Source organism: Bos indicus, chromosome 2, assembly GCF_029378745.1.
Source record: "Bos indicus isolate NIAB-ARS_2022 breed Sahiwal x Tharparkar chromosome 2, NIAB-ARS_B.indTharparkar_mat_pri_1.0, whole genome shotgun sequence".
In the NCBI taxonomy this organism is placed as follows: Eukaryota; Metazoa; Chordata; class Mammalia; order Artiodactyla; family Bovidae; genus Bos; species Bos indicus.
In genome coordinates, this window is record NC_091761.1 from 15,860,212 (window position 1) to 15,932,300 (window position 72,089).

A 72,089-nucleotide genomic window follows, 5' to 3' on the forward strand; every position below is an offset into this window, starting at 1 on the left:
GAGTACACCACAATTTGTGTATCTATTCAGCTGTTGACAGATATTTGGATTGCTTCTAGTTTTGCAATTATGAATAAAATTGCTGTAAATATCAGTCTGTAAGTATTGTTTGAGGACACATGTTTCTTTTTTCTCTTAGAAAAATACCTAGGAGTCAAATTGGTGGTTTTGGCTCAGACAGTAAAGAATCTTCCTGCAAAGCGGGAGACCCAGGTTTGATTCCAGGTTAGGGGGATCTCCTGGAGAAGGAAATGGCCACCCACTCCAATATTCTTGCCAGAAAATTCCATAGAAAGAGGAGCCTGGCGGGCTACAGTCCACCGGGTCACAAAGACTTGGATACGACTGAGTGGTTAACACTTGCTATGGTAAGTGTATGTTTGACTTTGTGTGAAACTGACAACCTGCTTTCCAACGTGGTTAAACCACTTACGCTTACATCAGCCGTGTGAGTTCCAGTTGCTTCACATGCTGTGTCAGTTTTAATGTTTTGCTTCTTTCCGTGAATGTGCAGTTGAATTTCACTGTGACGTCCTTGGTGGCTGATGCCGAACATCTTTTCAAGTGCTTTTTTGCCCAACCATGTCTGTTTAAGTTTTTGGCCCATTTTATAATTGAGTCTTCTTTTTATTATTTAGTTTGAGTTTTCATACATCTTGGATATAAACCTTCCCTCAAATATATACATACTGTGAATATTTTATCCCAGTCTGTGCCTTGCTTTCTCATTTTCTTAATGGTGTCTTTCAAAGAGAAGATTTATATTTCAACAAAGTCCAATTTATGAATTTTTATTTCATGATTTATGTCTTTTGTGTCCTGCTTAAGAAACAATCACCTATGTAGTTTGCAAAAAATGTTTTCAATGTTTTGTTCTAAAAGTTTGATAGTTTTATTTGTACATTCAGGTTTATGTGCTGTTCTTAGTTGCCCAGCCATGTCTGACTGTGACCCCATGGACTGCAGCCCACCAGGCTCCTCTGTCCTTGGGGATTCTTCAGGCAAGAATACTGGAGTGGGTTGCCATGCCCTTCTCCAGGGCATCTTCTCAACCCAGGGATCAAACCCAGGTCTGCTGCATTGCAGGTAGATTCTTTACCATCTGAGCCACCAGGGAATCCCAAGAATGCTGGAGTGAGTAACCGATCCCTTTTCCAGGGGAACTTCCTGACCAAGGAATTGAACCAGGGTCTCCTGCATGCTGATTCTTTACCAGCTGAGCTACCTAGGAAGCCCATTTAGGTTCATAATTCATTTTAAGTTTATTTTTTGTGTATGGTATGAGGTTGATTTTTTTTCCCAAAACTCCAATTATTTCAAAATCACTTATGGAAATATTTTACCTTCCCTTATTGAATTAACTTGGCACTGTTCCAAAAATCAACTGGCTATACAAAAACACTTCTATTTCACACCTTCTATTTTGCTCCTTTGGTTATATTTGTCTTTTTACCATACCACACTGTCTAGATTACTGAAAACCTATGCTAATTCTTAAAATAAGGTAGTATAAGCTCCCTTAGTTCTTTTTAGTTTTGGTAATGCTGAGTCCTTACCATTTTCGTATAAATTTTAAAAAAGACTGTCAATTTTTACAAAATCCTTTTTCAGTTTTTATTCAGATTACATTGAATGTCTAGGTTAATTGGGGGAGAATATAATGTCTTAAGACTGTAGCTCCATAAACATGGTATTACTCCCCATTTATATAGATTTTCTTTAATATGTCTCAGCAATATTTATAATTTCAGTGTAGAGGTCTTATTTTTCATTAAATTGATACCTGTACATTTTTTGCTTCTGGATAATATTGAAAATTATATTTAGAAATCTAATTTATGATTCCTTTTTTCCTAGTATATATAAATACAATAGATCTTTGAATTTGACTTCTTAATGTTCAACTTTGATAAATTGTCTTATTGATTCCAATAGTTGTCTTTTAGATTCCTCAGCATTACTTCAGATGCAAATGGAGAAAGTTTTACTTTTTCCTTTCCAATCTATGGACATTTTATTTCTTTTTATTGCTTTATTATATTGATTAGGATAACTAGCACAGTATCAGAAGTAGGAAGATCAGATATCCTGGCATTATCTCTGATCCTATGAAAAATACACTTAATATGAAACATAATATTACATAATATCATAAAAGGATTTTATTGATGTCCTTTATAAGGTTGAGGATGTTTTCTTGTATGTCATGGTTGCTGAGACTACTTTTTAAATTATCATGAATGAATGTTGAATTTTTCAAATGTTTCTCTTTTCAGATTTTTACATGTTTTTTCTTCTTTATTCTGTTAATATGATTAATTACATTAGTTGATTTTTTCCACTTTTGAACCAACTTTCCCTTCAAAGGTAAATCCCATCGGATAGGATATTGTGGTGGTGGTGCTTTATTCTCTCAGTCATATCCTACTCTTGTGACCCCATGAACTGTAGCCCACCAGGCTCCTTTGTTCATGGGATTTCACAGGCAAGAATTCCTGAATGGGTTGCCATTTCCTTCTTCAGGGGATCTTTCCCACCCAGGGATTGAACTCATGTCTCCTGCATTGCAGGCAGTCTCCTGCTTTGCAGGGCTTCCCCTGTGGCTCAATGTGAAAGAATCTGCCTGCTATGTAGGAGGCATGGGTTTGGTCCCTGGGTCAGGAAGATCTCCTGGAGGAACATGGAAACCCACTCCAGTATTCTTGCCTGGAGAATTACATGGATAGAGGAGCTTAGCGAGCTATAGTCCATGGGGTTGCCAAGAGTTGGATACGATTTAACTGACTTAGAACATATGAACACACTAGGGAAGCCCTCCCCTTTTACATATATTACTGAATTTGTTTGCTAATATTTTACTGAGTATTTTTGTGTTTATACTCATGAGGAATATTGATATGCAATTTTCTTTTGTTTTAATGTTTTTGTCCAGTTTTTATGAGTGTTATCATGGGGCATAAATTGAATTAGAAAGTGTTCTCTCTCCTGTTTGTGTAAGATTATTTTTATTTATTCCTTAAATATTTGATAAATCTTAACAGTTAAGTCACCTACACCTGATATTTTCCTTTGGGGATGGTTTTTGATTATGGATTCAAGTTTTAGCCTATTCAGATATTCTACTCATTATTGTGTCAAATCGGTAGGTCACCTTTTTCAAAAAAATTTTTAAATTTCATCTAAATTTTAGTATGTATTGGATAAAATTATCTGTAGTCTCTATTAGTATATTTTTTAATATCTACATAATCTGTAGTGATATCCTTTATATCACTATTGATGTTTTTAATTTGTCCTTCTCCCATCTTTTTATTCTTCATTAGTTTTAAGCAGTGTATATAAATGTTATTAACCTTTTCAAAGAAACATTTGGTTTGACTAGTTTTCTCTTTTGTTTTAGGTATTCTATTTTTATTGGCCTTTTTATATGTATTATTTCTTTCTGACTTTGCATTACATTTCCTCTGTTTTACAGCTTCTTAGTCAGAAACTTGTATCATTGAGTTTAAGACTTTCTTCTCTTCTAGTATAGGCATTTAAAGCTATGCATTTCATCCAAGCACTTTTTCAGCTAAATCTCACACACATATTTATATATTGTGGTTTTGTTAATATTTAGAAAAAAAATTAAATTTCCCTTGTGATTTCTTCTCTGACTTTCACGTTATTTGGAAGTGTGGTATTCAATTTCCAAATATTTGGGGAATTTCTAAATTTCTCATTGTTACTGATTTCTAAGTTGACTTTGTTGTGGTCACAGATTTCAGTCCTTTAAAATTCATTTAGACTTATTTTATGGCCTTGCATGTGCTGCATTACAGTGAATGTTCTCTGCACACTCTTTCCATTGCACTTTTCAGAATGTGTGTTCTGTAGTTTTGCGGTGTGGGATTCTTTAGCTGTCTGATCAAGACAGCGAATGGTGTTTTTCAAATTTTGTATCTTTATTGATTTTTCTGTTATTTTTTTTCCTTCAGTTACTGAAAGAGGGCTATTAAAATCTCCATATATGATTATGTGTTTGTCAAAATTTGTCTTCAGCTATGTCAGTTTTCACTTCATGAAATTTGAGGGTCTGTTATCAGATGCATAAAATTTAGAACTTTTATATTTCACTGAATTTTGCCTTTCATTATTATGAAATATTCCTCTTATGTCTTACTTGTCTTGAGATTAATATAGACACATCAACTTTCTTATGCTCTCTCTTTGAATACTATATGTTTTTCCTTTCTTTAATTTTAAATTATTTGTATCTTTAAAATTAAATAAGCAGGGTGATGATATACAGCTTGATGTACTATTTTCCCAATTTAAAACCAGTCTGTTGGTCAATGTCCTGTTCTAACTGGTGCTTCTTGACCTGAATACAGATTTCTCAGGAGGCAGGTAAGGTGGTCTGGTATTCCCATCTCTTTTAGAATTTCCCAGTTTGTTGTGATCCACACAGTCAAAGACTTTGGCATAGTCAATAAAGGAAAGATACATGTTTTTCTGGAATTTCTTGCTTTATTGATGATCCAACAGATGTTGGTAATTTGATCTCTGGTTCCTCTGCTTTTTCTAAATCCAGGTTGAATGTCTGGAAGTTAATGGTTCATGAACTGTTGAAGTCCGGCTTTGAGAATTTTCAGCATTACTTTGCTAGCATGTGAAAAGAGTTCAATTGTGAGATCGTTTCAACATTCTTTGGCATTGCCTTTCTATGGGACTGGAATGAAAACTGACATTTGCCAATCCTGTGGCTACTACAGATTTTCCAAATTTGCTGGCATATTGAGAGCAGCACTTTCACAGTATCATCTTTTAGGAATTTAAATAGCTCAACTGGAATTCCATCACCTCCACTAGCTTTGTTCTTAGTGATGCTTCTTAGGGCCCACTTGACTTCGCATTCCAGGATGTCTGGCTCTAGATGAGTGAAGACACCATCATGTATATCTGGGTCATGAAGATCTTTTCTGGATAGTTCTGTGTATTCTTGCCACCTCTTCTTAATATCTTCTGCTTCTGTTAGGTCCGTACCATTTCTGTCCTTTATTGTGCCCACCTTTGCCTGAAATATTTCCTTGGTATCTCTGATTTTCTTGAATTGATCTCTAGTCTTTCCCATTCTACTGTTTCCCTCTATTTATTTGCACTGATCACTGAGGAAGGCTTTCTTATCTCTCCTTGCTATTCTTTGGAACTCTGAATTAAGATGGGTATATCTTTCCTTTTCTCCTTTGCCTTTCACTTCTCTTTTTTTCTCAGCTATTTGTAAGGCCTCCTCAGACAACCATTTTGCCTTTTTGCATTTCTTTTTCTCAGGGATGGTCTTGATCACTGCCTCCTTACAATGTCACAAATCTCTGTCCATAGTTCTTCAGGCACTCTGTCTATCAAATTTAATTCCTTGAATCTATTTGCCACTTCCACTGTATAATCATAAGTGATTTGATTTAGGTATACCTGAATGGTCTAGTGGTTTTCCCTACTTTCTTTAAGTCTGAATTTGGCAATAAAGAGTTCATGATCTGAGCCACAGTCAGCTCCTGGTCATGTTTTTGCTGACTGTATAGAGTTTCTCCATCTTCACCTGCAAAGAATATAATCAGCCTGATTTTGGTATTGACTATCTGGTGATATCCATGTGTAGAGTCATCTCTTGTGTTGTTGGAAGAGGGTGTTTGCTATGACCAGTGTGTTCTCTTGGCGAAACTGTTAGCTTTTGCCCTGCTTCATTTTGTACTCCAAGGCCAAACGTGCCTGTTACTCCAGGTATCTTTTGACTTTCTACTTTTGTATTCCAGTTCCCTATGATGAAAAGGACATCTTTTTTTGGTGTTAGTTCTAGAAGATCTTGTAGGTCACAAAGAGTCAGACATGACTGAGTGACTGAGCTGTACTGAACTTATCCCTAAAGTATGTATGTCCCTGGTAGAAAGCATATGGGTGGATTACCCCTCATGTCAAGATTGATAATCACCACTTTTTAGTTCAGTTAGTTCAGTTGCTCAGTTGTGTCCATCTTTTTGCAACTCCATGGACTGCAGCACGCCAGGCTTCCCTGTCCATCACCAACTCCCGGAGTTTACTCAAACTCATGCCCATTGAGTCGGTGATGCCATCCAACCATCTCATCCTCTGTTGTCCCCTTCTCCTCCCACCTTCAATCTTCAATCAGGGTCTTTTCAAATGAGTCAGCTCTTCATATCAGGTTGCCAAATATTGGAGTTTCAGCTTCAACATCAGTCCTTCCAATGCATGTTCAGGACTGATTTCGTTTGGGATGAACTGGTTGGATCTCCTTGCAGTCCAGGGGACTGTCAAGAGTCTTCTCCAACACCATGATTCAAAAGCATCAATTCTTTGGCACTCAGCTTTCTTCATAGTCCAACTCTCACATCCATACATGACTACTGGAAAAACCATAGCCTTGACTAAGACCTTTGTTGCAAAGTAATTGGAATGTTAATCTAGTTATATTTAATATAATTACTGATATTTTTTGGATTTAAGTCTTCTATTTTTTCAATTCATTTTCACTTTCCCTTCAGTTTTTATTCCTCTGTTTTTTCACTCCTGCTTTACTTAGAGTATCTTTGGTATTCCTTTTTATTTCTCTACTGGTTTTTTAGGTATAATCTTTTTTATTTTTCTTGATTGTTCTACAGTTAGTAACATTCATCCTTGGCTCATCAAAGTCATTTCATACTTAAAATGGTACCACTTTCCATCTCACAATGGTCAGTTCACACTTCCTACTTAAGACTTCACAAAATTAATAATATTACAACAATTTAAGTTTCAGAGTATTCATGCTGACATTGTCACTTATTTTACTCTTCAGATGTCGTGAATCTCACCTTCCATTGTTGTTTTTGCCTCAAACCGTCAGTTGTCTTTTAAAGAACTTACATGAAGCAAAAGCACAGGCCTTTGCATTTATCCATTTATTTATTATTTATGGGACTCTCTTTCCTGTATATCCAAGTTCCTGTCTGATATGATTTCTATTCAGTCTGAAGAATATTCTTCAGCATTTAGTTTTCAGTGAAACTGAACTTTGCTGGCAACAAGTTTAACGTTTGTGTACCTGACATTGTTTTTATTTCCCTGTCAATTTAAGATAATTTTCCCTGTAGATAGAATTCTGGGCTAGGAACTTTTTTAAAGTATGTTAAAGATGTCCTTCTTTGCCTTCTGCACTTTACTGTTTCTGAGAAGTTGGCTGTTATTCCTCTTGTTCCCTTTGTAGCATGCCCAGATAAATTCCGGTTGCTTGAAAAAAAATTTTATTTTATATGTCACTCTCAGAATACTGACAGTCATATTTCAAGTGTAGTTTTCCTTGAATTTATTCATCTTGCAGTTGACTGAGCTTCTTGAAACCTATAATTATTTTTTCAGAAAATTTAGGAAAATTTCTTCAATTTTTTGTGCCTCATTCTCACTCTCTTCTCTATTTATCAATTTTATATTGTCCCACAGGTTTTTCATACTCCTTTTCTCTCTCAACATCTGCAATCAGATATCTTTCTTCTGACATTTACAGTCTGCAGTTAAACTCATTTGGTGAAATTTCTATTACAGTTATTATACTTGCTTATGTAACAATTCTATTTGCTTCTTCCTAAAAAACAGTTTTCATTTCTCTGCTTAGGTTATCTGTCATTCATTAAAATTATATCTTATTTTAGTTTTAAACACATTTTCTCTTAATTCCCTGAACATACTTGTAGCTGTTAGCTAAATCTAACATCCAGATTATCTCAGGTTCCATTTCTATTGACTATTTTTAAATTGGCTATGGGTTACATTTTTACTTTTCTTTGAAGACTACATTAGACATCATCAGTGGTATTTTGTAGAGACAGGATTCTATTATCTTACTTTGAGGACTGTTGACTTTTGCTTCTGGAGTTAGTTCTGTTACTGGTTGGTCAGTCTGAACTTATGTAGGCTTGTTTAACTGTTAGGACAAATCTGTAAAAGTCCCAAGAGGCTCTCAAGCTCTTTAGATTGGTAATACTCAAACATTTTAAAATACTGTTTCTTCTGGGAATTTTTTCCAGGGCATAGTTTTAGGCTTTGCTAAGGCAGGTCTAAAGCAAGCCTTATTCTGAAGCATGTTTTTTTACTTCTAAGGCTTTTTATTTCTGTTATCTCAGCTGGGATTCTCAGGTATTCACAAGGTGTTAAAGAAATTTCCCCGTTCTAATGGGCTAGATCTGCAGTATCCTCCGTCTCTGTTTGATCTCTGTGTGTCTGTTCTTTTCTAAATTCCAGACCAGCCACTCTGTTACTGGTAGTCTTGAACAAGCCACCAGCAAAGACTCATAGGGCACTCCTGTATGACGTTAGCCCTCTCCATACATTACCTCTGCCTCTTCAGTAACTTGCTGCACAGATTCCAGTCGTTTTAGCTGGCCTGCACTCTAACTCAGAGAAGGCAATGGCACCCCACTCCAGTACTCTTGCCTGGAAAATCCCATGGACAGAGGATCCTGGTAGGCTGCAGTCTATGGGGTCGCGAAGAGTCAGACACGACTGAGCTACTTCATTTTCTTTTCACTTTCATGCATTATAGAAGGAAATGGCAACCCACTCAGTGTTCTTGCCTGGAGAATCCCAGGGACGGGGGAGCCTGGTGAGCTGCCATCTATGGGGTCGCAGAGTCGGACACGACTGAAGTGACTTAGCAGCAGCAGTACTCTAACTTCTTCCATTTTAGCCCAGTCAGAATCCCGTGCTCATTCTCAACTCAAGCTTTCTCTGCCAGGTCAGAAAATGGTTCTCAGGCAGAGTCAGTGCAATTATGAGCTCCACTTTGTGAGCTTCTCTTTTCTCAGGGATCATAGAAACCAGTACATCCATTAGAGCAGATTGTATCGAGTAAGTTCGTATTTGGGCTCCTGGTCTTGGAGAGATGATTCAAAATCAGTCCCAAGACCGTCCAACCAAAAATATTTCCAACTAGTGACTGTTAACGCAAATATTCTCTTTCTGATCCTATAACTGTACATTATTTTTCATGTTTAAAATCTTTTTTTTTTCCAAATGCATCTGTACTCTGTTTTCAACGAAAGCTGGGTTTATCTCCACTTATCAAGATATAGATGTTGCTTCTGTGGATCTGAGTATTATTTGAAGCTTGATGAGAAAAATGACTAAGAGAAATCTAAGATCATTATTATCATTAATATAATATCATTTTAATTGGGCTTTATAAATCAACAGTTTTACTTTCTCACAATAATTTCCAAAATATTCTCACAATAATTTCCAAAATATTAGCATGACATAACTACTATATATATTTAATTATTCATAGCTGGGTTTTTTTGACCAATGTTGAAGTTTGTATTTGTGACATTTTCTCAAAGCCATCTCTCATCATTCATTCGGGACTCTCATTCATCATCACATAAACATCAATTCTGATAAATGAGCTAGGAATTGAATTACAATGGCTTAAAACTATACACTATAAAGAAAGCTGAGAGCTGAAGAATTGATGCTTTTGAACGGTGATATTGGAGATGTCTCTTGAGAGTCCCTTGGACAGCAAGGAGATCTAACCAGTCCATCCTAGAGGAAATAAGTCCTGAATATTCATTGGAAGGACTGATGTTGAAGCTGAAACTCCAATACTTTGGCCCCCTGATGCAAAGAACTGACTCATTTGAAAAGACCCTGATGCTGGGAAAGATTGAAGGCAGGAGGAGAAGGAGACGACAGAGGATGAGATGGTTGGATGGCATCACCAACTCAATGGGCACAAGTTTGAGCAAGCTCCAGGAGCTGGTGATGGACAGGGAGGCCTGACGTGCTGCAGTCCATGGGGTCGCAGAGTCAGACACGACTGAGCGACTGAACTGAACTGAAAACTGCACACTTGTAATTTTATTTCTGTATTTTTGGCTATGCTGGATCTTTATTGCTGCATTAGCTTTTCGCTTCTACTCTCTAGTTGCAGTGTATGGGCTTCTCAATGTGGTGGCCTCTCTTGTTGCAGAGCACAGGCTCAACAGTTGTGGTGTATGGGCTTAGTTGCTCTGTGGCATGTGGGAATCTTCCTGGATTAGGGATCAAACCCATGTCTCCGGCACTGGCAGGCGGATTCTTTACCACTGAGCCACCAGGGAGACCCTAAAACTGTACAATTAGATGCAGCTCATTTATCAAGCCAATATGAGAGCTCTGTCATTTTATAATTGTGATCTTGAAAAATTGGAGGTGACTTTATGCAAAGAGATGGAAACTTTACCTTTAGGTATGACTTAAATAGTTTGTGATGTTCTCCTACTTGTGAGAAGACAAGTGATGCTATCAGAGTATATTTTTGAAATGTCTTTAAGCTTGAGAAAATAACTGAAGTTTTTAAAATTGACTGCCTACTAAAAAAAAAATTATCTCCACAAAACAACCACCAACAGAATCCAGTTATATAAAAATAAGCTGTAAGTTTTACATATTTTGAAATTAAATCCTTCTCAAATTTTTAGTATTATGAAAATAATGAACATGAAATTTGTTCCTTATATATCATAGATATTGAATTTTCAATCATTAACTAGTGGAATGTTGTTGTTGAACTATATGTGTCTAAATTTATTTTCAAGAAAATACTTTCAATATCCTATTAGAACATGTTTAATACCACTGTTGCATTCTCTTTTGTAATATTCAAGTTTTTGTTAAAAACTAATATCTACAGACTATAACATATCTGACTCCATTTTTAGGCTAAGTAAATGGTCATTTCTAGGGAATTATTTTGAAGCCTGCAAAGCTTGCTCATCCCAAAATATATTCACAAAAAATCTACTATAATTTCTTCTTTTTATTAATTGATTTTTTAATTGAAGGATAATTGCTTTGCATTTGTGTTGATTTCTGTCAAACCTCAACATGAATCAGCCATAGGTACACATATATCCCCTCCCCTTTGAACCTCCCTCCCATCTCCCACCCCATCACACACCTCTAGGTTGATACAGAGCCCTGGTTTGAGTTTCCTGAGCCATACAGCAAATTCCCATTGGCTATCTATTTTACATACGGTAATATAAGTCTCCATGTTACTCTTTCCATACATGTCACCCTCTCCTCCCCTCTCCCCATGTCTGTAAGTCTATTCTCTATGTCTACTTCTTCATTATTGCCCTGGAAATAAATTCTTCAGTACCATTTTTCTAGATTCCATATATATGTGTTAGAATACAATATTTATCTTTCTCTTTCTGACTCATTTCACTCTGTATAATAGGTTCTAGATTCATCTACCTCATCAGAACTGACTCAAATGCATTCCTTTTTATGGCTGAGTAACATTCCATTGTGTATATGTACCATACTTCTTTATCCATTCATCTGTCAATGGACATCTAGGTTGCTTCCATGTTCTAGCTATTGTAAATAGTGCTGCAATGAACAATGGGATACGTGTGTCTTTTTCAATTTTGGTTTCCTCAGGGTAGATGCCTAGGAGTAGGATTTCTGGGTCATATGGTGGCTTTATTCTTAGTTTTTTAAGGAATCTCCATACCATCTTCCATAGTGGCTGTATCAATTTACATTCCCACCAGCAGTATAAGAGTGCTACCTTTTCTCCACACCCTCTCCAGCATTTATTGTTTGTAGACTTTTTGATGATGGCCATTCTGACTTGTGTGAGGTGATGTCTCGTTGTAGTTTTGATTTGCATTTCTCTAATAATGAATGATGTTAAGCATCTTTTCATGGGTTTGCTAGCCATCTGTATGTCTTTGGAGAAATATCTGGTTAGATCTTTTTCACACTTTTTGATTGGGTTGTTTTTCTGGCATTGAATTGTATGAGCTGCTTGTATATTTTGGAAATTAATCCTTTGTCAGTTGTTTCATTTGCTATTATTTTCTCCCATTCTGAGGGTTATCTTTTCACCTTACTTCTAGTTTCCTTTGCTATGCAAAAGCTTTTAAGTTTAATCAGGTCCAACTTGTTTACTTTTGTTTTTATTTCCATTACTCTAGGAGGTGGGTCATAGAGGAGCTTGCTTTGATTTATGTCTTTGAGTGTTCTGCCTATCTTTTCCTCTAGGAGTTTGATAGTTTCTGGTCTACATTTAGGTCTTTAACCCATTTTGAGTTTATCTTTGTGTATGGTGTTAGAAAGTGTTCTAATTTCATCTTTTACATGTAGCTGTCCAGTTTTCCCAGCATCACTTATTGAAGAGGCTGTCTTTGTCCTATTGTATATTGTTGCTTCATTTGTCAAAAATAAGGTACCCACAGGTGCATGGGTTTATTTCTAGGCTTTCTATCTTGTTCCATTGGTCTATATTTCTGTTTTTTTGTGCCAGTACCATACTGCCTTGATGACTGTAGCTTTGTACTATGATCTGAAGTCAGGAAGGTTGATTCCTAAAGCTCCATTCTTCTTTCTCAAGACTGCTTTGGCTATTCAGGGTCTTTTGTGTTTCCATATGAACTGTGAAATTGTTTGTTCTAACTCTGTGAAAAATGCCATTGGTAATTTGATAGGGATCGCATTGAATGTGTAGATTGCAGTTGGTAGTATAGCCATTTTCACAATATTGATTCTTCCTACCCAGGAACATGGAATATCTCTCCATCTGTTTATGTCATCTTTGATTTCTGTCATTAGTGTCTTATAACTTTCTGTGTACACTTCTTTTGTCTTCTTAGGTAAGTTTATTCCTTGATATTTAATTCTTTTTGTTACAATCATGAATGGGATTGATTCCTTAATTTGTCTTTCTGATTTTTCATTGTTAGTATATATAAATGCAAGTGATTTCTGTGTATTGATTTTGTATCCTGCAACTTTGCTAAATTCACTGATTAGCTCTAGTAATTTTTTGATACTATCTTTAGGGTTTTCTATGTATAGTATCATGTCATCTGCAAACAGTGAGAATTTTACATCTTCTTTTCTGATCTGGATTCCTTTTATTTCTTTTTCTTCTCTGATTGCTGTAGCTAGGACTTCCAGAACTATGTTAAATAATAGTGGTGAAAGTGGAGCCCCTTGTCTTGTTCCTAATCTTAGGGGGGATTCTTTCAATTTTTACCATTAAGAATAATGTTTGCTGTAGGCTTATCATGTATGACCTTTACTATGTTGAGGTAGGTTCCTTCTCTGTCCATTTTTTGAAGCATTATTATCATAAATGGATGCTGGATGTTGTCAAAGGCTTTTTCTGCATCTATTGATATTATCATATGGTTTTTATCTTTCAATTTGTTAATATGGTATATCACATTTGCATATATTGAAGAATCTTTGCCATCCTGGAATAAAGCCAACTTGATCATGGTGTATGAGCTTTTTGATGTGTTGCTGAATTCTGTTTGCTAAAATTTTGTTGCAATATTTGCATCTATGTTCACCAGTGCTATTGGCCTGCAGTTTTCCTTTTACATGTTATTTCTGTCTGGTTTTCATATGAGGGTGATGGTGGCCTCATAGAATGAGTTTGGAAGTGTTCTTTCTTCTGTAATTTTTAAAAGAGTTTTACAAGGATAGGTATTAGTGCTCCTCTAAATGTTTGATCAGCTCAGTTCAGTCACTCAGTCGTGTCTGACTCTTTGCGACCCCATGAATCACAGCATGCCAGGCCTCCCTGTCCATCACCAACTCCCGGAGTTCACTCAAACTCATGTCCATCGAGTCGGTGATGCCATCCAGCCATCTCATCCTCTGTTGTCCCCTCTTCCTCCTGCCCCCAATCCCTCCCAGCATCAGAGTTTTTTCCAACCAGTCAACTCTTCGCATGAGGTGGCCAAAGTATTGGAATTTCAGCTTCAGCATCAGTCCTTCCAATGAACACCCAGGACTGATCTCCTTTAGAATGGACTGGCTGGATCTTGTTGTAGTCCAAGAGACTCCCAAGAGTCTTCTCCAACACCACCATTCAAAAGCATCAATTCTTTGGTGCTCAGCTTTCTTCACAGTCCAACTCTCACACAATTCTGTAAAGCCATCTGCTCCTGGGCTTTTGTTTTTTTGTGCAGATTTTTGATCACAGCTTCAATTTCAATGCGTGTGACTGCGTTGTTCACAATTTCTATTTCTTCCTGGTTCAGTCTTGGAAAATTGAACTTTTCTAAGAATCTATCAATTTCTTCCAGATTATCCATTTTATTGCCATATAGTTGTTCATAATAGTCTCTTATAATCCTCTATTTCTGCATTGTCTGTTGTAACCTCTCCTTTTTCATTGCTAATTTTGTTGATTTGATTCTTTATTTTTTTATTGATGAGTCTGGCTAAAGACTTGTCAATTTTGTTTATCTTCTCAAACAACCAGCTTTTAGTTTTAATTTTCATTATTGTTTCTTTCATTTCTTTTTCATTTATTTCTGCTTGGATCTTTATGATTTCTTTCCTTCTACTAACTTTGGGGTTTTTTTCAGTGTGTGTGTTCTTCTTTTTCCAGTTGTTTTAGGTATAAAGTTAAGTTGTCTATTTGATGTTTTTCTTGTTTCTTGAGGTAGGATTGTATTGCTATTAACTTTCCTCTTAGGACTGCTTTTGCTGCATCCCATAGATTTTGAGTTGTCATGTTTTCATTGTCATTTGTTTCTAGAAATTTTTTGATTTCCCTTTTGATTTCTTCAGTCACCTGTTGGTTATTTAGAAATGTGTTGTTTAATCTCCATGTGCTTGTGTTTCTTACAGTTTTTTCTTGTAATTGATATCTAGTCTCATAGTGTTGTGGTCAGAGAAGATGTTTGATACAATTTCAATTTTCTTAAATTTCCTGAGGTTTGATCTGTGACACAAGATGTGATCTATCCTGGAGAATATTTCACGTGCACTTGAGAAGAAGATGTATTCTTCTGCATTTGGATGGAATGTCCTGAAGATATCAGTGAGATCCATTTCATGTAATGTATCATTTAAGATGTGTTTCCTTATTAATTTTCTGTTTTGATGATCTGTTGATTGTTGTGAGTGGGCTGTTAAAGTCTCCTACTATTATTGTGTTACTATCAATTTCTCCTTTTATGTCTGTTAGTATTTGTCTTATGTATTGAGGTGCTCCTATGTTGGGTGCATAGATATTTACAATTGTTATATCTTCCTCTGGGATGGCTGGATGGCATCACTGACTCAATGGACATGAGTCTGGGTGAACTCCGGGAGTTGGTGATGGACAGAGAGGCCTGGCATGCTGCGATTCATGGGGTTGCAAAGAGTTGGACATGACTGAGCGACTGAACTGAACTGAACTGGTATCTTCCTCTTGGATTGATCCTTTGATCATTATGTAGTGTCTTTCCTTATCTCTTGTAATCTTTAAGTTCTATTTTGTCTGACATGAGGATTGCTACTCTAGCTTTCTTTTGCTTCCCATTTGCATGGAACATATTTTTCCATCCTCTCGCTTTCAGTCTATATGTGTCTTGAGGTCTGAAGTGGGTTTCTTATAGACAGCATATGTATGAGTCTTGTTTTTGTATTCATTCAGCCAGTATGTGTCTTTTGGTTGGAGCATTTAATCCATTTACATTTAAAGTAATTATTGATATATATGTTCCTATTGCCATTTTCTTAATTGTTTGGAGTTGATTTTGTAGATCTTTTTTCTTCTTTTGTATTTCTCGACTATATAAGTCCCTTTAACATTTGTTGCAAAGTTGGTTTTGTGGCCCTAAATTCACTTAACTTTTGCTTTTCTGAAAAGCTTTTTATGTCTCCATCAATTTTGAATGAGATCTTTCCTGGGTACAGTAATCTTGATTGTAGATTTTTCCCTTTCAGTACTTTAAATATACCCTACTGTTCCCTTCAGGTCTGCAGAGTTTCTGCTTAAAGATCAGCTATTAAACATATGGAGTTTCCCTTGTATATTACTTATTGCTTCTCCCTTGCTGCTTTTAATATTCTTTCTTTGTGTTTAGTCTTTGTTAGTTTGATTAGTATGTGTCTTGGCATGTTTCTCCTTGGGTTTATCTGGTATGGAACTCTTTGTGCCTCTTGAACTTGATTAACTGTTTCCTTTTCCATATTGGTGAAATTTTCAACTATAATCTCTTCAGAAAATTTCTCATACACTTTCTTTTTCTCTTGTTCTTCTGGAATCCCTATAATTCGAATGTTGGTGTGTTTGATATGGTCCCAGAGGTCTCTGAGACTGTCCTCAGTTCTTTTCATTCTTTTTACTTTATTCTGCCATTCAAAAATTTTTTCCACCATTTTATCTTCCAACTCACTGATTCTTCTGCTTCAGATATTCTGCTATTGATTCTGCTTCTAGAGTATTTTTAATTTCAATAATTGTGTTGTTTGTGTCTGTATGTTTATTCTTTAATTCTTCTAGGTCTTTGTTAATTGATTCTTGCCTTTTCTCCATTTTGCTTTCAAGGTTTTTGATCATCTTTACTATCATTATTCTGAATTCTTTTTCAGGCAATTTGCCTATTTCTTCTTCATTTATTTGGACTTCAGTGTTTCTAGTTTGTTCCTTCATTTGTGTAGTATTTGTCTGCCTTTTCATTTTTTTTTAAACTTATTGTGTTTGAGGTCTCCTTTTCCCAGCTTCAAGGTTGAATTCTTTCTTCCTTTTGGTTTCTGCTCTCCTAAGGTTGGTCCAGTTGTTTGTGTAAGCTTCCTATAGGGTGAGATTTGTGCTGAGTTTTTGTTTGTTTGTTTTTCCACTGATGGTCAAGGCTGACTGAGGTGGTAATCCTGTCTGCTGATGACTGAGTTTGTATTTTTGTTTTGTCTGTTGTTTAGATTGGCTCAGATGGTAAAGAGTCTGCCTGCAATGCAGGGGATGTGGGTTCAATTCCTGGGTCGGGAAGATCCCCTGGAGAAGGAAATGGCAATCCACTCCAGCACTCTTGCCTGGAAAATCCCACGGACAGAGGAGCCTAATAGACCAGTCCATGGGGTCACAAAGAGTTGGACACGACTGAGCAACTTCACTTAGATAAGGTGTCCTACACAGGATGCTACTGGTGGTTGGGTTGGCTGATTGTTGTATCAAGTGGTTTGATACTCCCTAGGGTTAGTTCTTTGGTAGTCTAGGGTCTTGGAGTCAGTGCTCCCACTCCAAAGGGCTTGATCTCCAGCCAGGACCAAAGATTCCACAAGTGGTTTGTTATGGCATTAAGTGAGATTAAAATAAATATCCAAAATGAGAGGCCAAAGATGAAGCCCAAACGGAAGCTATAAAATCAAGGAAATAATAATTAAAATAGTGGAATATACAAATATACATATATGTCCATGAGCCAAGTCAAAACAGCCCAAGAAAAATAAAGTACAGTAGACTGACCCAGCAAACAAAAGAAATCAAAAATTATATTTATCAATTAAGAACAAAACTAACTAAAGCACAAACTGGAAAATAAAAGTAGAGCAAGGTGACAAATGGGGAATAAAGCAATGAAAACAAACTAACAAATATGTTGAGAAGAGAAGAAAGAAAGAAAAGAATAGATACACAAAGTCAAATAAAGGTAGATGAAGGAGATTTATATATGTTAAAGATTAACTGAAAGGGGAAAAGAACAGTAGGGGAGGCAAACAAAGGAATAAATGTAGAAAAAGTACAATAGGTTTAAAAAAATTAAAATTATAAAAAAGAGAGAAAAAAAAGGAAGAAGAAAGAGAAAAGGAAGAAAAAAAAAAGTTAGACTCCATAGGACTGCAAAAGCCCAAGGTAGAGGCAGAGGTTTATAACAACAATAAAAAGCGTGACTGACTATACACATATGTGTATACACCCGTAAGCAAAATCAAAACAGCCTGACAAAAATAAAGTACAATAGATTGATCCAGTGAACAAAGGAAACCAAAAATTATATCAACCAGAACAAAACTAACTAAAGCACAAACTGGAAAACAAAACTAAAGAAAGGTGCCAACTGGGGAATAAAGCAACGAAACTAAAACTAACAAATACATTGAGAGGAAAGGAAAGAAACGAAAGAAAGAATAGATATGCAAAGTTAAATACAGGTAGATGAAGAATCAATATACATTAAAGATTAACTGCAAGGGGGAAAGAACAGTATGAAAAGCAAACAAAGGAATAAATGTAGAAAAAATAATAAAAGGTTTAAAAAATTAAAAAAAGAGAAAAGAAAGAAAGAAAGGGAAACTTCACAGAACTGCAAAAGCCCAACATAGAGGCAGAGGTTTGTAACAATAAAAAATGTGACTGAGAGAAAAAAAGCTCAAAAGCTTAAACAGATTTCATAGTGCCAATAAAATCAACAACTACAACAGAGTGGGGGGGAAAGGGAAATAAAAGAAAAAATCCAAAAGAATCTACAGAACAAGTCAAAACATAAGAATAACAAATGTTTTTCTTGAGTCACTGCTGTCAGAGTCCCTTCCCTCGCTGGGAGTCACAGTCCACCTCACCTCCCTAGGATGCCCTCCAACACTGTGCTGATCTCTGGACCTGCTGTGGGGGCAGCTCAGATTCTAATCTGGTCCTACTCCTGTGTGTTCTTGCCTCCAGTGTCCACAGCTATCAGAACTAGTGTGTTTTCTTTTGTGGGAGCGCTCGATGACCTTTTATATACTCCAGAGACAGAGTCTGGCTGTTTGATTGTGTGCGATATAATCAGCAGCTTATACAGCTGGTGGGAAGGTTTTGCGTCTTTTTCCTTAGCCACACTGCCCTTGGGTTTCAACTGTGGTTTTACTTCCACCTCTGTATGTGGATCGTCCACTGGGGTTTGCTCTTGGGGCTGCCCTGGAGGACTTGGATTTGCCCCTGTGAGGGTCAAGTGTGGAGGTGGTGCAGCTGCTTGGGTTGCAGGGGAAGGTTTAGGCAGCACCAGGTACTCAGAGGAGTTGGTGCCTAAGGCAGCAGGAAATACAGTGCTCTAGAAGGCTATGGCAACCAGTACTGGACAATATGCTCCAGTGTTCTTGCCTGGAGAACCCTGCTCCCTGACAGAGAAGCCTGGCAGGCCACAGTCTACAGGGTGGCAAAGAGTTGTACACAACCGAAGCGACCCTGCAAAAAAAGATGCAAGACTTTTTTTTTTGTCTGTGGCAGCTCTGCCCCAGTGAGAGTTCAGCGTGAAAGTGGCCATCTGCTTGGCTTGCAGGGACCCTGGCGGTGCCAAGTGTGCAGGGACATGGATTGCCTCTGCTGCAGGAGTTATGGTCCTATCAGAGTCTTTTTTTTGAGCCTCTTGTAACTGGCAATCAGAAGACCTCTTTGGCCTGTCTTTCTCCACAGCTCTGCCTATTCAGGCACTTGAAGGGCCCCCTTGCCTGGGGTCCTTCTCGGTTGTTTGGTGCATCAGGCACATTAAGGGTCCCCCTGGGTGGGGTCCTACTCTAGTTGGGCACATCAGTCACTTAAAGGAGCAGCCTGGGTGGTCCTGCTCTGTAGTTCAGTGTGTCTGGCATTTGATGGGCCAGCCTCTCTGTTGTTCAGCTTCCAATGCTGGCATGAGAGAGAGGCTATGCTGATGGCTCCACCCCCTACAGATGACTCGGCAGTATTGCCTCGTTTCCATCACTGCCTGGCTATCCTCCACTGGCATTTCCCACCACAATCTCCTCCCCCACATCCCCTCGATCTGTCTCTCTGCAGTCAACAGCAGCCCTCGCCCTGGGATTGCTCCACAATCCCTAAACTCCGGCTCCCATCCACTGCCCCTTCCAGGGGACCTGCATCCCTGTCCAGGGTATGTATGGCTGTGGCAAGGACTGTCTGATGCTCATTCCATTTAGGCTCCCACAGATCAGCTGTTTCACTTGCAGCCTTAAATGTGTCTCCTCCTACTCAGACAGATGTCCCGCTGTGGGGATCGGACCCCTGCTTCAGTTCCCCCACCCACTGAGGGCAGGCCCAGTCCTACTAACTCTCCTGTTTTTCTCTCTAGTTCCTTCATCCTGCTGAGTTTTGGGTGGTTGTGTATATTCTTTTCCTCTGGTCAGGTACCCCTGTCCACTGTCAGCTGGTGTGCTGCATGCACCTCTGTATCTGAAGGTGTATTCCTGATGTATCTATGGAGAGAGAAGTACTTTATGTTCACTTACTCCTCCATCACCTTGTTCTCCACCTACAATTTCTTGAATTAAGATGTTGCTTCCAGAAAAGATCCATTAACCTGAAAATATGCTAACCAACCAATTATCATGTCGTCACAGTTCAGTAGCTTTTACCTATAAGCAGATACTTAAGGAAATGGAGCTAAGATAGGTAAATGTGGATGCTGTGGAGGTAGAAGACAAGCTCCGGATGTGAAACACTGCTGGATGATTGATTTAGTGAAGGGGGTGGGGCAATATAAGGGCCCAGAATTGAATACCTTGGGACAACTAAGCGGAAGAAAGGTGGAAATATTAAGAGGCACTGAAAATAAGCAGAACTCAAATATGCAGAGTAAGCTCTGTTTTCTAAAACAAAATTAAGCATCTATTTTGGGTTTTCTTCTAGGACTTTCAGGTAAGGTTATTAGACATGGTGCTGGCAGGAAAATTTAGTTGAGTGTCTCCATGAGTGTGATGCAATGGCATGCTCATGTTGTATTTTGACAATAGTTTAATAAAGGGAGTATTTATTGTGGGCAGAGTGTGGGAAAACTGCGAGAGTACTGCAGAAAACAATGTTAGTAACAGCTGTCACCATCCCAGGCAAGAGCGGATGAAAAGAAGGGACAGCATGGGGAGCCCAGATTATCACCCATGCAAGAAGGGACATGGGGAAGAGAATGGTACTTGAGAACCAGAGACACAGAGGCTGGTGGTGAGGTCTGCCTGACAGCAGCTGTGACTTTTGGTTGAAGGATCAGCCAGCCTGTGGCATAAATACCGTGACTTCACTCTCCTTTTTCCTTCTGATCTCATGCCAGTGTTTGTCATTAACCAAACCCATCAGGAAGCCGGTGGGCAAGGGAGCCTTTATCATGCACAAATGTTCTCCCAGAGCAGAAAGCGGGGTGGTGGAGAGGGTATTTACAGGGACAAATGAAAGATACCATGCATGAAGAAAGGGGGAAATTTTTTCCTCAATATATAGGAAAAAATACTTTCAGAGTTTGGATTGTATAAAAATATTTCCATATGTAAGAAAATTTTCAATGGTATAAAACAAAATTCCAGAGAATCTATTTTGAAGATTTATGCAGAAATGTAAATTAAACCTATCTGCTCTATGTAATACATACTTGATTGTAAGTAACAAGCTTAAATGGATTAAGACTATATGCTGACTATGTTTTATTTCTATAAATATTTTGAGTTAGAAAACTCATATTTCTATGTTGTCTTGAAAAAGACAGAAATGAAATATTCAGCATATTTTATGTTGGATAAATTAAAAAAAATGTATTCAAGTCTAGTTGATTTGCAATATTATATTATTTTCAGGTGTATAGCATCAGTTCAGTTTAGTTCAGTCACTCAGTTGTGTCTAACTCTTTGTGACCCCTTGGACTGCAACATGTCAGGCTTCCCTGTCCATCACCAGCTCCTGGAGCTTGCTCAAACTCATGTCCATTGAGTCGGTGATGCCATCCAACCATCTCATCCTCTGTCGTGTCCCTCTCCTTCTGCTTTATCATTCAATATTTTGTGGATCATATTCCATTTAAAGTTATTATAAAATAGTGGCTCTATTTTCCTTGTACTATATAATATACCCTTGTTGCTTATCTATTCTATAAATAATAGTTTGTATCTCAAAATCTCCTACCCTTATTTGACCCCTTCCCACTTCCCTATCCCCACTGGCAACCATGAGTTTATTAACTATATCTGTAAATTTGTTTATTTTTTGTTACATCTATTTGTTCATCTTTTAGATTCTACGTACTAGTGATAACATACAGTACTTATATTTATCTAACTTTTTTCACTAAGCATAATACCCTTCAGGTCCATCAATATTGGTACAAATGGCAAAATTTCATTCTTTTCTGTGACTAATATGTATGTGTGTGTTAGTTGCTTGGTCATGTCTGACTCTTTGTTACGCTATGGACTGTATCCCGCCAGGCTCCTCTGTCCATGGAATTTTCCAGGCAAGAATACTGGAGTGGATAACCATTCCATTCTCCAGGGAATCTTCCTGACCCAAGGGTTGAACCTAAGTCTCCTGCATTGCAGGCAGATTCTTTACCATCTGAGCCACCAGGGAAGCCCTATATATGTGCCACTAAATATACGTATATGTATGCATATATATAGTAGCAATAATCCACTCTTACAACCACTTTAAATTTGGAGTATTGATACTCTAATCTAGAAAGAGCACTATTAGACGAGCCTGAATCCAATCTGGTCTTTTACTGCTGTTGTTCAGTTATCCAGTCATGTCTGACTCTTTGTGACCCCATGGAATGCAGCACACCAGGCCTCCCTGTCCCTCACCATCTCCCAGGATTTTGCCCAAGTTTACGACCACTGCATTGGTGATGCCATCCAGCCATCTCATCCTCTGATATCCTCTTCTTCTGTCCTCAATCTTTCCTAGCATCAGGGACTTTTCCAATGAGTTGGCTTTTATTAGATTAATACAACTTACATCTAAAGATATTCACTTCCTAAGGATACTCACTTCCTAAGGAACTGTGAATAAAGATAAAATAAATGTGATCTCATGGCTATGTTTATGTATATATGTAGCACTGTTGTGAGAAACATAATTTTTATGACCATAATTTGTGGATAAGAGAGAAAGAGTAAGTGAGCTCACAGTTACACTGTGCTTTCATATGCCAGGCCCTGTTTTAAGCATTTTTTATATAGCTATAATTATTTTGTCCTACAACAATCTTACACCATTATAATCAAAAGGAAATTTTTCGTTAATGAAGTAAGTCTCTCAAGGTCACACAGCTAGTAAGTGGACTGAACCCAAGAGAGCTTGGCATTGGAGTTTGAGTTTCGAACTAGTACTTGATCCTGTCTCTTACTAAACTTGAACAGAGAATGTCCAAATGCATTTCTTTATGCTCTGGATTGCTACTATCTATTATGAATAATCATTAGTATTTCAAATCATGATTTTACTTCTGAAGCTAAGAGAATACTCTAACATATCCTCCATACAAATGGTAAGGAATAGTACAGACCATCTTTAGACCTTCTAATAAGCTGAGTCACTTAGGCAGCTTTTTGCCTATACCAAATGACAAAGGTAATTTCAAGTATTTTTAAAATTAACACAAATTAGTTTTAGGGGGAACTTGTTTGTTTAACTTATTACTTTAGCATTAGGTAGACATAAGCCGTGTGAGTGATGGTTAAATCTAAACATGCTAGTTTTAGCATTGTGTACAAGGTAGTGTGCTGTTTGGAAAAAATGCCTGGACATTTCCCCTCATAGTTACTATTCTTGATACAAAGCCATTAAAAAAATCTAAAAAAAGAAAAGCTAGAAAATGAAAAGAAGTAATAAGAAGAAGAAACTTTGGGAGAGAATTCCCTTTCCAAGAAAATGGCTAAATTAATCTAAAAAATGTTGAGTACGTTCAGCCAACTGTTTAATGAAATGGGGAGATGTAGGCTCTTCAGGAAAGGATTTCTTACAGTGACACTGTGGAACTGGCCTGGCAGAAACAGGGAGACAACCCCTCTAGTCAATTTTTATTGCGTTTTGTAAAAATCAGTCCATTATAAATACACTCTTTCTCTGATCTGGGGCTCTGCTGCGCATCTCTACCTTCTCTATTTTTAGCTTTGCTCATACTAAAAGACTCTATACTAAGGTAATGGAGAAGGAAATGGCAACCCACTCCAGTAATCTTGCCTAGAGAATTCTGTGGACGGAGGAGCCTAGTGGGCTGCCTTCTATGGGGTCTCACAGAGTCGGACACAATTGAAGCGACTTAGCAGCAGCCGCATACTAAGGTATCTTTGGTGAGAACTTTCTTGAGATTATTTTACTGGCATCTTGAGATACAGTAAAATAACCCAAGCCTAAGATTCCAGTGTGATATAATGAATATGACATGGGGTCTCTGAAATGATAATTTATACTCATAGGGCTATGAAATACCAATGATTAAAAAAAATCATGGAATAGTTATAGAAGATTTAGAATAGGGCATTTAAAATCATATTTTTAGGAATAATGAACTGAAAAATCAATATAGAAAGAACTAGCATTTTCATTTTTCACCAGAGTACTCAGGGCACATTGCCACAGAAATGAATTTACATGATTATTCACCACTCATAATATCCAGAGTTGTAAGCAGTTTCTCAGACATTTAAGAAAATTTCAGTTCCACAACAAAATTTTAGCCAATGCAAAAGGCTGTGTCTCTTGTCACCAATATGTGGACTTACTAGTGAAAAGCTAACAAAATGTTTTGAATAAATAGCCTACTGTTAATAAAATCCCCATGTGCCAGAGATAAAGAACCTCAAGTCAGAGTGAGCAGGAACTGAAGCGAAATGCTAGGTGATATAAAAATAAAACAAAGCATAGGCTGTTGTGGAAGGATAGGGCAAGGGGGGAAATGAGGGTGAATTATTGGTCTTATGCCTGAGGGGAAAAGGAGTCCTGCTAGAAGTCTCTTTGGAATCAGAGAGTTAGAGCTGAAGTACCAGGACAAAGCCAGGATTATGAAATGACTGCCTTGCCTGAAAATAATGCTCAGAAGCACCGTTTGTCTTGACAGAGGCTAGTAACTGAGCAGCTGGCCTTCTCCTAGTGAGCGTGGGCTCAGTCACTCACAGAAATCGGAAGCCTGAGCATGGACACTCTATTGTCTGGCACAAGCCTCATCACATCGTAAGTGAGCAATTATTTACTGAATGAATGAATGAACACTATTTCTTCATGCAGGTACCACAGGTAAGTACCAAATAAAACTGTATCTCCAGTTTTCTTGAGCACCTACCATGGTCCAGGCAGGTTTACATATGGGGATATAAAAAAGGAAAAACAAAATAAATACAATTCTTGTTCTCATGAAACTCACATTTTAGTTGTCAGAAAATCAACCACAAATAAATACACAAGGATAAACATAAACTATGTCATGCAATGGCAGGTGTTATGAAGAAAAATTAAGTGGAGGAAATGAATAGCAAAGGAGCTGTTATTCTGTATAGTATTATTAGTGATGGTTTCATTCATAAGGTGATATTTGAGCAGCCCTAAAAAATTAGAGAGTGACCAAGCAGAAGTGTCGGGGAGGGCACTCCAGGCAGAGAGAACAGTGAAGGCAAATGCTTAGAGGTGAGGGTATATGAGACTGATTCAAGGAATAGCAAGCAGAGAGGTGAGCAATGAAAACAGGACAGGAGATTCGGCCTGAGAGGTTGTGGGAAGGGCTTACAAGGTGCTTTGTGAGCTCTGTGGAGTTTCGTTTCAGTCACATGAGATGGTTTAGAAGGATCAAGAGCAGGTGTGTGGCAAATACACTGTAAGAAAGACACAGAAGAGTTGGAAGACTAATAAGAAAGACTATGCAATATGGATATTGATGTTAAAATCATAAATAAATCATTAGTTAGTTCAGTCGCTCAGTCCTGTCTGACTCTTTGTGACCACATAGCACACAGGGTTCCCTGTCCATCACCAACTCCCGGTGCTTGCTCAAACGCACGTCCACTGTGTCACTGATGTCATCCAAACATCTCTTCCTCTGTCGTCCCCTTCTCCTGCCTTCAGTCTTTCCCAGCATCAGAGTCGTTTCTAAGGAGTCAGTTCTTCACATCAGGCGGCCAAAGTATTGGAGTTTCAGCTTCAGTATCAGGCCTTCCAATGACTGATTTCCTTTAGGATGGACTGGTTGGATCTCCCTGAAGTCCAAGGGCTCTCAAGAGTCATCTCCAACACCACAGTTCAAAAACATCAATTCTTCAGAGCTCAGCTTTCTTTATAGTTCAATTCTCACATCCATTCATGACTACTGGAAAAACCATAGCTTTGACTAGATGGAGTTTTGTTGGCAAAATAATGTCTCTGCTTTTTAACATGCTGCCTAGGTTGGTTGTGGCTTTTCTTCCAAGGAGCAAACTTCTTTTAATTTCATGACTGCAGTCACCATCTGCAGTGATTTTGGAGCCCCCCCAAAAAAGGCTATCATGGTTTCCATCATTTCCTCATCTATTTGCCATTAAATGATGGGATCATGGGATGCCATGATCTTTGTGTGCTGAATGTTGAGTTTTAAGCAAGCTTTTTCACGCTCCTCTTTCACTTTCATCAAGAGGTTCTTCGTTTTCTGCCATAAGGGTGGTGTCATCTGTATATCTAAGGTTATTGATATTTCTCCCAGCAATCTTGATTCCAGCTGTGCTTCATCCAGCCTGGCATTTCTCATAATGTACTCTGCATAGAAGTTAAATAAGCAGGGTGACAATACACAGTGTTGACGTACTCCTTTTCCTATTTGGAACCAGTCTGTTGTTCCATGTCCAGTTCTAACTGTTGCTTCCTGACCTGCATACAGATTTCTCAAGAGGCAAGTCAGGTGGTCTGGTATTCCCATCTCTTTCAGAATTTTCCACAGTTTGTTGTGATCCACACAGTCAAAAGCTTTGGCATAGTCAATATAGCAGAGGTAGATGTTTTTCTGGAACACTCTTGCTTTTTCCACGATCCAACGGATGTTGGCAATTTGATCTTAGTTCCTTTTCCTTTTCTAAATCCAGCTTGAACATCTGGAAGTTCACAGTTCACATACTATTGAAGCCTGACTTAGAGAATTTTGAGCATTACTTTGCTAGCATGTGAGACGAGTTAGGATGTACGATACTTTCAACATTTTTTGGTACTTCCTTTCTTTGGGTTTGGAATGAAAACTGACCTTTTCCAGTCCTGTGGCCACTGCTGAGTTTTCCAAATTTGCTGGTGTACTGAGTGTAGCACTTTCACAGCATTATCTTCTAGGATTTTAAATAGCTCAAATGGAATTCCATCATCTCTGCTAGCTTTGTTCATAGTGCTGCTTCCTAAGACCCATTTGACTTTGGACTTCAGGATGTCTGGCTCTAGATGAGTGATTACACCACCATAGTTATCTGGGCCATTGAGATACTTTTTGTATAGTTCTTCTGTGTATTCTTGCCATGCCTTCTTAATATCCTCTGCTTCTGTTAGGTCCATACTATTTCTGTCCTTTATTGTGTCCATCTTTGCATGAAAATTTCCCTTGATATCTCTAATTTTCTTGAAGGATCTCTAGTCTTTCCTATTCTATTGTTTTCCTCTGTTTCTTTGCATTGATCACTAAAGAAGGCTTTCTCATCTCTCCTTGCTATTCTTTGGAACTCTGCATTCAAATGGGTATATCTTTCCTTTTCCCCTTTGCCTTTAGCCTCTCTTCTTTTCTCAGCTATTTGTAAGGGCTCCTCAGACAACCATTTTGCCTTTTTGCTTTTCTTTTTATTGGGATGGTCTTGATCACTGCCTCCTGTACAATGTCATGAACCTCTGCCCATAGTTCTTCGGGCACTCTCTATCAAATCTAATCCCTTGAATCTATTTGTCACTTCCACTGTACAATCTTAAGCAATTTGATTTAGGTCATATTTGAGTGGCCTAGTGGTTTTCCCTACTTTCTTCAATTTAAGTTTGAATTTTGCCATAAGGACTTCATGATCTGAGCCACAGTCAGCTCCCGGTCTTCTTTTTACTGACTGTATAGAGCTTCTCCATCTTCAGCTGCAAAGAATATAATCAACCTGATTTTGGTATTGACCATCTGGTGATATTTATATGTAGAGTCATCTCTTGTGTGGTTGGAAGAGGGTGTATGCTGTGACGAATGTGTTCTCTTGGCAAAACTCTTGTTCACCTTTGCCCTGCTTCATTTTGTATTCCAAGGCCAAACTTGCCTGTTACTCCAGGTAACTCTTGACTTCCTACTTTTGCATTCCAGTCCCCTATGATGAAAAGGGTATCTCTTTTTTGGTGTTAGTTCTAGAAGGTCTTGTAGGGCTTCTTAGAACCATTCAACTTCAGTTTCTTCGGCATTAGTGGTTGGGGCATAGACTTGGATTACTGTGATTACTGCTCTATTATTTTTTCTGATGTTAATCTGTCTATGAAAAGGAAAATAAATCATTACCATATAAAATTTACTAGTATTAAAAAATAAGGCATGATGACTAAAGAGTTTATATTAGAAGTAGAAATACAGTTAAATACTAAAAAAAATAATAGAGTAAAATATCATATTAGCAGACTAAAGGGTTAAAGAGAACATCTCAATAGTTTTCAAAGAAGAAATTGGTAAAAGGTACTATATGTTAAATATAAACTCTTTGCAAGCTAAGGATAGAAGAGAACTATCTTAACTTGATAAAGGACTACTACCAATATCAGTGACTCACATTTAGAAACATTTTGGTTGAAGTTGGGAGAAGAATATATGCTATTAGCCTATTTTTCACTGTTTTACTGAAGAATCTGACTGATGCATTAAAAGTAGAAAAAATTTAAAAAAATAGAATAATGACAGGGAAGGAGGAAGCAAAGTGATTTTCATTTGTAGGTGACAGGATATCTATCAAGCCTAAGAAAATATGCAGACAAATATTATAACTAAAAAGAGAGTATAAAAGGACCCCAAATATAAAAAAAATCAGCACATAAAAATAAATCTGTACATCAACCATAGGCAACAATGAAATCTTAGAGAACTGACGCCACTCAAAAATTAGAAGTACACAGAAATAAACTTCACAAAAGATGTTTAATAATTATATGAAAGGAAAATAAAATGTTATTGAAGGAAATAATAATGTAAAAATTTCCTATGGTTAGGGTTGAAAATATTCAAAACTAGACATATGCCAAATTTTCCCTTTGTTAGTCCATAATTGTAATGAAATTAAAATAAAATTCTTAATAGCATGTTGCATAGAACCAGACAAACTAAATTTGTTATCTATAAGAAGGGTTCGCGTCCCATGGAATTCTGAGAAAGAAGAACAAAGAAGGGAATCTTATCCTGGCATATCTTCAGTTCAGTTCAGTTCAGTGGCTCAGTCATGTCTGACTTTTTGTGACCCCATGAATCGCAGCACGCCAGGCCTCCCTGTCCATCACCAACTCCCAGAGTTCACTCGGACTCACGTCCATCAAGTCAGTGATGCCATCCAGCCATCTCATCCTCTGTCGTCCCCTCCTCCTGCCCTCAATCCCTCCCAGCATCAGAGTCTTTTCCAATGAGTCAACTCTTTGCATGTGGTGGCCAAAGTACTGGAGTTTCAGCTTTAGCATCATTCCTTCCAAAGATAGTTCTAATAACTGAAGCAAAATAGTTTAGACCTAATGCCACACAATAACTTGGCATTCTGGAGAAATAACTCCAGAAAGAATGAAGAGATGGAGCCAGAGTGAAAACAATATCCAGTTGTGGATGTGCAAACACCGTCTTCCAACAACACAAGAGATGACTCGACACATGGATGTCACCCTTATGATTATACACTGGAAATGACAAATAGGTTCAAGGGATTAGATTTGATAGACAGATTGCCTGAAGACCTATGGGATGGAGGTTCATGACATTGTACAGGAGGCAGTGAGCAAGACTATCCCCAAGGAAAAGGAATGGAAAAATGCAAAATGGTTGTCTGAGGAGGCCTTACAAATAGCTGAGAAAAGAAGAGACGCGAAAAGCAAAGGAGAAAAGGAAAGATATTCACATCTGAATGCAGAGTTCCAAAGAATAGCAAGGGTAGATAAGAAAGCCTTCCTCAGTGATCAGTACAAAGAAATAGAGGAAAACAATAGAATGGGAAAGACTAGAGAGCTCTTGAAAAAAGATTAGAGATACCAGGGTCTGCCTGCAATGCGGGAGACCTGGGTTCAATCCCTAGGCTGGGAAGATTCCCCTGATGGAGGGCACAGCAACCCACTCTAGTATTCTTGCCTGGAAAATCCCCATGGACAGAGGAGCCTGTCAGGCTACAGTCCATGAGGTCACAAAGAGTCAGACACAACTGAGCACCTCAGCATAGCACACAGTACGGTGTTTATTTCAAAAGCCAATTCATAAGTTGATTCATTTCTGGTAAATCAGCTATAGGAGATTTTTTAAAATGCAAAGAGTGATTTTCTGGAATTCATAATGACTTAAATAGAGACCCATTCATTAAAGCTTTCTAGACAAATTATGTGATATTCAAAATGCTGTTAATCAAATAGTTTTTTTTTTTTTTTCCTGGCAAGTGCAGCATGCAGTATCTTAGTTTCCCAACTAGAGATCAAACCTGTGCCCCCTGCAGTGAAAGTGTGGAGTCTTAACCCCTGGACCATCAGGGAAGTCCTCAAATAGCTTTAACACTAGGACTTATATAAGGAAGGCACTTCTTGCAGGGAGCAGGCAGTGGTCCCAACATACATTGATATGCAGACTAAGCACAAGAGAAGGCATTAAAAATGAAGATTGCCATAGGTCACCTGAGAAATCTCAGGCCTAGGTTCTGGAGGTGAACCTGGGGATCTCTGTTGGTAACAAGACCCCATATTACTCTTATGCAAGAGCACTTTGACCACACTTTAGGAAAGGTGGGGAAGGAGAATTAGGGGATCTCCTTTCTGGTTCCTCTTCTGGCAAGGAGCAGTGCCGTCTTTCTCTTTCTCTTTTCTGTTCCCAAACACAAAGATGTAGGTAGCTGAAATGGACACTGGGTGGGCAAAGAGAAATATCAACCACCTTTATACTTTTGATCTTAATATTCTTTAATGTACTTGGTTATTTATTTGAGGTTCTCTGCTATAGCATGCATAGTGATTTGATATAAAAGACTTGACCTGTCCTCTGGTCTTGAATTCCAAAACTGTAATTTTGGGATGTGGCCTAAGTCCCAGTGGTGTAGTGAAGCTGAAATGAAAACATAAGTAAAATTATATGTAATGCAAATGTGAAATCGTATCTTCATTACCAGATTTTATTTATTAAAGATACCTAAAATATTCTAAAGGTAAATTTCTATTGTTTTTTGAATATGTGTGGTTTTATTTCAAAAGGGAACTATAACTACAAGCTCTAAATAAGAATTTGAATTTGAATTCTCTACCTGAACAATATATGCATAAATCTTTGATTTATTAATAAATCAGATATAACCAGAAAGATCCACTTTTCCAGCCAGGACTACAAATGATATCTTTACTATTTTTCTTAGTTAATTACTTGACCTCTCTTCTATCTTCAGCAGTGGCCACAGAACTGGAAAAGTTCAGTTTTCATTCCAATCCCAAAGAAAGGCAATGCCAATGAATGATCAAACTACCATACAACTGCACTCATCTCACACGCTAGCAAAGTAATGCTCAAAATTCTCCAAGTTAGGCTTCCACAGTACATGAACCAAGAACTTCCAGATGTTCAAGGAGGATTTAGAAAAGGCAGAGGCCCAGAGATCAAATGCCAACATCTGTTGGATCATAGAAAAAGCAAGAGAATTCCAGAAATATATCTACTTCTACTTTATTGACTACGCCAAAGCCCTTGACTGTGTGAATTACAAAAAACTGTGGAAAATTCTGAAAGAGATGGGAATACCAGACCACCTTATCTGCCTCCTGAGAAATCTGTATGCAGGTCAAGAAACAACAGTTAAAACCAGATATGGAACAACGGACTGGTTCCAAATTGGGAAAGGAGTACGTCAAGGCTGTGTATTGTCACCCTGCTAATTTAACTTCTATGCAGAGTACATCATGAGAAATGCTGGGCTGGATGAAGCACAAGCTGGAATCAAGATATCCAGGAGAAATATCAATAACCTCAAATATGCAGATGACACCACCCTTATGGCAGGAAGCAAAGAGAAATTAAAGAGCCTCTTGATGAAAGTGAAAGAGGAGCGTGAAAAAGCTGGCTTAAAACTCAACATTCAAAAAACTAGATTGTGGCATCTGGTCCCATTACTTCATGGCAAATAGATGAGCAAATAATGGAAACCGTGACAGACTTTATTTTCTTGGGTTCCAAAATCACTGCAGATGGTGATTGCAGCCATGAAATTAAAAGAAGTTTGCTCCTTAAAAGAAAGCTATGACAAACCTAGATGGCATATTGAAAAGCAGAGACATTACTTTGCTGACAAAGGTCTGTCTAGACAAAGCTATGGTTTTCCAGTGGTCATGTATGAATATGAGAGTTGGACGATAAAAAAAGCTGAGCCCTGAAAAATTGAGGCCTTTGAACTGTGTTATTGGAGAAGACTCTTGAGAGTCCCTTGGGCTGCAAGGAGATCCAACCAGTCCATCCTAAAGGAAATCAGTCCTGAATATTCATTGGAAGGACTGATGATGATGTTGAAACTCCAATACTTTGGCCACCTGATGGGAAGAACTGACTCCTTGGAAAAGACCCTGATGCTGGGAAAGATTGAAGGCAAGAGGAGAAGGGGAAGACAGAGGATAAGATCATTGGATGGCATCACCGACTTGATGGATATGAGTTTGAGCAAGCTCCAGGAGTTGGTGATGGACAGCGAAGCCTGGCATGCTGCAGTCCATGGGTCACAAAGAGTCGGACACAACTAAGCGACTGAAATGAACTCCTCTATCTTAGCTGTGGAAGGCAGAAGACCAGAATCTCCCTCTAGGATATCATTGGGCCACCTGTCCAAGATTCCTGGGGTTCACTTAATAAAATACACGAGCTGTTTTCAAGCATGGTGAGCAGTGGGCCATTCTGATCCGTTCCTTATATGTCCCTGACTTATGAATGCCTTTGCCTCTGTTTTCAGCACTGTGTGCTGCTATTGTTATCTGCTGCTTTGAACCCAGCAAGGATGACTCTTTTCCATTCAGTCATGATATCTGGTTTGTACCCAGGTTATAGCTTTGTCAATCACCTTTGTGTGCAGAACACTTGTTTAGCACCTAATGATGAGGCAGTCCTTCTCTTAAGAGTCTCTGTTATAAGCATGGCAAGATTCTTTGGAGTCATTTGTGGTGTTTCCTACCAATGACCTCAGTCAGAAACTCTCTGATCCTGAGCACACAGCATAAACTAGGTTGAAATCTTTTTGTTTCTAGTAGCTTTCTTTACTGCTAGGAAACTTTTCTTCTTCCTCCCTGTGCTGTTCTCAATTTCAAGGGGGTTATTAGGAGCAGCAGCCTTCATCAAAGCAAAAAATAGATGCTTTATATTCTTTCCCAGGAGTAGTGTGTATAAACTGGCATTTGTAAAATAAGAGCAGCTGGTCCAAAGACTCTGAAAACAAAGGATAAATGCTTCAAAGTGACTTGTGTTTTCTAAATCCCACCTAAGCAAGAGTCAGTGACTATCACAGAAATTTTAATGTTTAAATCTTTTAAGTGGGATGTGCATTCGTTATTTCTTATATGTCCATTTTATGTTCCAGTTACCTTACATTCAACCAGCACACTCACATATGGATACCCACTTAGCCTCTGCAAATATTTTCCTTCACCTGTCTCCTCAAAATTGACTTAAACTTGCTTTTTTTTCTTTTTGCTTAAAAATGAAAAGTTTAGCTTACCAGGCACAAACTTAACCTTTTCTAGTTGATTCATATATCAAGAGATGTTTACATTGCCACATATTATGTAAAGTTCAGTTATATATTTTGTTTTATTATTAAAAATAATCTAGAGATAGAAGAGCATTGAGTAAGATGTAAATACTTCGTTTATAGGTTTAAGGTAATTTTCTTTCAACAAAAAATATTTGCCAGCCTGTAAACTATTCACATGCCCCTGTAAAAATGATATGCACCTAATGATGGTGATCATTCGAAGTATAATACGAATATTAAAGGTCATTTCCATTTAAACTTTCTTCTAGACTATGATTATTTCAGGTATGAAACTGTGAATATGAACTTCTTTGAAGTGAAAATATCAGCAAACCGAGAAACATGGACAGTGAAGCTATTTTGTATCTAAATGTTGAAGCAGAGGCATGACCTCATTGGATTTCCATTTTCTCTTAAGCATAAAGGGGATATAATGACTCTTACTCATTTTGTGAGAAAGATATGAGAAAAATACATATTTATGATACATGATCAAATAGCTGAACTTCTAAAAATTGTGTGCAAATTGATTTTTTCAGGTTGCATTAGAAACGCAATAGGAAAAATTCTTAGGAAATTTATAGTACATTCTTTTATGGATGGTATTGTTACTTTTTAACACCTCATATCTTTAGGTTAAAGTTTAATCCATTATTTTTCTCATAGTAATTTATATTTAACCATATAACAATCCCCTGAAAATAGTTTGAAAGAAAGCTATAACAGTTTAGAATTATACTTTTTAATTATAGGAAGGTCAACATTCTAATTAAATCCTTAAAATAATATTTGTAAATTACATAAAAAATTCTGGTTAATTGGCCAACACAATAATAGTCCCCTTTTCCCCCTCAAGTACATAGGTAAACAAATTTCAGGGCTTTTTTTTTTTTTTTTTTTAATTCAGAAGGGCTATGCAGCATGTGGGATCTTAGTTCCCTGACCAAGAATTGAGCCTGGGCCCTTGGCAGTGAAAGCACTGAGTCCTAACCACTCAACTACCAGGGAATTCTCAACAAATTTCAGGTTTAAAAAGGCTAAGTTTGGAAGTTTTTGAGCATTTGGAATACTAATAAAGTGTTAATAAAAGTGATAGGGGACAGTATGAAAAAATTGTAGTGTATAGATTAGAATTCCAACTTGAAGGCAATGACAAAACATTCTAAGCAAGAAATTTGATAAAATATTAATAAACAATAAAAATAACAATGCTTCACTATATGTAGGTTAGCAAATACAATACTATCAAATTTTGTGTTTAATGGAAGATTAGTTTGAAGGAAAATGGTACACATTCTCATCAGAGCACTGTAGAAATTTATTGCTTATGAATATATTTAATTGTAGTTTACTTGTTGATTTAAGTCTTTTTTAGTCATATTCATTTCATAATCACTAAATCCACCTGCAAACCTGGAGGAAGTAAACAGAAGAAATATATGTACAACACTGGGTATATATTTATACTTAAATTATACTTAACTGAGCCTTATTTTATGATTTTTTTCCATTTATGATGTTTACATAGTTCGCACTTGGTTCACTGAAGTTATATGACTGAATTTTTATCTACAGCTGGATAAATACACCATCTTGCCTTATTAGAATTACAAATCAAATGGTAAAGAACAATGGTGATTTATTATTAGATCCAAGAGAAAAAGTTACTTAGTAACAAATGCATAAACTATCTGTTCCAGCATTCGCTAGTCATGTGAGGCACGTTTTGCTCCATCTCTTTTGCAAGGTCTTCTCAGAAACGAATGAGATAAGAAAAACACATGGAAAAACCTTTTATATCTATAGTCTTCCTGAAATTTTTCGTTAGTTTTTGGCAGTGTGAAAAAAATCTTTATCCTTTTTTAAAATTTCAGTGTACCACCATTTTAACTGTATCCTTAAATATTCTACATCTCTATTTTTAATGACTTGTGGTATATTCCCTGTGAAAAAAATGCCATTAGTTCAATTGCCTTTTCCCTCTTTGTGATTTAGAATAGAAAGACTGTTTTGTCTTTTATAAACATACAAAATGACACTGTTTAGCTTTCTAGGTCTCTTAAGTGGTAATTTGGGGAGAAAATAGTTCTCCTACCATAGCTGTTGTATAAAACGACAACGGTGAAACAGCTGCTTCTGTCCCAAACGCACAGCTGTCCACGTTCAGAGTGAATGTCATTCCTAGAATCAATTGTGTGTTGAGAAAGAAGCCACCCAAGGCACTAGACTGTATTTTCAAAAACAAAGGAATCTCTAGTTTATCGGGTTTTTTATAGGAGGAGAAAAGTGTAGAGTCATCCTTTCCTCATTTTTTTAGATGGCTTAAATCTCACTAATATATTGGCACATTGCTTTACATTTACCTTCCAATTTTTTTTTCCCAGTGTAAAACTGTTTCAGCTTATACAAGGCTGCTGCTGCTGCTGCTAAGTCGCTTCAGTCGTGTCCGACTCTGTGCCACCCCATAGACGGCAGCCCACCAGACTTCCCCGTCCCTGGGATTCTCCAGGCAAGAACACTAGCGTGGGTTGCCATTTCCTTCTCAGCAGTCTTCATATGACCAAAACAATATTTACCCCCAAATGTTAACATTTTAACTCAAATGTCCAAAGTGGAAACAGCTAAGAATTTTATTGGCCATAACAAACAATATAAATTGAAAAAAAATTTTTAACCATCCATCAGAATAAACATTTTCCCAATCTGGTAATATTATATAACATAATAATCAGAGTGACATTTTAATTTTCCCTCTTTGTTTCATTTGGACAATGATTTTTATTTCTCCCTAATTTATTGATGGGGATTGTTCACATTGTGAACAATCATTTCAAAGAGTTGGACTATCATTCTAGGTCTCATTAGCCATGGGAGCTCAGCAAACATGGAAACAGTTTGGGACCAGCAGTACTTAGATTCCAGGCTTTTGGTTCATGTTAAAGTCAATACATGGCTCCAGATGCAGAACTAAGCTTCCTAAGAGTCTGGGAAGAGCCATGCACATATCAGATTCAAGCCAGATGGGTGGTGTCGTTTTTTTACAGAATGAAAGCAAGCAAAAATTGAGGCAGACATCAGGTCACATAAACTGGGTGTATGGGTGAGAGATTACTAGGCAAGGTTTCATATTTTAATTGGCATGCTAGGGGCCAGACCTTACTCCAGGCATTCCAAATCCTATAATCTGAATGGCCATATTCATTGCAAAGCTCACCAGTGTTCTTAAACCACTGCAGGACTTTGAAAGGACCTGTGGATTGAAGAACTTCTGTATGTGGTAGTGTTAACATAATAGATTGACACAGAGTAGGGACTGATATTATTCAAAATATTTTAAGTACTTCAGATTTAGAAAAGGCAGAGGAACCAGAGGTCAAATTGCTAACATCCATTGGATCATCAAAAAGCAAGAAAATACCAGAAAAACATCTACTTCCACTTTATTGATTATTTGACTGTGTAGATCACAACAAACTGTGGAAAATTCTGAAAGAGATGAGAATACCAGACCACCTTACTTGCCTCCTGAGAAATCTGTATGCAGGTCAAGAAGCAGCATTTAGAACCGTACATGGAACAACGAACTGATTCCAATTTGGGAAAGGAGTACGTTAAGGCTGTATATTGTCACCCTACTTATTTAACTTATATGTAGAGTACATCATGCAAAATGCTAGGCTAGATGAAGCACAAGCTGGAATCAAGATTTCCAGGAGGAATATCAATAACCTCAGATATGCAGGTGACACCACCCTTATGGCAGAAAGTGAAGACAAACTAAAGAGGCTGTTGATGAACGTGAAAGAGGAGAGTGAAAAAGCTTGCTTAAATTTCGGCATTCAAAAAACTAAGATCATGGCATCCGGTCCCACCACTTCATGGCAAATAGATGGGGAAACAGTGGAAACAGTGAGAGACTTTATTTTTGGGGGGGCTCCAAAATCACTGCAGATGGTGACTGCAGCCATGAAATTAAAAGATGCTTGCTCCTTGGAAGAAAAGCTATGACCAACCTAGACAGCATACTAAAAAGCAAAGACATTACTTTGTTGACAAAGGTCCGTCTAGTCAAAGCTATGATTTTTCCAGTAGTCATGTATGAATGTGAGTTGGACTATAAAGAAAACTGAGCGCTTAAGAATTGATGCTTTTGACCTGTGGTGTTGGAGAAGACTCTTTAGAGTCCCTTGGACAGCAAGGAGATCCAACCAGTCCATCCTAAAGGAAATCAGTCCTGAATATTCATTGGAAGGACTGATGCTGAAGCTGAAGCTCTAACACTTTGGCCACCTGATGGGAAGAACTGACTCCTTGGAAAAGACCCTGATGCTGGGAAAGATTCAAGGTAGAAGGAGAGGGGGATGACAAAGGATAAGATGGTTGGATGGCATCACCAACTCAATGGATATGAGTTTGAGCGAGCTCCAGGAGTTGGTGATGGACAGGGAAGCCTGGTGTGCTGTAGTCCATGGGGTCACAAAGAGTCAGACACGACTGAGTGACTAAACTGAAGTACTTCATTTTTTTTTTTAAATTTTGAGATTTTTCATTTGAAGGTAAATCTTAATGCTATTCAATTCACAAATACGCTAATTTAAATACCCAATTCTATTGTCTAAAACACACATTGCAAACATACAAATATTGATTCTCTCCACATGTCAGAGCCATTCATTTCATGGTTTGGAAATGGGGAGAATAGATTCCCCTTAAACTGCAAGTCAGCAGGTGTTTCTTTACAGTTAACTTTAGCAAAATTCATACAAAATAGTAATTAACAATGATCTTCTTTACTTGTTAACTCACAAGGAGACACCTTCAAAACTGCATTTTATTAAAGTTTCTGTACTGAAACGTAGAAAAACTGAACTACACAAATATTGAAAAGTTAAAAATTCCTTAATTTTTTATTCCTGGTACCACTACCACAATTTACAGAGCAATATACCTGATGTAATGAAAAGAAAACAGACAAAGGTACAACAGATAAAAGACCTCAGGAATGTACATCTAACTGACACTACATTGCATTAATCAATAGCTGCACTTTTTGCAAACTGTGGCTATGACAGTCCTGAACAAGAAGGGTTTCCTGTTTAAGCTGCAGTAACTTTTCTCACTATGGATCATTCTTCCTTCTGTGGCAGATTTTTACAGTTCCTCTAATGCATTTGGGACGATTGTCTCAAAGTAACCCGCAGCTTTCCTGACAACACCTTGCTCTCTCTCCTGCTAAGAACTGTAGCCCTTTTCTTCTGAGTTTTTAGAAACTTCTGCTACCATATCCATCACTTCCACCACCAGATCCATAACCACCACCATAGGGACTGCCCGAGCTTCTTCCACCAAAACTACCCCCTTTCATGGATCCATAATTTGATTGCTGTTGTCCACTATAATTTCCAAAATCATTATAGTTTCCACCACCACCATCAGATCAGATCAGATCAGTTGCTCAGTCGTGTCCGACTCTTTGCTACCCCATGAATCGCAGCACGCCAGGCCTCCCTGTCCATCACCAACTCCCGGACTTCACTCAGACTCACGTCCATCGAGTCAGTGATGCCATCCAGCCATCTCATCCTCTATCGTCCCCTTCTCCTCCTGCACCCAATCCCTCCCTGCATCAGAGTCTTTTCCAATGAGTCAACTCTTCGCATGAGGTGGCCAAAGTACTGGAGTTTCAGCTTTAGCATCATTCCTTCCAAAGAAATCCCAGGGCTGATCTCCTTCAGAATGGACTGGTTGGATCTCCTTACAGTCCAAGGGATTCTCAAGAGTCTTCTCCAACACCACAGTTCAAAAGCATCAATTCTTCGGTGCTCAGCCTTCTTCACAGTCCAACTCTCACATTCATATGTGACCACTGGAAAAACCATAGCCTTGACTAGATGAACCTTCGTTGGCAAAGTAATGTTTCTGCTTTTGAATATGCTATCACTGTTTCCACTGTTTCCCCATCTATTTCCCATGAAGTGGTGGGACTGGATGCCATGATCTTCATTTTCTGAATATTGAGCTTTAAGCCAGCTTTTTCACTCTCCACTTTCACTTTCATCAAGAGGCTTTGAGTTCCTCTTCACTTTCTGCCATAAGGGTGGCGTCATCTGCATATCTGAGGTTATTGATATTTCTCCCAGCAATCTTGATTCCAGTTTGTGTTTCTTCCAGTCCAGCGTTTCTCATGATGTACTCTGCATATAAGTTAAAAGAAATAGAAAAGAAATGCAAAAAAAAAAAAAAAAAAACCACCACCATAGTTACCTCCTAAATTTCCTCCTTCATTGTAACCATCATATCCTCCAACACCGCCACCATATCCACCACCTTGGTTTCCACCGCCACCGTAGCCTCCTCTACTGCTATAACCAGGACCACCACCATAGTTGCCAGCATCCCCTCCATCCATTATGTCCACCATCACCTCCTCCACAACTCCCTCTGCTGCTACCACCTCCACCACCATAGCCTCCTCTTCCACCAAAGTTTCCACCACAGCCAAAGTTACCTCCACCACCTCCAGAGTTTCCTCCACCACCTCCAGAGTTTCCTCCACGACCCATAAAGTTGCCAGATCCACCTCCACGACCTCTTTGTGATCCAGCAGATTGCATCTCTTGTTTAGAAAGGGCCCTTTTCACTTCACAGTTATGCCCATTAATAGTGTGGTATTTATGAACAATTTTATCAACTGTATCATGATCATCAAAAGTTACAAAAGCAAATCCTCTCTTTTTCCCACTCTGCCTGTCTTCCATAACTTCTATGGTTTCAATCTTGCTGTACTTTTCAAAGTAGTCTCTCAAATTATATTCTTCTGTATCTTCTTTAATACCACCAACAAAAATTTTCTTCACCATTAGATGTGCACCAGGCTTTACGGAATCCTGTCTAGAAACAGCTCTCTTTGGTTCCACTACACGCCTATCAACCTTGTGCAGTCGAGCACACCTTGCTGCATCCACTTCTTCAACACAGGAGTGAGTCACAACACCAAAGCCCCTGGAACGTTTTGTTTGGGGGTCTCTCATCACCACACAATCTGCAAGTGTGCCCCATTTCTCAACATCATTCTCTTAAGCTATCATCTGTAGTTTCAAAGCTCAGACCACCAATAAACAGCTTTCTCAACTGCTCTGGTTCCTTGGGATCATGACCCTCCATTTTGAGACCAGACTCGCCTCTTCCAACTTGAGTTCAATATGGGACCCTGAAGTACTTCAGAATTATTCCTATAAGTAGGAAAAAAGAGAACAACAAAACGCTGAAATCTTATCATCTGCTAACTTGAATAAAAGGATCTTGTCTTCTTTAAGTAGACTCTGTCGTTTTCAAATCAGTAAACATTCTGAAGATCCCAAGTTTTTCTCAGATCCCTCTTGATAAGCCTTCTTTATTTTCTCTACTTAGCAGTGCAGAAAGACGCAAGACCCAAGATCACTGAACCTAATATCCAGAACCCAAATTTAAGGGGATTAGTGACAACTGACATGGCCTAGGGGTTCCCTCATGGCGCAGTGGTATAGAATCTGCCTGCAATGCAGGAGACCAGGGTTCAGTCCCTGGGTGGAGAAGATCCTGAAAAAGGAGATGGCAACTCACTCCAGTATTGTTGCTTGGGAAATCGCATGGACAGAGGATCCTGGCAGACTACAGTCCATTGGGTCACAAAAGACTTGGACACAACTTACTGACTAAATGACAACAAGAAAGAACTATATTTAATCTTGCAATAAACTATAATGGAAAATAAAAAGAAAGAATTGCTCTTACACTAGGAATTGCTTTTACATGTACATATATAGATGCCTTAATTATTAACTTGTTTAATCTTTCTGACAACAAAATAGGTGTAATCACTGTATACATGAGGAAATTGGGCATATTGGTTTAGTAACTTGTCCAAAGTCATAGAGTTACTACCTATGTCGATTCGATCCCTGGGTTTGGAAGATCCCCGTAGGAGGGAATGGCAACCCACTCCAGTAATTTTGCCTGGAGAATCCCATGGACAGGACTACAGTCCGTGGGGTGGCAAAGAGTCAGGCAAAACTGAAGTGACTTCCCACACATGTACAAGAGAGAGTCTTCGGTCATATTTTTAGCCAGCTACCACTACTGTTTTCCTAGCAAACAATATCAGTGCTGTCAGCACACCAGCCACCTCATGAAAACCTTGGAAGGAGATTAAAATGATTTTTTTTTTTTTTTTTTACATCTGAATCTGACTCTAATGTGCTGTTACTTAGCAATTTGTAACATTTTACAGATTCATGGCTTGGAAGACTGACTGGTCCAGGCTCTCAGTGTTTTACTAAATCATCTCAATAGCCTCTCAGTGAGTTTCCTGCTTCCTTCTTTTTATCCTTTGTTTCCTCCACACGATATACTAAATTATTATTAACTCTGAGTGCATTTTAATTATTTTTACCTTAATCTACCATTCCTAATTGATTCACTATTTTCACAGGCTATTTATCAATCATGTAAATTCCTGTATAATTCCTTATACTTTCTTATTAGCATGGAGTCAAGATGGTGCTGAATGCATTGCGTTAGAATTCCACTTCATCCAACTGCTGGATATGTGATTAAAGACACATTTCTTCTTTAGCAACATGATGATAGTAATACATCCTTTTAGGTTTGATGAGGATTCCTTGAGATGAAATGGGGTAGTCTGTCAAACCCCCAGCATGCAGTCAATTACTGAGTAGGCCTTGAACATTGGTTCTTTAACTTTCTTAGTTTTGAGCCATTTCTTCTGAAAATTCTAAATTTCCTTATGGTAAAAATGAACAATATTGGTAGCAGCATTATTCTTTCTTTCATGCACATGTTTTAAATATTAATGTCAAATTTATGGATAGTTTCTTTTATGGCTTTGTACTTTATATCTTTCAAAGTTCTTCTATACTCCAAGATTGCAAGTGTATTTTTTGAATGCTTTTGTAGTTGTATTTTAGACACATTATGTTTTAATGACGTATAGTTGATTTACAATGTTGTGTTAGTTTCTGGTATTCAGCAAAGTGATTCAGTTATACACACGTATTCTTTTTCATTTTCTTTTCCATTATGGTTTATTATAGGATATTGAATATAGTCCTTTGTGCAACATGATAGGACCTTATTGTTTATCCATTCTCTATATACAATATAATAGCTTGCATCTACTACTCCCAAACTCCCAATCCACTGTTGGCAACCACAGGTCTGAACTCAATAGACGTTTATGTTTTCCATCTACCTCAAATATATGTTGCTTTTTGTCTTGGCACCAAGTTAGGAATCTAACCATTTTTTTTCATCTGCATTTGTTCAGTCCTGTTCTCAGTAGTTTGGAATGCCCCTTAACTATGTATTCTGTTCTCTTCCATTTCTATATGTATATTAAGATATCAGTGTCATACAATTCTAATTGTTATATTTTTATAACATATTTTAAAATTTGATAGTGTAAATTCTCTTTCCTCCTTTTGATATAATGCTTTTTGGCTAATTTTGTATCTTTTCTGAGAACTAAACTGTCAAGTTTCATTTAAAAATCTTTTTAGGCTTTGATTTATTGCATTTATCTTGAAACCTATTTAGTGAAGAATAAATACTTTTAGTAAATTTTATTTCCATTTAGAATAAGATATGTTCCTATAACTAATTATATCTTATTTTATATCTTATGGTAATATTTTTATTATGGATATTGCACATTTGCATTGGTTTTATTCCTAGATATTTTCTGTCATTTTCAATTATGACTAATCCTTTTTTCTTTACATTTTCTAAACTTTCTATTGCTGATGTTTTGATAGGTATGCCTCATCAAGTAAGAAAAATTCTTCTTGTATTACATACTTTCCAAAAAAAAAATCATAAATAGGAGTCATTTTTAATAAATGGGCCTTTTGCTTTTATTAAAATGATTTTGTGTTTTTTCTGTTTGATTCTTTAAAAAGTAAATTGCATTAAAATATTGTATAGTACGCTGCTATATTTATTAACTTTTAAAAGAAGTTTTGCAGTGACACTTAAAAGTAAATTTGGCCTATGGTTTTACTTTTTATGCCATGCTTGTCTAGTTTAGGTATCAAAGTTTTAAAATTATCTTAGAAGGACACAGAAAGATTTCTCTATTTTTTCCCCCAATGCTTTGGAAGTTTATCTCTAAAATTTTCTAAGATTTCTAAAATCTATAAAAAACTATTCCTTGTATATCCTAAATTCTATTTTAACTAGGTATCTTGTATTTGTTAAATCTGGCAGCCATAGCTTAGAACAAATCTGGCAACTATAACTTTATTTGCTAAATCTGGCAACCATAATAAACACTTCATAAATATGAGTGGCTCTATGATTTTACTGCTTTGAAATCAGAGTATTTTGCCTGCTGAGATTTCTTTTAACAGCTAAACACTGGTAAATTTTAATGAATGTTCTCTTGGGTACAAAGTTCTTTATATATTCATTATTTATAAAACTAATTTTGAGAATTGTCTGAGCTATTGAATTCTAAATAGCTATAAATATTTTCAGTTTACTTTATCTGTCCATTTATAAGCAAGATATTAAAATCTTTATGTGCATTTATTAATTTCACTTATATTTCTTTTTTTTTTTTTTTAAATTTTTTATTCCTTTATTTCTCATGTGTTCCCCATCCTGAACCCTCCTCCCTCCTCCCTCCCCATACCATCCCTCTGGGTCGTCCCAGTGCACCAGCCCCAAGCTTCCATTTTTGTTCTATATAATTTTTCTGTTAAGGTAAAGTTTAGAGCGTATATTATTTTTATATTGTTACTTTCATCACTAGATAGAGTCATTTTTTCCTTTTCATACTTTGTCTTTATTTCTATTATGCCTACTACTAACATTTTTACATCTGCTTTCTGTTTGTTAGCAATTTTCTCCATTATTTTTCTTTTCAAATATTTTTATGTCATATTGTTTTAGATAAATATTTTATAAATATGATGTATTTAGAAATATATTTTATTTTTACCCAATTTGAAAAAATCTCTGACTTTCATTAAATAGCAGCACACATCTCATTTATATTATTATTTTTTTCCATTCTTTGTTTTTTTCTTTTTAATTTTTTAATTATTATTATTAGTTTTTTTTTTTTTTTACTTTACAATATTGTATTGGTTTTGCCATACATTGAAATGAATCCATCATGGGTGTACATGTCTTCCCCATTCTGAACCCCCCTCCCACCTCCCTCCCCATCCCATCCCTCTGGGTCATCCCAGTGCACCAGCCCCGAGCACCCTGTATCATGCATCGAACCTGGACTTGGCCCACTTTTTGATTGGGTCATTTGTTTTTCTTGAGTTGAGCTGCAGGAGTTGCTTATATATTTTTGAGATTAATTCTTTGTCTGTTGCTTCGTTTGCTACTATTTTCTCCTATTCTGAAGGCTGTCTTTTCACCTTACTTACAGTTTCCTTTGTTGTGCAGAAGCTTTTAATTAGGTCCCATTTATTTATTTTTGCTTTTATTTCTAATATTTTGGGAGGTGGGTCATAGAGGATCCTGATGTGGTTTATGTTGGAGAGTGTTTTGCCTATGTTTTCCTCTAGGAGTTATTTATTTTTGTGTATGGTGTTAGAAAGTGTTCTAGTTTCATTCTTTTACAAGTGGTTGACCAGTTTTCCCAGCACCACTTGTTAAAGAGATTGTCTTTTCTCCATTGTATATTCTTGCCTATTTTGTTGAAGATAAGGTGTCCATAGGTGCGTGGATTTATCTCTGGGCTTTCTATTAAATTGCATTTGTTCCCTTGATCTATATTTCTGTCTTTGTGCCAGTACCATACTGTCTTGATGACTGTGGATTTGTAGTAGAACCTGAAGTCAGGCAGGTTGATTCCTCCAGTTCCATTCTTCTTTCTCAAGATTGCTTTGGCTATTCGAGGTTTTTTGTATTTCCATACAAATTGTGAAATTATTTGTTCTAGCTCTGTGAAAAATACCATTGGTAGCTTGATAGGGATTGCATTGAATCTATAGATTGCTTTGGGTGGTATACTCATTTTCACTATATTGATTCTTCAGATCCATGAACACAGTATATTTCTCCATCTATTAGTGTCCTCTTTGATTTCTTTCACCAGTGTTTTATAGCTGTCTATATATAGGTCTTTTGTTTCTTTAGGTAGATATATTCCTAAGTATTTTATTCTTTTCATTGCAATGGTGAATGTAATTGTTTCCTTAATTTCTCTTTCTATTTTCTCATTGTTAGTGTATAGGAATGCAAGGGATTTCTGTGTGTTGATTTTATATCTTGCAACTTTATCATATTCATTGATTAGCTATAGTAATTTTCTGGTGGAGTCTTTAGGGTTTTCTATGTAAAGGATCATATCATCTGCAAACAGTGAGAGTTTTACTTCTTTTCCAGTTTATGTTATTCTTAACTGGTGTGTCTGGACTTTTCTTGCCATAATTTTTAAAAAGTTTATATTTTTCAAAACTTCTTTATATATATATATATTTCCCAATTATCCATTACTTCAACATTTTCCTTCTAATATGGAAGTGTTTCATTAGTGTAAACTTTTAGTTTCATACTCTTTTCCCCTTTAGAATTTTTCAGAGTTGTTCTATTGTCTTTTAATACCAAAGAGAAGTCTGTTATCTTAATTGCATTCTTTTGTAGTTAGTTAAAATTTTTACTTTTGCCTCTTTAAGTTTTAAGGATTTTCAAGTTATCTTTTCTCTTTTGCATTTTCCTAAGTGTTTCCAGGTGGTTGCTCTTTTTATTTATCCTGCTTAGACTGAATGGTCTATTCTAAACAGAAAATGTCTATATTTCTTCAGTTTTGAGCATCCCTTACTCCATTTTATTTTTGACTGTTTCATCCTATCAGTCCTTTCAGAAATTCACATTGATTGGATGTTGGATGTTCTGGGTCTCTCTTCTGTGTCCCTTCCCTGCTCCCTGCTCCCTACACCCCACCATCCCACCCATTCCCACCTAGCTGTATTGCAGGAGAAGCCATTGCTGTGGCAGCTCTCTAATTCACTTTTGAGGTTAATCATTCTATTATTCAGTCCTTTTTTTTTTTTTTCAGTACCAATAACCATATACCTTTTATTTTCAGAATTTATAATTTAGCCCATTATTTCTTTCATGAATGACATAGCTTTTCATATCCCCCATAAAATATTTTTATTCCTTTAAATTATTTGTTGTTTCCTTTCATAGTGATTTTCCTTCAAATGTTTTGTGATTGTTTTCATAGCATTCATATCTGTGTATTTGAGAAGAGCTGTCCATGAAAGCTAATTTTGATTACCGTTGCCTGCATTTAGAGCTGTGTGTGTGTGTCCAGATTTATTGCTTTAGCTGTGGATTAAGACTTTTCCTCTTATGGCCTAGCATAAGATAGGTAAGTGGAAGGCATCACTGTGACAAGCATCTTTACAGCTTCCTAATTGCCTAGGTTTCCTCTCTTGTGCTGCCTATCCATGCTCCTAAGTTTGCAGCAGCACCCCTCTCTGGTTTAATTTTTCTGGACATCACTTGATTGATGTAGGCTAACCTTGATTCACCTTCTGGGACTTGGATGTGTTAACACTAGAAGAAAATCAGGGATTTTTTTTCTAACAAAAGGACCCAAGAGAATGCCTATTGGCTAAACAACCTATAAGGTGTTCCATACAGAACTAATTTTGTTTATCTGAAAATTTCACTAATGTTTGATATTTATTTTACTTTATTTTCCTGAACGCAAATAGTAATTTTTTAAGCTGATAAAATGCACTTGGTTTAAAATTCAAGAGTTGCAAAAGTGTGTGCAGTGAAAAGTGTGTCCTTCCTAATTTATTTCCTAATCACCTGGCCATCTAGTTCTCCCCAGATTAACTACCTTACTAGTCTTTCAATGTCTCATTCCCGATCAGGCTAGGTAAGAAAAATATTGGATATTTGTCATTCAATTACACAACAACTTTTCAACTCATTAGTTATGCAGGGGTTCCCTCCCCCCCGTTTTAGGTATGTGAATTGCTAAATCACATGAGATATTTAGTATCTGTGGGACCAATACCTAGGGACTCTGAACTACTGATTCCACAATGTTAATAAGGTGCACCAAAGAAATGGGTTAACATTACATAGAATAGCACAGAAGCACCCTTCTGTATCCAAAGCCCAGTCTGGGCTTTCCCGGTTGTAAGGACGGGAGAAGGGTAACTGTTGCGATCCCACCAAACTCTCTGTCACCTCCCCTAGACTCTTTCCAGGCTGAGGTGGTCTCTTTGTACTTCTGGCCCTCAGAGGAGTCTAATTCCCAAGACTTTATCTGGCTGAAGATCTTCTCTGATTTAGATCTGCTCTTAAGAACAAAGTGCGACTAGGTTTGCCTCCAAAGAGGTTCCCTGTTCCCTTTGCAAAACCCTTTGAAAAAAGGTTTTTCAAGCCTTTTTTAAAGATTGTGATCTACAATGAGAAGTATATTTCCTATCTTTCTCACATATACACATTTGAAACAATTTTTATACCTATGCTCTGTGATGTAATGTCCTATTTTTTTCTTATTTTTCATTTAAAAAGTGCTATGATCCACACAAATGGATTTCATGATTCATTAATGTAAGGCTTCCTGAAATTAAAAACTATAGTATAATGGCAATCACTACATTGTCAAAGATGTTTATTCAATAGCCATAAAAAGTAATGTCTCTGTTTCTTTCATTTGTTTTAATTCATACCTATACTTTTCTGAAATAATGTTATTGCAGTTGACAATCTTGTCACTACTGGTGCACCAGTGGTTATATTACTTACTAATTCTAAACCAGGTCCGGTCTTTACTTGTGCTGGCAAGAGCAGAAATTTCCACCAAATCACTCCCTCTTTCCTTTTATCTGCAGTCCAGTGATATTTTTTCAACATTTTCTTTACACTTGGATTTTTGTTTTTACTCACATTTATGTTCTCTCAAGACTACATAGGTTTTGCTTTTGCCCCAGATTGGGATCTCTTCTACATATTTGTAGATGTTTCCCTCAGTTATTTCCGTCACCCCCTGCCCCACAGCCATCTATGCTTGATAGAGCCGGATTGCAATACTATATTTTCCCTGTTGTTGCTGTTCAATTGCTCAGTCATGTCTGACTCTTTGTGACCCCATGAACTGCAGCACTCCAGGCTCCCCTGTCCTATACTGTCTCCCGGAGTTTGCTCAAAGTCATGTCCATTGAGTCGGTGACACCATCCAACCATCTCATCCTCTCTCCCCTATGTCTCTTCCTGCCCCACTCTTTCCCAGCATCAGAGTCTTTTCCAATGAATCAGCTCTTCACATCGGGTGACTAAAGTATTGGAGCTTCAGCATCAGTCCTTCCAATGAATATTCAGGACTGATCTCCTTTAGGATGGACTGGTTGGATCTCATTGCAGTCCAAGGGACTCTCAAGAGTCTTCTCCAATACCGCACCACAGTTTAAAAGCATCAATTCTTTGACACTCAGCCTTCTTTATGGTCTAACTCTCACATCCATACATGACTACGGACCTTTATTGGCAAAGTGATGTCTCTGCTTTTTAATACATTGTCTAGGTTTGTCATAGCTTTTCTTCCAGGAAGCAAGTATCTTAATTTCATGACTGCAGTCACTATCTGCAGTGATTTTGGAGCCCAAGAAAATAAATTTTGCCAGAATGTAGCATATGATGAAACCATTCAGAAAGTTCCTTAAGTTTTAGACTGGTTTATTCTGTAAAATAGTTTCTTTATAACTTGTGTAATTAAAAATTTTTTAAGTTAACCTAGAGAACTTCAGCATGCATATGTTTAAAAAATATTTAATTTTCAAGTCCAAACTTTAAAATCAGGGCTTCCCAAAGTTATTAGCACTGTAGTATATCTCTGTCCAGTTGAACAGATGTTGCCTGTATCTACAAATATTTCAAAAACAGATTGAAGGCATGCAATATGCAATTCCTTTTGGCACGATTCATGTACATTTTGCCAGAAAATGTTTGAACAGATTTTAAATCTTTCTCCTCATTATCTTTGAGAAATATACAAACTCACACACATTTTTGCAAGGTGTCTGTTATGAGTTACATGCTGTGAAAAGTACCTCTTAACCAACATGTCTCTTAACATCAAAATTTCTGACTGTATAATCATTGGAAAGATGAGAAAAATGTCATGTATATTGTAATTATTAATCACAGTATCACACAAGTGTATCTTAATAAAAAATGTTTAACCTAGTAGATGTATAAACTCCTTGAGAAAAATTAAAACTATCTATATTCTAACATATTTCAAAGAACCAATACTTTTTTCAAGAATCATAGCTATGAACAATTCTTACTTTTCATGTCTTATCATCTAATTGTATTTTGGAGTCCAGTTAAATTGTACCTCTTGACCTTCTCAATGCCTTCATCTCTGTATCTCTCTTCAGACTGTTTATTCTACCTGTAGTGCTTTTTTTTTTTTTTTTCTTTTCTCATATCTCCATTTAGCATGTGTGGAGTTCGGGGAAGTTTCATGAAGGAAATGGTAACCCACTCCAGTATTATTGTGTAGGAAATTCCATGGACACGGGGCAGCCTGGTGGGCCACAGTCCATGGGGTCACAAAGAGTTGGACACAACTGAGCGACTGACACTTCCATTGAAAAACAGAGACAAGGTCCATTTGAGGGCCTTCAAGGAGATCTGACTGGGAAGATGGACTGGAGCCAGACAACTGTAGAGATGTGTATACAAACTCCTAGTTTTAGGAGTTTGCAATTAGCACTGGAGATTGGATGAAAACAGAGGAGGATTTTAATCAGGGAGCTGAATGACAGAATTAGAACAACATTTTATATAATCGAATCCAGATGTATTCAAAAAATGAAAAATATATTTATAAGAGCAAAGCTGGAAGCATAGTGGCCAGTCAGGAGTTTATTACAATAGTTCAGGCATGAAGTGTTTAAAATGAGGGTTGGTGAATCCCATCATGTTTCAGGTTTCTGTCAGTTATGGTCACTGCATCTAATTTAAAGTGTTTCACTGTGTATTTTCCATATTCTCACCCTCATGATGAAGGGACTTCTCTGTCCCACCAATCCTCCCCATTCCCAAACCTTCCCACACCACCCTCCACAATGCCTATTATGTAATCTACCTCTCCCACATCTTTACCATCTATTAGACAGCTGAGCCCACTCCCTGACCCTCACTGAAAACTGGTTTCTCTATCTGGGTGCTCCCATTTTCTCACACCAAGCTAGGGAGGTGGGTGTAGGCTCAAAATACTCACACCTCTGTGCCATATCCAGACACCTTATGATTCTTCATCTCACTCCTCCTTGGAGGTTCATGACACTTTTAGAGCATACATTATGTTGTCGTAAGCTCTCCAGTCACTAACTTTCATTCATTATACATTTGGCATCTGATGTGTTGTTCTTTCTAATCCTATTCCTGTTGTTATCTGGGGGTAACTGCAATGATCATTGGATCTTTCAGAGGACAGCCTCACTTCTGGTTAGCCTACTTTTCCCCTACACTGATGATCACATTCACACCATTTCAGAGCACCACTTCCATGCTCCAACTCAGACTTTATCAGGAAGTGCTCCATTTCTGAAATATTCACAACTTGCTCTTGTATCACAAACTCTTATCCTTCTGGTTCTTCTCACCACTATTTCACAACCTCATCAGAATCTACAATTTCTTGTTCCTTTTATTTTTATCCATGGTTCCCTCCTTTCCTCACTTTATTTGCTGTCCATGCTCCATTTGAACCCCTTTTGTAACCATATAGGATAAGGGGTCCCCAGAAAGAGAGAACCAGGCATGGCTTTTTGGATACAAGAGAAGTCATTATTGCCCTAAGCCACTTTGTGATCTAATTTGGGCCACAATACTTGCCCTTGAACAGATCTTAGTAGTTAACAATCTTAAGGGAACAAAAGAATGCAAAAACAAGCAACTGTTGTCGGGCAAGAGAAGTAACAACAGTTAAGATACTAACTGGTTGTAAAGATTCCAGCTCTGTTTCCCTGATAAAGATTAGCCTGCAATGCTCAATCACCAGATCAACTGGAACCTAAAGGAGGCTGCTGACCTTCACTGACTCTGATGACTTCAATCAACTAAAGCTTGGACTCTGTTGTCTGCTCAAGCCCCATCATGAATATGCACATACCCTTAGCCTAAAAATTCCCCAGTTCTGCTGTTCTAGGAAGCAGTGCTTGTTGCTGCTGCTGCTGCTAAGTCACTTCAGTTGTGTCCGACTCTGTGCGACCCATAGACGGCAGCCCACCAGGCTCCCCCGTCCCTGGGATTCTCCAGGCAAGAACACTGGAGTGGGTTGCCATTTCCTTCTCCAATGCATGAAAGTGAAAAGTGAAAGTGAAGTCGCTCAGTCATGTCTGACTCTTAGCGACCCCATGGACTGCAGCCTACCAGGCTCCTCTGTCCATGGGATTTTCCAGGCAAGAGTACTGGAGTGGGGTGCCATTGCCTTCTCCGAGTGCTTACTTGCTGCAAATAATAAATCCGTTCTTCTCTGCTCCTTTGGCTTAATTGTGTCTTTTGGCTTGACACCCACCAAGAATCAGTTTTCAGCAACACTTTCTTGCCATTTCTCTCAACTGTTGCCACTTTCCCTTCTCCTGTATCCACAGGCAAAACCAGAGTGTTACCCTATTTCATTGCCCACTTTCTCCATTCTCCTTCCTGGGCTACTCAATACTGCTAGAGGAGGTCTGCACAAATAACAGACAGATGGTCTGAAAAACTGACAGTTTCAGGAAGAACTGGGTCTTGAAATCCACCTGGCATATTTTCTGAGTTCCTCTAATCATTCTTTTTTTTAATTTCCACAGTACATTTTTTCAACATTTCCTTCTCCTCAAACCTTTGATCTCTCTGTCTCACTCTTCACTCAAAGCAGACAATGTACAGAGAAAATAGACAATGTCAGAGGGAACTTTCCTCCAACTCCTTCCCCCAGATTTGCAAATCTCCCAGCTCCTGCCACATTCTCTTGCCTCCCTTCCCTTCAGTCACAATAGGGTAGATGCTCCATGGCAAGACACTTTACCGTCTGAGCCACCAGGGAAGTCCTAGCATACATCAAGTGATCAACAAATATTTATTGAATTAATGAATTAATAACTGTCTAAAAGTATCATGCTAAAAAATGGAAACCATCTGTTGTACTTGGCAACTGATAATCTCTGCCAAAACCGCTTCATTAGGGTTGAGCAAGTTAGAAATGAAAGGGAAGAAAGGAAACGAAAGGCTAGATTTCTCTTTTGAGAAACTTAGTTACTAAACAGCTTAATTCATAAGAGCAATGATAAATAAATAACACATAGGAATAACCTCTCAAGATTCATGCAGGGCTTACAGAAAGAAAGTTAAGGATATTGACTGGAGAGTGTAAAGGAAGAGATGAACACATGGTGTAGGAAAACAACATTATCAGATAGAATTATCTTCCTAAATTAATTTATAGTTTCGGTACAATGTAGCACAGATATTTCATTGAATTTTTATTAATAATTTTTATTATAAAAATAGTTCATCTTTTTTGGGGAAATTCAAGTCTCTCATTCTCTTACTTTCTTTTGTGTTTTTGTATATATTCATGTGTGAATATATACACATATACACACACATATATAATAGTCCTTTTTTTTTTTTTTAACACATATGGACTCTTTCTTTATGTATACTCCAGCAACTATTTTATTTAGCTTAGCAGCATAACTTGGATATCTTTCTACGTCAATACATATGGATCTACCTTATACATTTTTAAACTTCTAAAATGGAAATTTATCATGCAAACAAAAGAGTGCAGAAATCATTCCTCCTTCATGTCCCTTTCCAATCATAAGTCCCCAAAGGTAAATACTATTGTGACTCTTTCAAAATTGCTTAATGTTACTCATCTTTGAACTTTATACAAATGGAATCAAATAGTATATTATTATTGTGTCTGCTCTCTTACTCAACATTACATTTGAGTCATTTCAGTAATTTGACATTTCATTGTTATAGTACATTACATGAATGTAATACAGTTTCTCTACTTCTCTTTTGATGAATATTTGGGTTGTTCCCAGACAAAGAATACTATGAACAGGGGCAGTGGGAACATTCTTGTACATGTTTGTTTGTGAACGTGTGTACATATTTCTGTTCGATGTGTACCTAGAATAAAGATGACATCACAAGTCAGTGGGGACAGGAATGATGATTTAATAACTGCTACTCACATCATTGTTACCTATACCATGAAAGCTATCAAACTGAGTTTTCACCTCAGACTATAGCCTCACATAAATTACAGAAGTGTGAAAGAGTTAAATGTAAACAATTGAAGTCTCTATGAGAAAGAAAATTGTGTAGATTTTTAGAAAGGGGGGAATGACTTATTGTGCATAAAAGCAACAGAATAAATCTGAAAAATACTTTGGAATTTTAAATTTAAGATCAGTTCAGTTCAGTTCAGTCACTCAGTCGTGTCCGACTCTTTGAGACCCCATGAATCGCAGCACGCCAGGCCTCCCTGTCCATCACCAACTCCCAGAGTTCATTCAAACTCATGTCCATCAAGTCAGTGATGCCATCCAGCCATCTCATCCTCTGTAGTCCCCTTCTCCTCCTGCCCCCAATCCCTCCCAGCATCAGAGTCTTGTCCAATGAGTCAACTCTTCGCATGAGGTGGCCAAAGTACTGGAGTTTCAGCTTCAACATCAGTCCTTCCAGTGAACACCCAGGACTGATCTCCTTCAGAATGGACTGGTTGGATCTCCTTGCAGTCCAAGGGACTCTCAAGACTCTTCTCCAACACCACAGTTCAAAAGCATCAATTCTTCGGTGCTCAGCTTTCTTCACAGTCCAACCCTCACATCCATACATGACCACTGGAAGAACCATAGCCTTGACTAGACGGACCTTTGCTGGCAAAGTAATATCTCTGCTTTTCAATATACTATCTAGGTTGGCCATAACTTTCCTTCCAAATTTAAGATAACACCATACAAATTAAGATACATTTGTTTTCTGTGTCCTTGTCCTATGTATAAAATAGATAACTAATGAGAACCTACTGAATAGCTCAGGGAACTCTACTCTGCTCTGTGGTGACCTAAATGGGAAGGAAATCCAAAATAGAGGGGATATATGTTTACATATAACTGATTCCCTTTCCTGTACAGTGGAAACTAACACAACGTTGTAAAGCAACTATACTGCAATAAAAACTAATTAAAAATAAAAAATTAAGTATGTAACAAAATGAGAAAAATATTAGTATGCATATGAAAAAGGGTTACTACTCTAACATTTAAAAAATTGAAAATAGACAGAAAAGTGGGTTAAAACATCAACAGACATTTTGTTAAAGATAAAATGGCCACAGATAAAATAATATCCATATTTCCAATGATCAAATTCTCACATATTTAAATAAATATATATTTGTTTTTCCATTAAACATAGCTATTATAAAATGTTTGTTAATGCCACAGTGTGGGAAAAATAAATGCATGCTACAGCAATAAATGGGCTAATATGCTGCCACTAAAATTATTTTTCGAGAAATACTAGGTGATAAAGATAATATTCTTGATATAATAAGGTGAAGACACTAGGATTTAACCTCTAGCAAAATCAAATTAAAATTGTGTTAAAAAAATAAAACAACTCAGACATAGAAATGCACAAAGTGAAATACTCAAAGGACTATATCAACATGTTAGAGTTAACTAAAATAATTTCTGGAGAAATTTTATTTCATTACACATTTCTGGAACTTTCAAGTATTCTGTAGAGAACTACTATAATCTGAAAAAAGCAATGACGTGTAGTCAAAAGATCAAGAGGCATGCAGTGTTGTGGAAAATTATTTGCAAAGAAGGAAAGATTTACATAGATTTGCAGGCTGAAAGGCAAGAATCAGTGGAGAAGAACCAATTAAACATGAAAAGGACTAAAAACTGCTGAAGGAAGGTTTTGGAGGAGACTGATTGAGCTCTAGAGCACTGATGAGGAAATTAGACCTGGATAGGAAAGTATGAGAGGGAAAAAAAAAAAAAATTCCTTAGGAAGCAAGAATGAGAACCAGAACCTGAGGAAATTCATACTCAATGACCTTGATTTTTCCTTCTGTGTTTCAGACAACCTTGCTGAGGGTGAGGAATTGAATAGTAGATTTACAGAGACTACTAGAGGCTCTGTATATTTGCTGAAAACAATGAGAGAGGAGAAGTTGCTGAGGAAAATCAAAGAATTAACAACTTGTTCTAAAGGCCTATTTGAGGTTAGACATCTTAATTTTGTAATGGTGGCATAATTCTCTACAATTACATGCAATTCTCCATCAAGAACACCTATTTTTATACAATAGACTCATGAATATAACATGAAAGAAGCAGACTGACATATACAGAGAACAAACCAGTGGTTACGACTGGGGAGAGGGAAGGGGGAAGGCAGTGATAGGGATAGCTTATTTTATACATAACAGTTTGCACCTATTAAGAGGTATTAATGTATTATTATTTTTATTAAGAGGTATTAATATATTAATATATATTAAGAGGTATAAGCTATTATTTATAATATGTTATAGGGATATATTATACAACACAATGAATATAGTCAATATTTTTATAATAACTATAAACTGACTATGATTTTTAAAAATTGTGAATCACTATATTGTATACCTGTAACTTACATAATGCTGTATATCAACTACACTTCGATTGAAAAAAAAAAGGAATATCTATTTTTAGGAATAGAGGCACTGGAAGTTTGGAATGTTGCCTAGTTGAGAATTTGCAGAGTGGACATAGTAAAGAGACAAAAAGGTTACGAAATTGATGGTGCAGAGACGGAAGTCTGTGCTGGGCAGGAAAGGAATGAGCCCTGAAATGGAGGGTGGTGGGGGACAGAGCAGGTCACTGGAAGCATATTATTACTGCAGAAGGTGAAAGAAGTGAGAATATATTTATTCTCTGCCTTTATTGAACACCCATGCCTTTGAATCTAGTTTTTGGCATTCACCACACTCTGCTTGTGTTTTAGTCGATTGTACTGGTATTTAACTTTTAGTGTTTTCAAGGTTCTTTCTATATATTCATGAGTCTAGTAGACCTCATCCCAGTGAACATTCTTAATTATAGTCAATTGTTCCAAATTGGCTTTCTTGAATTTAAATGCATTTGCCATTTCATTTTTCAAGGTGAATTTGATAGAATGTCTTATAGTGATTGAAGCAAGCTCATTCAGAATATGTGAATAATAAATTTACTGTGCTCTAGAAATAAGTAATAGATCAAAAAAATCTCTCTGGTTTAATATTTTACTGTTAAAGATTAAACAGTTCTTCTAAATAACTTAGCAACCCTTTCAAACTCAAATTGTTTAGCTCTATGTTTAAGGAAACTATTGAAATCATTTCAGTTCCCTTGGGTACAGTTGTGCAATTTGGATTTAGCTGGTCTGCAGATTGTACTCATCTATGTTAATGTTTCTGTAATGAGAGTGATCCAACTGTGTCATAACCTTTTGGGTCTTAACCTCCTTCATTTACATAACCTTCTACTTCTCCTTTACACTTGCCTTGCCATTTTAGGATGAATGCATCAGTCTCTCTCCTCTTTCTCCCATGACCTGATTTTTGTTGCTAAAAAAATTCAGTTAGTTTTTCTTACATATGAAAAAAACATGTTCACAATAGATTTCTCAATATTTGAAAGATGCTGAGTGTTATAACAAAGAGAAGTGAGTTAGAAGAACTTTAGCACTATTTACCAAGATTTTAAGAGAAAAACTGAGTAACTTACTTTTACTCTTAAAAATGTTACATTTAAAAATACTAAAAAACATAAACAGACTGTTAAATATTATAAGTGACTTATATGCATATTCAGTCTCTTCAAATAGAATATATAGTTATTTAGAATAGGTCTACTACCTAACACCCTAAAGTGTATGTGTTAAAAGCATATATGCATTATGGTCTCTTATACTTAAAATTATACCCATTTATATATGTTTTTATATATACACACATATTCACAAGTATTGATTTTTAATAAAATAGTCTAAAAGTTAGAATTGCAACTTGAAATTCTGTCTCTTGTTCTATTAATTTTATTAACCTTGTTTTTATTAACCTTGCTTTATAGTCTTATTTCCTTCTATATTGTTCCATACACATACAATTTCAGCCACATCACACAACAAAATTTTCCAAGTTATTTTTGTGACTCTTTTGCTGTCATACTTTTTTCCTTATGCTATATATCCCCCAATACTCATTTCCCACAGTACGTGGTAGATGGAGGAAAAGTGGAAGGAAGGATATGGAGCCAAATATCTTTATTTTTTAAGTGGAGAGTTAGGGGATCTTGCCTAAAATTAATAGAACAAGAGACAGAATTTCAAGGATATTAGTTAATGTGATAAAAATGCAAGCAATAGGAGTATTAAAGATAAGGATCTAACTATAAACATTGAAAGAAAGAAGAGAGTATAAGTATGCTAAATCTCAAAATTCATAATGCTGAATCAATAGTACTGAGTTGTCAAACCAATAAACTAAAGCTTATAGAAGCATATTATTTAGTTATTAAAGTTGAAATTGTTAAGAGTTTGTTCTGAGGAATAGAAGTGAAATTGGTAGAAAAGTAGAGGGATACTGGTTTTTTCCATCATAGTTTTTTTTGGTAGTTTGAGTAGTTGTAATAAGAAATCATTACTTTGATTGCAATAACTTATTTTAAAGGAGAGAAAATAGAAGACGCCAGAGGATAGGACCTTGGCCAAATCTTGCTTTAAAGGCATGGATGTGAGAAAAGAAGTGAGAAAAAAAGATTAAGTGCATTTAAACCCTTAAGATGAATTACTCACAGTTATACAAATACATACTATTTTTTGACAGATTTAAACAACAGAAACCTTATCTTCACTGTGACTTTAGAATGGATTTGGTTACTGGTCTACAATGATAGTAGAAATAGCTGTCAGACCATTCATTTTTTCGCTTGGAAAGAAGAAACCATTCTGATGAAAATTTATGACAAAAACCTACCAACTAAAATTTCATAAAACATAAAACTGTAATATTGTATTACTATGTTTATGTATATAATCTATTATACTTTACTATCATGTTAAACCAGAAAAATCAGCCATATCAATGATCCTAAATATTTGAATGCTTGGTATTTTGCAGAATAGGGTAAATTGAAGAAAAAATCTTATTTGTAAATATAGTGTAACATTTAAAAAACTCAAAATAGAAATAAAGTTATTCTTCTGAATAGGATCCTAGTCTAAAATTACATGGATATAATATTTAGGATTAGAGCTTTACCTGTCATTTTATAATTTCTCATAATTATATTCAAGAGCACTTGTCGTGCTATTGTAAATTCTAATTTCTTTCTAGTTATTGGTTATTATATGTTTTCTGGACTAGTTATATTACTAAAATATAGAATAATAATGTTGATGTCATTAGCATTAATATTAGTATATGTCTAATCTTGTCTGTTTCCCATCTTTAGATGTTTTCCTTTGAGTAAACATCCCTGTGAATTATTCTCAAGTGGATTACTATTAACTTCAGCAAGTTGTATTAGCTTAAATCATTTATTCTGCTAGAACACTATATTACATAACCAATTTCAGCAAATCTGTTAGTGATTTGGACTGATTTGCTCTATAGAAACTATGTAGACTAATTATGCTTTGATTTTGTAAATTAGCCAAATGGAGTATTGTTTATAATATAATTTAAATGAAAAGTGCCATTACATAAATAGTGCTTCTTGCCTTGTTGCTTCATGGACTTCAGATAATGTGTTGTTCATGGGGAAACAGCAGAACCAGATGCATTAAGGTTAACAGGATAAGAGAGGCACAGTTTTCCTCACTGGTGTTTTCATTACATAGAAAAGAATGAAAACCAAATCAGTCTATTTTCAACACAAATTTTAGAGTGTTATTTAAGAATTTATAAGGCTAAATTGTAGCTTCATGATGCTTACATTAGTGAAAAGCAAAAATGTTAAAACTGACTCTTCTGGGATCTGTCTTAGAAGCCTCACAGTTTTGGGATTCCATTAATGTCAGTGACCACTGTACTCATGCATGTTAACTACCTATGTGACCCTGAGTCTCCATCCTCCACCTTTCTATTCCCTTGGATTGTTTCATCCTTGAAATTGTAAACTCTAACATTCCATTCTCTGAACAACCTCAGATTTTTTTTCAATCCTTTCGTTTATGTATTTCTGCCAATCACATCTTAACTTCATCAGAGGTTTGATCTCCTCGACTCTCCTTTCTTTAAACTAATCTTCAGTAAAAATTACAATTTACTGTGCACTTACATTGTCCTAAGTGCTTTAGCATATTATCTCATTTAAACCACACAACAAGCCTATGAAATAGGAATTATTATTCCATTTCACATGAGGAAATTGAAGTTTAAGAGAAGTAAAGGGATAATGATTCAAATTCAGGTCTAGTTCCTCCACAACCCACCCCATACAGCTCTTGTTTCCACTCCCTTCCATAGTCAGCCTTGACCTTATAATACCTTACTTCAATCTCTCTCTCTCTTCCCCCCCGTCTCCAATGCCTTCAGTTCCTTTATCTTCTACACTTGTCAGCTACTGCCTTCCTTAAAATGATACAGTTTCATTAGCTGAGCCATCCACTGTCTCTGTTCCTATTTGGGTTGCCAAGCACTACTGGAGAAAGCACATGTCCACGAGGATTGGCAACACTACCCATTCGTGGTCTCTAGTCCCAGCTGGGTCTTGAATACTTAGTTATGTGTCTTTTGTCATCTCCCTTCTGTGTTCCAAATTTAATTTCCTTATACCTCCTGCACCATTATTTCCTATTCATTGAGCTAACCGAAAAGGTTTGATTGTCAAATTGGCTCACATAAATGAGAGATCTTCTCCAGTATCAAGCTTTACTAAAATTATCAAGAATACAAGCAATCAAGAGGCATAGGGGAAGCCTGGAGAGGTCTAAGACACCCTGCATAGCTCTCAGTGTCCATCATTCCTGTAGGCATGCAGTGTGTGGTTGAGAGTAATAGATGAGGTCTCTAATAAATGCTCAAGGGTTATTACTTTAGAAAGTAGGAACATTTCATTTACAAAATAGCTACACTTTGGACCCCAAGTAGTCACTCAGCTGCGTAACATTTTCCAGAGAGCTATGTTCCATAAATCCGTACAACCTAGGTCTGTTTTTCATGAACAATCCTAAAATAGGAACATCCTGTTAAAAGAATTCCAAAGATAAAGGATCTCCTAGCAAATATCATCAGTCCTTTGACAAGGTGTCTGCTATCAACATGTCCACAAGGATGGACTTTTGTCCACAAGGATGGACATGACTTTTTTCTTCCCCAGAAGTTTCCTCCATCCACAGCTACAAACACACAGAGACCAACTGTGCTAACTTCTTCCACCACTTCATATTTAGTCAAGAATCCTCCTTTTTGTTTTATAAAATATGTAACATCTTTTAGGAAGAAAAGTCCATTGACTTCCTATTTTCAATGATAAACATTATTTTATAGCCTCCCACAGTCTTTCCTCCAGCCTGGAAAAAGTATCCTTTATGTTGTTCAAGGACTTCCCTGATGGCTCAGATAGTAAAGAATCTGCCTGCAGGGCAAGGAGACCCAGGTTTGATCCTTGGGTGGGGAAGATCTCCTAGAAAAGGAATGGCAACTCACTCCAGTATTCTTGCCTGGAGAATTCTGTGTACAGAGGAGACTGATGGATCCAAGGGGTCACAAAGAGTCAGACGTGACTGAATGACTAACGCATGCGTGCGTGCACACACACACACACACACGCGCGCGTTGTCCAAAGCCAAGTCTCTTCTCAATGATTTGTTTCTCTTTGCTTTCTTTTCAGAGACACTGGATGTTTTATTAACCAATTTCAAGTTTATTTAATTACATTCTTAACCAGCCAGCACCTCTTTTTAGCAGTAATTAATTTTTTATAATATCACTTTTATAGTGTTTGTTATGTGCCAGACACTGTACTAATATTAACTCATTTAGTATTCATAACAATCAAGCAAAGTATATCTGTAGTATTCTCAGTTTACATATAAGGAATATGAGTACCAGAGAGGTTAAGTGAATTTCTCAGATTCACACATCTATGAAGGATTTGAATACAATTGAACAAATTTGAACACAACAATGTATACTGTGTTGGAAGTCTATGTTTTAAAAATTATGAACATATTTTAGACTTATAGAGAAAGTGCAAAAATAAGTCATAGGAGGAATTTATAGCTTTTATCCCTCTTTTCTCTAATGTTAACTAATCTGACCTTGAAACAGAAAGTGAGTCACTCAGACATGTCCTACTCTTTGTGACTCCATAGACTGGGCCTGTCAGGCTCCTCTGTCTATGGAATTCTCCAGGAAAGAATATTGGAGTGGGTAGCCGTTCCCTCCTCCAGGGCTTCTTCCCAATCCAGGGATCTAGCCCAGGTCTCCCGCACTGCAGATGGATTCTTTACTATCTAAGCCGCGAGGCAGGACAATTATCAAGAATAGGAATGTAACTTAGGGACAATATTATTAACTAAACTAAATTTTATCTTTAAAAAGTAACTAATTTTATTTACCAGTTTTTCCACTAATGTTCTTTTTCTGATCCAGACTCTCCCTCGAAGTTGGGAGTGCTTTCCCTTCACTTGTCTCTGGCCTTTAATATTTCCTCAATTTTTTCTTGTCTATCATAGCTTTCACAAAATCTTACTTTTTGTCACTCTGACTACTTTTTCCTCATACTTCAGAGTCTCATTTATTCATGCACCCATCTTCCCAGTTTTTTACTTCAGTTCTTTTATTTTTTATTGTTATAGAAAATATATAACCATTTGTCATCGTAACCGCTTTTAAGTGTACAGCTCAGTGGTGTTAAACACATTCACATTGTTGTGAAACAGATCTCGCGAGCTTTCTCATCTTTCAAAACTGAAAACTCGATGCCCGTTAAACAGTTAAACAGTTCCCTCTTTCCTGACCTGCTATGCAGCCCCGGGAACCACCATTCTACTTTCTACTTGTATAAATTTGACTAGATACCTGATATAAGTGGAATCAGATAGTATTTGTCTTCATGTCACACAAATTAAATAATCTTATTTTTCTCAATCTTTGTTTCACATGCCTATTCAAAGAGATTTTTTGAGAGTAGAGATCATGGCACAATTCTTTTTGCTTCATATGACAAGGAGCATAATTATGAACACACAGTTCATACTTCAAGGGTATTTAATTTGGGGACTTTTATGAGTTAAGCTGTGTCCCCCCTAAATTCATATGTTAAGTTCTATCCCCTAGTCTTTCAGAATGTGACCTTATTTGGAAATGGGGTCATTGCAGAAGTAATTCATTAAGATGAGGTTTTAGTGAAGTAGATGGACTTATAATCCATTAAGACTGGTGTCCTTATAAGAAGGGGAAATTTGGGAATAGATAGCACATAATGAAAACACCACATGAAGATGAAGGAGGAGATTGGGTAATTCTTCCATATGACAAGAAATGCTAAAGATTGCCTGCAAACTACTGGAAGCTAGGACAGAGGCATGGATAGTTTCTCTCTCACTGTTTTCAAAGGAATCAATCTTGCTAACACATTGATCTTGGACTTCTAGGCTCCAGACTGTGAGAAAATAAATTTCTGTTGTTTAATCAACCCAGTTTATAGGACATTGTTATGGAAGCCCTGCCAAACTAATACAGAGCTATTGACTCTTGTTTGGTCAATAAGTGATGCATAAAATTTTATATAAAATTGTGTGTGTTTACATCTGTTGGTATATATATATATTTTCTTTTTTGCACAGTTTCACAATTTCCTTCTCTAATAACCCACTTTTCATAATTAGTGGCAAAAGCATAATCAAGAGAGATGGAAAAAATGAGCCTCTAATTTGACATTTGTCACATTTTAATTGTAACTTTGGGGTTCTCATGATCTCTTCAGCTCATGAATGCTTAGCATCTTATGACACAAGAGCATACAGTTTTGACTTTCCAGATTCATCTGAGCTTTAGTCAGCATCTTGAATTCAAGGGTATTTCTTGGATGTTTCCCCACAGCCAGAATTAAAAATGAGATTAAAAATCAGAAATAAATCAATTTAAAATAAAAACCAGGGAAAGGTGAGGTAAAGTTATTCTGAGACTAAAGAAGAACAGACTATCACTTGGCAGCTACTGTGTTAATAGATTTGGAAATGCAGAATGAGAGACAGCTTTGTATCAGTTTCCTAGGTTTGCCTTGATAAATTACCTCAAACTGGGTGGCTTACAAGAACAGGAATTTAACCTCACAGTTCTGGAGTCTAGAAGTTTGAAATAGCTATGCTCTCTCTGAAGGTTTAGGGCAGAAATCTTTCTTGCGTCTTGCAGCTTCTGGTGGCTCCAGGTTGTCCTTAACTTATGTCTGTATCACTTCAATTTATGCCCCTGTCTTCTCATGACTTCTGCACCGTCTCTTCTCTCCATGTGTCTCTCTTCTGTGTGTCCCTTATAGGGATATGGGATTAGAACTGGGGCCCACTCTAAATCTTGGCTGCTCTCAACACAATATCCTTAATTCCATTTGCAAAATCCCCTTTTCCAAAGAAGTCACCTTCACTGATTTTAGGGGTTAGGATGGGTACCTATCTTTTGGGGTGCCCAGAAGAGCCAATACAGACTCTAATAGTACTGATTTCTGAAAATAAAGGAGAAATAAAATTAACTAAATAGATTTTATTTCTGTAACTCCACTTCTTAAGTGACAAGCAAGAATATGAATGAACTGCCAACCAACAGAAGACCTAAAGATCTTTAGACCTTGGAAATGAAAACTGGAAACTCAGGGGATACAGACTGAGTCCAGCTTTTTTTTTTTTTTTTTTTTTGAAGATAATAAATTCAATGTTTCAAACACTGACTAAAATATTCTGGAGAGCAGGGGTGATACAACTGCTATCTTCTCATTTTTATGGGATGTCATATAGGAAAAGGATTAAATATAATCTGTGAAGCTCTCTGGGGCAGATACAAAAGTTTTAGGAAGGCACATTTGAATCTAATTAAAACCAAACAATTCCATTAGCAAAAATGCGTACAAATTGAGTGAGTAATGCTGGAAGTTGTGAGTTCTTTGTACAAAAGTCTCTAAAAGGCTGAGTTAGAATATTTCCAAGGCCCCACTGAAGTCCACATTTTATGATTCTACAATTATCTTTCCTTACTCACAACTGAAAAATTATATATAGGTATTTTTCAAGTATAAGGACACTGGTTAACAGTGTTTTGCTTAATAATATTGCTCATAAGCTCCTGGTTGAAACAGCTGAGTACAGAAAATAAGACTGAATATAAGCTGGAGGAGGGCTCCAGAGTATTTGCAAAGAAGATGCAGTAATTATAGAACTCTGACCGACAAGGATTACAAGGGATTATTGATATGCATATGTAGTTCTATATACATATATATATGTTTACTAACCAGGATCATCTGTTAGGAGTTCAGGTAATGAGCCATTTCATTTTTCATTATAAAAGGCACCTTTAAGTCTGTTTTCCTTAATTTCTATATCATAAAACTATTGTTCTTTCCTGAAAACCATTTGATAGCAATGAGTAGGTGATAATTAGATTGATACTATGTTCCACATAACTTTGAAATTATTCTATGGGTCATGGGGATGAGAGCTTGGGAGGAAGAGAAAGTATATTATAACAAGTAATAATTTAATATGTTTTTTTCTCTGTTTGCCAGCGCTTTTTACAGATGGGGGCTTGAAGTTGGATAAGATTCAAATAATTTGTAGTAATAAATAATGCCAGGTGCGGGTAAGGTTTAATTTCTTTTAAAAAATGTTGACGCCAACATTTGAAATAACCAAAATATGTTAAAGTTGGAAACAGATCAGAATAACTGGCTAAGGCAAATACTCCCAAGTAACTGATGACGTTCCCTATAACCAGAGCTTTTTGGGCATGAGGTTAGAAAGATAGTGCAACACAAACTCTAAAATGATTTTCATCACTTATGGCAACTAGGCAAGTAGCTAGGAAGGGTCGAGGTCTAATGATTATGAAAAATGTTACAATTTTCAGTATACTAAGGTCCACTGAACTTGGAGGTTTTACTTGGATATAATTCCTCACGATATATCAAGTGTTATTTCAAATGCTTCTTTTATGGTGTTTTATTTAATCCTAACCTCAACCCAATGAGGGGATTATTTTTCCCATTTTTCAGATGAGGAAGTTGAGTTTCAGAAGCTTATTTAAGGTCCTATGGTTAATACACAGGTTAGCCTGGATTCCAACCCAATCAGCAGATCTTCTTGGGCTCCTCTCTTAGCAACCATATCATTAAGAGTTCTGTCTTAATTATAGGATATCTCCTTACTCTGAAACTGCAGCGGACTAGTTTGCCTTGTGAACTTGATAATTCATACTTTTGTCTTATCTGTTGAAAAGGAATTTATGTGAATGAGACAACAAAATATTTCATATAAAATATTCTTGACCTTTCTGAAAAGTTGAAAATGATATAATCATATATTTATTCAACACTCATTAATTTGTACAACCAGTATTAATTGAGTATTTGCTACATGTCAGATACTGTGAAATGTGCAGGGTAGCATTGGGGTGGGGTGGGACTTGTCCGGTACCCTCAAAATGTGTATAGTCCTGTGTGGATGCTAGACATTAAATAAATAAAGGTTTTACGTTTTGCTAAATAATGAGGGGATACAGTACTCATTTAGACTGAGATTTGATGGTTGGGAAATAACTAGCCATGAGGAGGGAAGGGAGGAAAAGGCAAGGACACAAAACAAAGACAACAGGGTGGGCAAAGATCCTGAGGTGGGAAAGAGCCTGGGCTGGCTCAAGAACCTGAATTGTCAGTGAGCGCAGGAGACAGAAGACAAGGGGAGAACCGGCTGCAGGTGAGGTTTCGAGGGCAGAAGGCAGAAGGCACTGCAGGCTCTGGTGTGCTGAATTATGTTCTAAATGACATAAGACACTGGCAAGTTTAAGAACTAGAAAGGACACGTTCCAATTTGTGTCTTAGAAAGTTCACTTTGCTTCCTATGTGGAAGATGGATTGGATTTTATATTTTGGGCTGAGATTTTCAAGCTTAGGCATCTAACCCACTCTTCAGGAGGAATGAGGAAAAAAAAAAAGTCTGAAAATTTTTATGGGTTGATTTCCTTTTGGACTAATTGCAGAGGGTTCCAGCTGTACTAGATTTTTGTTTTATTTTACCTGTCATAAAGCAATTTTGATGGCTATGTTATTTATTATAATGCATTTGGCCTGTGAATTTAACCTCTTCATGTTGCATTCTTTTGTGTCTACAAATCAGAGATTTATTTCAAAGAAAATGATTTTCCCTAAGATAAGGTATCATATTCAAAGTCATTCTGTACTTTGCCAAAAATATAGATACCATGTTAACTCAACATCTGTTAGTTTATTGCTTCTTTCACGTTTTATCCAGCAGTTTAGTGTCATGTCATTTATAAAATGTGTGTAAACAGATTATGCTTGAGTTTTCATTGAAATTTCAGTTGACTGAAATGATGTTTTGAAACTGTCTTTCATCTAAGACATTCCAGTGCAGTGCAGTCATTTAAATTAGTCTTTAAAATGCATACTGGGTCCAGGGCTTGGACAGTATTAATAATTAGACATGTCAAAACAGGAAGCGTTTCTATCTCTTGCTCTTATTGTCATCTTTTATATTCTTAGAGAAGAAGAGGAAACGAGAATGCTATCTATCTTTTTCTCTTACTATCTTTTTTTTTGTTTGTTTCTGCATCTGTAGGAAGACTACAGTGGGTGTAGTATCAGTGGGATTGGTGTCCTGTTTCTGCTATGGAGGCTGAATAGGACAATTTCTTTCTTTCCCCATCTCTCAGCAGACAGAACTGAACGTTTTAGGGCTTTGAATGAAGCTGTGCTGAGCCATGGCAACGAGTGTCCAAATGTTGTGTGCACATTTGGTGTGCAGTGAAAATCCATGCCACCTAACTTCTAGAATCCCTCTGGGTCTCACATGTTGTCCAGAACAACCTCCCTCCAATTTGCAGGATTTATCTTTTTCTAATAATTCCTTTTCACTCCTGACAGCTGGTTGGCTCTGTTGCTTGCACCAAGAACCTTACAATCATTAACCTACATCTGTGGGAAGGCAGCTAACACAGCATTGCAGAAATCTGGCTGACCTGCTTTGTGTGGGTCATATATCTGATTCTAGACAGAACAAAGAATAAAAATTCTACTCATTTCCTCTCCAGTCCTTCAGTTTCATGATCAAACAAAATAGACACAGAAATATTTGTTACAAATCCATTTCTAAAATTTCAATACATTCAGACAGTTTGAGATGATTGATAAAATAAAACTCTACTACTCAAGTTCAGATAGAGCTCTGGTCCATGTCACCAAACATGCATATTATTATATTTCTGTGTTCTGAAGGAGCTGTTTTGTATGAGGATGATATTAAGACCATCTCCTGACAGGTGACTTTCACTTCTCAGTGTCCTCTCCATGCTTGTGTATCTCTTAAACAGTCTTTCATTGTAAATAACAGCAACATCAAACTGTTCATATTGCCATGGTTTCTGGAGAATGAAATTTCTCCCCCCTTTTTCCTTTGTTTTCTGGGAAACTGAAATACAGTTTGGAAACAAGTAACAGCTCAGGACGCAATTTTCTGTTTCTAAAAGGAACTTGAAACAACAAAATTTTAAGCTCAAGTTGAAGCTTTTAGGCTTTGATTTCAAAGGGAGTTCTGAAATTGTCATAATATCTGCTTTTGTAGTGAAAACGGGCATTGAGTTATACAAAGAAAGATTCCAGCATTTACACCATCCTCATACACCTTTACGCCATCCTATATTTTCTGTTCTCTATTAGTTTTATTTTCCCGAGAACTCCTGTGTGTTTCTTTTGTTTTGCTCTTATCATGGAGAAAATTTAGCATATTACTTACTACTTTATTTACCTCTAAGTTGGATGATGTAAAGTAAATGGTTTTTAAAACAGCAGAGAACTGATGAGGACTAGAGAACCAAAGTGCTGGTTTTCAGAAAGGATTTGAGCTTTTCTCCTTCCTGCATGGGAAGACTCCATTAATGTTCATTATTGTCAGTGTTTATTTTCTACATGGAAATAGAGACTAAATCTTCATCTACATAGAAAATTGTTTTGACTACAGGATCTGACTAGTTATTTGAGTTACCCAGACAAATGATCAGTTCATTTCAGTAAGTAGTTTGATCAATTTTATTCTCAATTAGTATAGTAAATTCATTTAAAATGATTAAATTGTTCATGTTGATATATTCTAGTTTATATATTTAATCAGAAAGCATTTATGGCCTGCCAGTCACTGTGCTAGGCAGTGACTTCTTTATCTTTTAGTAGTTTGATCACTTGTTCTATTATCTTCAAAGCTTAACTGAGATAATACTATGATACTATGAATTTTACATTCAAACTGCATTAATTAAAATTATGCTGGATTGATTGGAGTCATGCCCTAGGAGTTGTTAAATTTAAATACAGCTAATATTATTTTTGAAAAAATATATTTTTTGATCTTTAAAAGAGAAGTGAGTTTGTTTGTTTTTTTAGGCCAATACAGGGAAATTTGGTCAAACATCTTGAAAAGAATTATATGAAGGAAAGTCATCTTTCAAAATTGGGTTTCCATCAAAAGAATCAGAAAAAGTGAAGTGAAGTTAGCTCACAATAATTGTTTTTTTAAATAATTTTCATATTCATATCAGTCAGAGATTACTCTAGAATAAGGAATCTTTAGTAAGTATAAAAGGCTAATATTTATAAGAATATATTATTTACTCAGTGATCATCTTCAAATAATCTTTGCTCATCTTTGATCGGGAGTCAAATGCCATCCTGTGGATCTGTTCTTAATCATTGTGGTGAGAATTAATTACTCTCTCCATTGTCTTCCCACAGCATTTTTATACCCTTATTACAGTGCTTAACATATTGGATCTTCAATATTTTTTAACTTGTCTTCCTCTCTAGAGTGTTAATTCTGAGGTAGTGTTTTATTCACAGCTGTTAGCCCAGTCAGAGTGGGCAATAAATATATGTTGTTGGATGAATGGGTACAACATTTACCTAAGCAAATATTTTATTGGTTTTCCACTCCCCAATTCTATTTTTTGTTGTTGTTGTTACTTCCTAATGCTTATCTTTTCCTGTCTTCTCACTGCATTTATCACCTTTGTCAGTGTTCACTTGACTGCTTACTTACTGTCACTTTCAAAAATTTCCATGGCTTTCTGGAATTCCCCTGTCTCAGCTCTTGTCCGAGACTGGAAATCCCTTCATGAAGTCATACCACTTACTTTGGAATCTAAAATTTCCATCATCAAAGCATTCCCTGAAACAATGATAACTGAATTCAGTTTATCCTCTCAAGGGTGACACTGGCAACATTTTATGCTACTGGAATCCAACAAAATAGTCTCATGGAGGAATTAAGTATACCTATGGCTGATCATGTTGAGATTTGACAGAAAACAGCAAAATTCTATAAAGCAATTATCCTTCAATTAAAAAAAAATTAATTTTTAAAAAAGAATTAAGGTTTTGCACAAAAGCATATTTTAGGAAACTATTGCCTTGCTTAGTAGTAAGATTGAAGCATGGTCATATACCCAAAGATCTGAGAGTCTATCACTTAAATTAGTCCAAAGACTCATTGTTTAGGGAAATTCTCAAAACATTTACTTCAAGATTTTTGGACTTCACATGCCTGGCAGCCCCTGAGTCCTGGCACCTGTCAGGGAAATACCCACAGTCTGTTGAACGGTTTTTGCCCCCTCCTATGGATCAAAATGGCAAAATATAGAATGACAGTAATATGGCAAGAATTTGAGTATTCTAGGAACTCCATCAATTTAGGAGAGAAAACAAATTTATGCACAAGTTATGTCATAAACTGATAATAATCAGACTGCTGCTGCTGCTGCTAAGTCACTTCAGTCGTGTTCAACTCTATGCAACCCCATAGACGGCAGCCCACCAAGCGTCCCTGGGATTCTCCAGGCAAGAATATGGGAGTGGGTTGCCATTTCCTTCTCCAATGCATGAAAGTGAAAAGTGAGAGTTAAGTCACTCAGTCGTGTCTGACTCTTAGCAACCCCATGGACTGCAGCCTACCAGGCTCCTCTGTCCATGGGATTTTCTAGGCAAGAGTACTGGAGTGGGTCACCATTTCCTTCTCCGAATAATCAAACTAACTTAATTAAAAATAATAGATATTTAAAGGTCTGTATTTTAATTTTTTTTTTCTTTTCTACCTTTTCCTCCCTCCTTCTTTCCCTTTCTTCCTACTCAGCTAAAGAGTGTGGAGTTGGTCTTTTCAGTTCATGGCCTAGCATCAACATTGTCCCAAAAGGCCCTTCTCTTGTTTTGTTAGCATATGTCTTCTCATGCTATTATCCTTCAATTGCTCTTCCCTGTACTGGCAATGACTTTAATATATACAATATATGGTAAAATTTTGCATATATTTTAAATTTATCTAAAGTTAATATCACATCATAGATCCCATTTTGGTTTTCACTCTTTTCTATACTATGTTTTCAAGATAATGTAGTAATATCTTTGTTCTTAGGGAACATCTTAAGAAGCTTATTGTTTCTAATGCTGAATAATATTCCATAGTAGGAACCACCCTCTTATCCTGCCCATTCCCCCTCAGTGAGGGACAGCTAGATGCCCTCAACTCCCCCTGCAAGATGCATACTCTGACATGTTCCCTAGTTGAGAATTTCTCTGGAGAAGAAATGCCAGTAGAGGGATTGCTCGGGTGTAGGGTGTACTTTTCCTTAATATTACTAAGAACGGCCACAGTGTTCTCCAGGAAAGGTACACTACTCAGTGAAACACCAACCTGTTGAACCATGATGGCTTCTGTTTCTGCATATCCTTGTCCACTATCTAATTTTTTCCAATCTCTTGAGGTTTTAAATGCAGTCTATTTTTGTTTTACTTTAGTCTCATTACAAATGAAATTGAATATTTCTTCCTATAATTATTTAACATTTGTGTTTCCCCCTTTCCTAAACACCTATTTATCAAATTAGAGTTTCTCCTCTCGTTTTAATTTTCCTAAAGTAATTCTACCTAACCCCCACCATTTATTATTCGTTTGTCAGTTTTAAGTCTTGCAGAGTTCTCCTGTAGTGCCATTGTCCCTTAGCTTTGCCTAGGATAGGCCATGCAGCATGTGGGATCTTAGTTCCCTTACCAGGGATCAAACCCATGCCTCTCGCATTGGAAGCTTGGACCAGAGGCAAAGTCTCAGGGATATTCTTCTTTTAAAGAAATGTTCTTATTTTGGTCCATTCAAACTCATAAAATATATGCTTTTACTTAAAGATTATGCTTCTGTTCTCTCCTTAAGACCTTTAGGGTGCTTGAATGTTGGTAGCCTAGATACCAATTCTCCCTTCCCAGTTTTGCAGACTTTTTAAAAAAGTTAACATAGTTATTAACTGATCTGTAATCTGTTATTTT

At 36.8% G+C, this 72,089-nt stretch overlaps 1 pseudogene; it reads right to left on the minus strand.

The window, feature by feature from the left end:
- Window positions 1-38,428: 38,428 nt before the first annotated feature.
- LOC139186248 (heterogeneous nuclear ribonucleoprotein A3-like) lies at window positions 38,429-40,648 on the minus strand (annotated as a pseudogene).
- Window positions 40,649-72,089: the final 31,441 nt, after the last annotated feature.